The sequence below is a fragment of the Phyllobates terribilis genome, unplaced genomic scaffold, assembly GCF_046119375.1.
Source record: "Phyllobates terribilis strain yellow unplaced genomic scaffold, ASM4611937v1 Scaffold_67__1_contigs__length_7525285, whole genome shotgun sequence".
Lineage (NCBI taxonomy): Eukaryota > Metazoa > Chordata > Amphibia > Anura > Dendrobatidae > Phyllobates > Phyllobates terribilis.
In genome coordinates this window covers 4,639,568-4,711,656 of record NW_027362827.1, presented here as the reverse complement: position 1 = coordinate 4,711,656, position 72,089 = coordinate 4,639,568, and positions in this window count along the sequence as shown.

Sequence of the window (72,089 nt, the reverse complement as noted above, 5' to 3'; positions counted from 1 at the left end):
ACACATTGCTCTTTATGAACACTTAGTACAGATTCTATCTCACATTTGCACTATCTCAATCCCAAAATCAATGTAAATTTCCATTGGCTCTATAGGAAGCTAATTAGTAAGTAAATGAAAAAATGTCTCGAGGTTTAGAACTCATGAACTTTTGTTTATAAGACAGTCACATTAACCCAGTAAGCCACAGGAACATCACAGGTGCAAAGCGATGTCAAGAAAGGCAGGGAACAATGAATCACTATTAGTTAAGTTCAAAAAGAAATCCATTGTTTTCACTATGTTGTTCTTAATGCCAATCTTTGCATCGTATGATGACATATTGTTCTTTATGAACACTTAGTACAGATTCTATGTCACAATTGCACTAGCTCAATCACAAAACCAATGCAAATTTCCATTGGCTCTATAGGAAGCATATTAGTAAGTAAATGAAAAAAAGGTCTCTGAGGATTAGAACTCATGAATTCCTGTTGACAAGACAGTTGCATTAACCCAGTAAGCCACTGAAACAGAACACATGCAAAGTGATGTCAATAAGGGCAGTGAGCAATGAATCACTATTAGGTAAGTTCAAAAAGGAATCCATTGGTTTTACTATGTTATTCTTAATGCCAATCTAAACAGCTTGTGATGACGTATTGTTCTTTATGAACACTTAGTACAGATTCTATCTCACAATTGCACTAGCTCAATCACAAAACCAATGCAAATTTCCATTGGCTCTATAGGAAGCATATTAGAAAGTAAATGAAAAAAAGCTCTCTGAGGATTAGAACTCATGAATTCCTGTTTTGACAAGACAGTTGCATTAACCCAGTAAGCCACTGAAACAGAACACATGCAAAGTGATGTCAATAAGTGCAGTGAGCAATGAATCACTATTAGGTAAGTTCAAAAAGGAATCCATTGGTTTTACTATGTTATTCTTAATGCCAATCTAAACAGCTTGTGATGACGTATTGTTCTTTATGAACACTTAGTACAGATTCTATCTCACAATTGCACTAGCTCAATCACAAAACCAATGCAAATTTCCATTGGCTCTATAGGAAGCATATTAGAAAGTAAATGAAAAAAAGCTCTCTGAGGATTAGAACTCATGAATTCCTGTTTACAAGACAGTTGCATTAACCCAGTAAGCCACTGAAACACCACACGAGCAAAGCGATGTCAAGAAGGGCATTGAACAATGAATCACTATTAGGTAAGTTCAAAAAGAAATCCATTGGTTTTACTATGTTATTCTTAATGCCAATCTAAACAGCTTGTGATGATATATTGTTCTTTATGAACACTTAGTACAGATTCTATCTCACATTTGCACTTTCTCAATCCCAAAATCAATGCAAATTTCCATTGGCTCTATAGGAAGCTTATTAGTAAGTAAATGAAAAAATCTCTCCAAGGATTAGAACTCATGAACTCCTTTTTATAAAACAGTCACATTAACCCAGTAAGCCACTGGAACATCACAGGTGCAAAGTGATGTCAAGAAGGGCAGTGAACAATGAATCATTATTAGGTAAGTTCAAAAAGAAATCCATTGGTTTTACTATGTTATTCTTAATGCCAATCTAAACAGCTTGCGATGACATATAGTTCTTTATGAACACTTACCGTAGTAGAGATTGTATCTCACAATTGCACTATCTCAACCCCAAAATCAATGCAAATTTCCAATAGCTCTATAGGAAGTTTATTAGTAAGAAAATGACAAAATGTCTCGAGGATTAGAACTCATGAACTCCTGTTCACAAGACAGTCACATTAACCCAGTAAGCCACTGGAACATGATAGGTGCAGAGTAATGTCACGAAGGGCAGTGAACAATGAATCACTATTAGGTAAGTTCAAAAAGAAATCCATTGGTTTTAGTATGTTTTTCTTAACGCTAATCTATACAGCTTATGATGACATATTGTTCTTTATGAACACATAGTACAGATTCTATCTCACAATTGCACTAGCTCAATCACAAAACCAATGCAAATTTCCATTGGCTCTATAGGAAGCATATTAGAAAGTAAATGAAAAAAAGATCTCTGAGGATTAGAACTCATGAATTCCTGTTTACAAGACAGTTGCATTAACCCAGTAAGCCACTGAAACACCACACAAGCAAAGCGATGTCAAGAAGGGCAGTGAACAATGAATCACTATTAGGTAAGTTCAAAAAGAAATCCATTGGTTTTACTATGTTATTCTTAATGCCAATCTAAACAGCTTGTGATGACATATTGTTCTTTATGAACACTTAGTACAGATTCTATCTCACAATTGCACTATCTCAATCCCAAAATCAATGCAAATTTCCATGGGCTCTATAGGAAGCTTATTAGTAAGTAAATAAAAAAAAATTTCTCAAGGATTAGAACTCATGAACTCCTGTTTACAAGATAGTCACATAAACCCAGTAAGCCACTGGAACATCACAGGTGCAAAGTGATGTCAAGAAGGGCAGTGAACAATGAATCACTATTAGGTAAGTTCAAAAAGAAATCCATTGGTTTCAATAAGTTATTCTTAATGCCAATCTTTTGCAGCGCATGATGACGTATTGTTCTTGATGAACACTTAGTACAGATTCTATCTCACATTTGCACTATCTCAATCCCAAAATCAATGCAAATTTCAATTGGCTCTATAGGAAGCTTATTAGTAAGTAAATGAAAAAATGTCTCGAGGTTTAGAACTCATAAACTCTTGCTTATAAGACAGTCACATTAACCCAGTAATCCACTGGAACATCACAGGTGCAAAGTGATGTCAAGAAGGGCAGGTAACAATGAATCACTATTAGTTAAGTTCAAAAAGAAATCCATTGTTTTCACTATGTTGTTCTTAATTCCAATCTTTGCAGCGTATGATGACATATTGTTCTTTATGAACACTTAGTACAGATTCTATCTCACAATTTCACTATCTCAAGCCCAAAATCAATGCAAATTTCCATTGGCTCTATAGGAAGCATATTAGTAAGTAAATGAAAAAAAGCTCTCTGAGTATTAGAACTCATGAATTCCTGTTTACAAGCCAGTTGCATTAACCAAGTAAGCCACTGAAACACCACACATGCAAAGCGATGTCAATAAGGGCAGTGAACAATGAATCCCTATTAGGTAAGTTCAAAAATAAATCCATTGGTTTTACTATGTTGTTCTTAATGCCAATCTTTGCAGCGTATGATGACATATTGTTCTTTATGAACACTTAGTACAGATTCTATCTCACAATTGCACTATCTCAATCCCAAAATCAATGCAAATTTCCATTGGCTCTATAGGAAGCTTATTAGCAAGTAAATGAAAAAAAATGTCTCGAAGATTAGAGCTCATGAACTCTTGTTTATAAGACAGTCACAGTAACCCAGTAATCCACTGGAACATCACAGGTGCAAAGTGATGTCAAGAAGGGCATTGAACAACGAATCACTATTAGGTAAGTTCAAAAAGAAATCCATTGGTTTTACTATGTTGTTCTTAATGCCAATCTTTGCAGCGTATGATGACATATTGTTCTTTATGAACACTTAGTACAGATTCTATCTCACAATTGCACTAGCTCAATCACAAAACCAATGCAAATTTCCATGGGCTCTATAGGAAGCTTATTAGTAAGTAAATAAAAAAAAATTTCTCAAGGATTAGAACTCATGAACTCCTGTTTACAAGATAGTCACATAAACCCAGTAAGCCACTGGAACATCACAGGTGCAAAGTCATGTCAAGAAGGGCAGTGAACAATGAATCACTATTAGGTAAGTTCAAAAAGAAATCCATTGGTTTCAATAAGTTATTCTTAATGCCAATCTTTTGCAGCGCATGATGACGTATTGTTCTTGATGAACACTTAGTACAGATTCTATCTCACATTTGCACTATCTCAATCCCAAAATCAATGCAAATTTCCATTGGCTCTATAGGAAGCATATTAGAAAGTAAATGAAAAAATGTCTCGAGGTTTAGAACTCATAAACTCTTGCTTACAAGACAGTCACATTAACCCAGTAATACACTGGAACATCACAGGTGCAAAGTGATGTCAAGAAGGGCAGGTAACAATGAATCACTATTAGGTAAGTTCAAAAAGAAATCCATTGGTTTTACTATGTTATTCTTAATGCCAATCTAAACAGCTTGTGATGATATATTGTTCTTTATGAACACTTAGTACAGATTCTATCTCACATTTGCACTTTCTCAATCCCAAAATCAATGCAAATTTCCATTGGCTCTATAGGAAGCTTATTAGTAAGTAAATGAAAAAATCTCTCCAAGGATTAGAACTCATGAACTCCTTTTTATAAAACAATCACATTAACCCAGTAAGCCACTGGAACATGACAGGTGCAAAGTGATGTCAAGAAGGGCAGTGAACAATGAATCACTATTAGGTAAGTTCAAAAAGAAATCCATTGGTTTTACTATGTTATTCTTAATGCCAATCTAAACAGCTTGCGATGACATATAGTTCTTTATGAACACTTACCGTAGTACAGATTGTATCTCACAATTGCACTATCTCAACCCCAAAATCAATGCAAATTTCCAATAGCTCTATAGGAAGCTTATTAGTGAGAAAATGAAAAAATGTCTTGAGGATTAGAACTCATGAACTCCTGTTCACAAGACAGTCACATTAACCCAGTAAGCCACTGGAACATGATAGGTGCAGAGTAATGTCACGAAGGGCAGTGAACAATGAATCACTATTAGGTAAGTTCAAAAAGAAATCCATTGGTTTTACTATGTTTTTCTTAACGCTAATCTATACAGCTTATGATGACATATTGTTCTTTATGAACACTTAGTACAGATTCTATCTCACATGTGCACTATCTCAATCCCAAAATCAATGCAAATCTCCATTGGCTCTATACGAAGCTTATTAGTAATTAAATGAAAAAAAAGCTCTCTGAGTATTAGAACTCATGAATTACCTGTTTACAAGACAGTTGCATTAACCCAATAAGCCACTGAAACACCACACATGCAAAGCGATGTCAATAAGGGCAGTGAACAATGAATCACTATTAGGTAAGTTAAAAAAGAAATCCATTGGTTTTACTATGTTATTCTTAATGCCAATCTAAACAGCTTGTGATGACATATTGTTCTTTATGAACACTTAGTACAGATTCTATCTCACAATTGCACTATCTCAATCCCAAAATCAATGCAAATTTCCATGGGCTCTATAGGAAGCTTATTAGTAAGTAAATAAAAAAAATTTCTCGAGGTTTAGAACTCTTAAACTCTTGCTTATAAGACAGTCACATTAACCCAGTAATCCACTGGAACATCACAGGTGCAAAGTGATGTCAAGAAGGGCAGGTAACAATGAATCACTATTAGTTAGGTTCAAAAAGAAATCCATTGTTTTCACTATGTTGTTCTTAATGCCAATCTTTGCAGCGCATGATGACGTATTGTTCTTGATGAACACTTAGTACAGATTCTATCTCACATTTGCACTATCTCAATCCCAAAATCAATGCAAATTTCAATTGGCTCTATAGGAAGCTTATTAGTAAGTAAATGAAAAAATGTCTCGAGGTTTAGAACTCATAAACTCTTGCTTATAAGACAGTCACATTAACCCAGTAATCCACTGGAACATCACAGGTGCAAAGTGATGTCAAGAAGGGCAGGTAACAATGAATCACTATTAGTTAAGTTCAAAAAGAAATCCATTGGTTTTACTATGTTATTCTTAATGCCAATCTAAACAGCTTGTGATGATATATTGTTCTTTATGAACACTTAGTACAGATTCTATCTCACATTTGCACTTTCTCAATCCCAAAATCAATGCAAATTTCCATTGGCTCTATAGGAAGCTTATTAGTAAGTAAATGAAAAAATCTCTCCAAGGATTAGAACTCATGAACTCCTTTTTATAAAACAATCACATTAACCCAGTAAGCCACTGGAACATGACAGGTGCAAAGTGATGTCAAGAAGGGCAGTGAACAATGAATCACTATTAGGTAAGTTCAAAAAGAAATCCATTGGTTTTACTATGTTATTCTTAATGCCAATCTAAACAGCTTGCGATGACATATCGTTCTTTATGAACACTTACCGTAGTACAGATTGTATCTCACAATTGCACTATCTCAACCCCAAAATCAATGCAAATTTCCAATAGCTCTATAGGAAGCTTATTAGTGAGAAAATGAAAAAATGTCTCAAGGATTAGAACTCATGAACTCCTGTTCACAAGACAGTCACATTAACCCAGTAAGCCACTGGAACATGATAGGTGCAGAGTAATGTCACGAAGGGCAGTGAACAATGAATCACTATTAGGTAAGTTCAAAAAGAAATCCATTGGTTTTACTATGTTTTTCTTAACGCTAATCTATACAGCTTATGATGACATATTGTTCTTTATGAACACTTAGTACAGATTCTATCTCACATGTGCACTATCTCAATCCCAAAATCAATGCAAATCTCCATTGGCTCTATACGAAGCTTATTAGTAATTAAATGAAAAAAAAGCTCTCTGAGTATTAGAACTCATGAATTACCTGTTTACAAGACAGTTGCATTAACCCAATAAGCCACTGAAACACCACACATGCAAAGCGATGTCAATAAGGGCAGTGAACAATGAATCACTATTAGGTAAGTTAAAAAAGAAATCCATTGGTTTTACTATGTTATTCTTAATGCCAATCTAAACAGCTTGTGATGACATATTGTTCTTTATGAACACTTAGTACAGATTCTATCTCACATTTGCACTATCTCAATCCCAAAATCAATGCAAATTTCCATGGGCTCTATAGGAAGCTTATTAGTAAGTAAATAAAAAAAAATTTCTCAAGGTTTAGAACTCCTAAACTCTTGCTTATAAGACAGTCACATTAACGCAGTAATCCACTAGAACATCACAGGTGCAAAGTGATGTCAAGAAGGGCAGGTAACAATGAATCACTATTAGTTAGGTTCAAAAAGAAATCCATTGTTTTCACTATGTTGTTCTTAATGCCAATCTTTGCAGCTTATGATGACATATTGTTCTTTATGAACACTTAGTACAGATTCTATCTCACAATTGCACTATCTCAATCCCAAAATCAATGCAAATTTCCATTGGCTCTATAGGAAGCTTATTAGCAAGTAAATGAAAAAAAATGTCTCGAAGATTAGAGCTCATGAACTCTTGTTTATAAGACAGTCACAGTAACCCAGTAATCCACTGGAACATCACAGGTGCAAAGTGATGTCAAGAAGGGCAGTGAACAACAAATCACTATTAGGTAAGTTCAAAAAGAAATCCATTGGTTTTACTATGTTGTTCTTAATGCCAATCTTTGCAGCGTATGATGACATATTGTTCTTTATGAACACTTAGTACAGATTCTATCTCACAATTGCACTAGCTCAATCACAAAACCAATGCAAATTTCCATTGGCTCTATAGGAAGCATATTAGAAAGTAAATAAAAAAAAACTCTCTGAGGATTAGAACTCATGAATTCCTGTATACAAGACAGTTGCATTAACCCAGTAAGCCACTGAAACACCACACGAGCAAAGCGATGTCAAGAAGGGCAGTGAACAATGAATCACTATTAGGTAAGTTCAAAAAGAAATCCATTGGTTTTACTATGTTATTCTTAATGCCAATCTAAACAGCTTGTGATGATATATTGTTCTTTATGAACACTTAGTACAGATTCTATCTCACATTTGCACTTTCTCAATCCCAAAATCAATGCAAATTTCCATTGGCTCTATAGGAAGCTTATTAGTAAGTAAATGTATAAATCTCTCCAAGGATTAGAACTCATGAACTCCTTTTTATAAAACAGTCACATTAACCCAGTAAGCCACTGGAACATGACAAGTGCAAAGTGATGTCAAGAAGGGCAGTGAACAATGAATCACTATTAGGTAAGTTCAAAAAGAAATCCATTGGTTTTACTATGTTATTCTTAATACCAATCTAAACGGCTTGCGATGACATATAGTTCTTTATGAACACTTACCGTAGTACAGATTGTATCTCACAATTGCACTATCTCAACCCCAAAATCAATGCAAATTTCCAATAGCTCTATAGGAAGCTTATTAGTGAGAAAATGAAAAAATGTCTCGAGGATTAGAACTCATGAACTCCTGTTCACAAGACAGTCACATTAACCCAGTAAGCCACTGGAACATGAAGGTGCAGAGTAATGTCACGAAGGGCAGTGAACAATGAATCACTATTAGGTAAGTTCAAAAAGAAATCCATTGGTTTTACTATGTTTTTCTTAACGCTAATCTATACAGCTTATGATGACATATTGTTCTTTATGAACACTTAGTACAGATTCTATCTCACATGTGCACTATCTCAATCCCAAAATCAATGCAAATCTCCATTGGCTCTATACGAAGCATATTAGTAATTAAATGAAAAAAAAGCTCTCTGAGTATTAGAACTCATGAATTACCTGTTTACAAGACAGTTGCATTAACCCAATAAGCCACTGAAACACCACACGAGCAAAGCGATGTCAATAAGGGCAGTGAACAATCAATCACTATTAGGTAAGTTCAAAAAGAAATCCATTGGTTTTACTATGTTATTCTTAATGCCAATCTAAACAGCTTGTGATGACATATTGTTCTTTATGAACACTTAGTACAGATTCTATCTCACAATTGCACTAGCTCAATCACAAAACCAATGCAAATTTCCATTGGCTCTATAGGAAGCATATTAGAAAGTAAATGAAAAAAAACTCTCTGAGGATTAGAACTCATGAATTCCTGTTTACAAGACAGTTGCATTAACCCAGTAAGCCACTGAAACACCACACGAGCAAAGTGATGTCAATAAGGGCAGTGAACAATGAATCACTATTAGGTAAGTTAAAAAAGAAATCCATTGGTTTTACTATGTTATTCTTAATGCCAATCTAAACAGCTTGTGATGACATATTGTTCTTTATGAACACTTAGTACAGATTCTATCTCACAATTGCACTATCTCAATCCCAAAATCAATGCAAATTTCCATGGGCTCTATAGGAAGCTTATTAGTAAGTAAATAAAAAAAAATTTCTCGAGGTTTAGAACTCCTAAACTCTTGCTTATAAGACAGTCACATTAACCCAGTAATCCACTGGAACATCACAGGTGCAAAGTGATGTCAAGAAGGGCAGGTAACAATGAATCACTATTAGTTAGGTTCAAAAAGAAATCCATTGTTTTCACTATGTTGTTCTTAATGCCAATCTTTGCAGCGTATGATGACATATTGTTCTTTATGAACACTTAGTACAGATTCTATCTCACAATTGCACTATCTCAATCCCAAAATCAATGCAAATTTCCATTGGCTCTATAGGAAGCTTATTAGTAAGTAAACGAAAAAATGTCTTGAGGATTAGAACTCATGAACTCTTGTTTATAAGACAGTCACATTAACCCAGTAATCCACTGGAACATCCCAGGTGCAAAGTGATGTCAAGAAGGGCAGTGAACAACGAATCACTATTAGGTAAGTTCAAAAAGAAATCCATTGGTTTCAATAAGTTATTCTTAATGCCAATCTTTGCACCGCATGATGACGTATTGTTCTTGATGAACACTTAGTACAGATTCTATCTCACAATTGCACTATCTCAATCCCAAAATCAATGCAAATTTCCATTGGCTCTATAGGAAGCCTATTAGTAAGTAAATGAAAAAAATGTCTCGAGGATTAGAGCTCATGAACTCTTGTTTACAAGACAGTCACATTAACCCAGTAAGCCATTAGAACATGACAGGTGCAAAGTGATGACAGGTGCAAAGTGATGTCAAGATGGGCAGTGAACAATGAATCACTATTAGGTAAGTTCAAAAAGAAATCCATTGGTTTTACTATGTTATTCTTAATGCCAATCTAAACAGCTTGTGATGACATGTTGTTCTTTATGAACACTTAGTACAGATTCTATCTCACAATTGCACTATCTCAATTGCAAAATCCTTGCAAATTTCCATTGGCTCTATAGGAAGCTTATTAGTAAGTAAATGAAAAAATTTCTCGAGGATTAGAACTCATGAACTCCTGTTCACAAGACAGTCACAATAACCCAGTTAGCCACTGGAACATGACAAGTGCAAAAAGCTGTCAAGGAGGGCAGTGAACAATGAATCACTATTAGGTAAGTTCAAAAACAAATCCATTGGTTTTACTATGTTTTTCTTTACGCCAATCTATACAGCTTATAATGACACATTGCTCTTTATGAACACTTAGTACAGATTCTATCTCACATTTGCACTATCTCAATCCCAAAATCAATGTAAATTTCCATTGGCTCTATAGGAAGCTAATTAGTAAGTAAATGAAAAAATGTCTCGAGGTTTAGAACTCATGAACTTTTGTTTATAAGACAGTCACATTAACCCAGTAAGCCACAGGAACATCACAGGTGCAAAGCGATGTCAAGAAAGGCAGGGAACAATGAATCACTATTAGTTAAGTTCAAAAAGAAATCCATTGTTTTCACTATGTTGTTCTTAATGCCAATCTTTGCATCGTATGATGACATATTGTTCTTTATGAACACTTAGTACAGATTCTATGTCACAATTGCACTAGCTCAATCACAAAACCAATGCAAATTTCCATTGGCTCTATAGGAAGCATATTAGTAAGTAAATGAAAAAAAGGTCTCTGAGGATTAGAACTCATGAATTCCTGTTGACAAGACAGTTGCATTAACCCAGTAAGCCACTGAAACAGAACACATGCAAAGTGATGTCAATAAGGGCAGTGAGCAATGAATCACTATTAGGTAAGTTCAAAAAGGAATCCATTGGTTTTACTATGTTATTCTTAATGCCAATCTAAACAGCTTGTGATGACGTATTGTTCTTTATGAACACTTAGTACAGATTCTATCTCACAATTGCACTAGCTCAATCACAAAACCAATGCAAATTTCCATTGGCTCTATAGGAAGCATATTAGAAAGTAAATGAAAAAAAGCTCTCTGAGGATTAGAACTCATGAATTCCTGTTTTGACAAGACAGTTGCATTAACCCAGTAAGCCACTGAAACAGAACACATGCAAAGTGATGTCAATAAGTGCAGTGAGCAATGAATCACTATTAGGTAAGTTCAAAAAGGAATCCATTGGTTTTACTATGTTATTCTTAATGCCAATCTAAACAGCTTGTGATGACGTATTGTTCTTTATGAACACTTAGTACAGATTCTATCTCACAATTGCACTAGCTCAATCACAAAACCAATGCAAATTTCCATTGGCTCTATAGGAAGCATATTAGAAAGTAAATGAAAAAAAGCTCTCTGAGGATTAGAACTCATGAATTCCTGTTTACAAGACAGTTGCATTAACCCAGTAAGCCACTGAAACACCACACGAGCAAAGCGATGTCAAGAAGGGCATTGAACAATGAATCACTATTAGGTAAGTTCAAAAAGAAATCCATTGGTTTTACTATGTTATTCTTAATGCCAATCTAAACAGCTTGTGATGATATATTGTTCTTTATGAACACTTAGTACAGATTCTATCTCACATTTGCACTTTCTCAATCCCAAAATCAATGCAAATTTCCATTGGCTCTATAGGAAGCTTATTAGTAAGTAAATGAAAAAATCTCTCCAAGGATTAGAACTCATGAACTCCTTTTTATAAAACAGTCACATTAACCCAGTAAGCCACTGGAACATCACAGGTGCAAAGTGATGTCAAGAAGGGCAGTGAACAATGAATCATTATTAGGTAAGTTCAAAAAGAAATCCATTGGTTTTACTATGTTATTCTTAATGCCAATCTAAACAGCTTGCGATGACATATAGTTCTTTATGAACACTTACCGTAGTAGAGATTGTATCTCACAATTGCACTATCTCAACCCCAAAATCAATGCAAATTTCCAATAGCTCTATAGGAAGTTTATTAGTAAGAAAATGACAAAATGTCTCGAGGATTAGAACTCATGAACTCCTGTTCACAAGACAGTCACATTAACCCAGTAAGCCACTGGAACATGATAGGTGCAGAGTAATGTCACGAAGGGCAGTGAACAATGAATCACTATTAGGTAAGTTCAAAAAGAAATCCATTGGTTTTAGTATGTTTTTCTTAACGCTAATCTATACAGCTTATGATGACATATTGTTCTTTATGAACACATAGTACAGATTCTATCTCACAATTGCACTAGCTCAATCACAAAACCAATGCAAATTTCCATTGGCTCTATAGGAAGCATATTAGAAAGTAAATGAAAAAAAGATCTCTGAGGATTAGAACTCATGAATTCCTGTTTACAAGACAGTTGCATTAACCCAGTAAGCCACTGAAACACCACACAAGCAAAGCGATGTCAAGAAGGGCAGTGAACAATGAATCACTATTAGGTAAGTTCAAAAAGAAATCCATTGGTTTTACTATGTTATTCTTAATGCCAATCTAAACAGCTTGTGATGACATATTGTTCTTTATGAACACTTAGTACAGATTCTATCTCACAATTGCACTATCTCAATCCCAAAATCAATGCAAATTTCCATGGGCTCTATAGGAAGCTTATTAGTAAGTAAATAAAAAAAAATTTCTCAAGGATTAGAACTCATGAACTCCTGTTTACAAGATAGTCACATAAACCCAGTAAGCCACTGGAACATCACAGGTGCAAAGTGATGTCAAGAAGGGCAGTGAACAATGAATCACTATTAGGTAAGTTCAAAAAGAAATCCATTGGTTTCAATAAGTTATTCTTAATGCCAATCTTTTGCAGCGCATGATGACGTATTGTTCTTGATGAACACTTAGTACAGATTCTATCTCACATTTGCACTATCTCAATCCCAAAATCAATGCAAATTTCAATTGGCTCTATAGGAAGCTTATTAGTAAGTAAATGAAAAAATGTCTCGAGGTTTAGAACTCATAAACTCTTGCTTATAAGACAGTCACATTAACCCAGTAATCCACTGGAACATCACAGGTGCAAAGTGATGTCAAGAAGGGCAGGTAACAATGAATCACTATTAGTTAAGTTCAAAAAGAAATCCATTGTTTTCACTATGTTGTTCTTAATTCCAATCTTTGCAGCGTATGATGACATATTGTTCTTTATGAACACTTAGTACAGATTCTATCTCACAATTTCACTATCTCAAGCCCAAAATCAATGCAAATTTCCATTGGCTCTATAGGAAGCATATTAGTAAGTAAATGAAAAAAAGCTCTCTGAGTATTAGAACTCATGAATTCCTGTTTACAAGCCAGTTGCATTAACCAAGTAAGCCACTGAAACACCACACATGCAAAGCGATGTCAATAAGGGCAGTGAACAATGAATCCCTATTAGGTAAGTTCAAAAATAAATCCATTGGTTTTACTATGTTGTTCTTAATGCCAATCTTTGCAGCGTATGATGACATATTGTTCTTTATGAACACTTAGTACAGATTCTATCTCACAATTGCACTATCTCAATCCCAAAATCAATGCAAATTTCCATTGGCTCTATAGGAAGCTTATTAGCAAGTAAATGAAAAAAAATGTCTCGAAGATTAGAGCTCATGAACTCTTGTTTATAAGACAGTCACAGTAACCCAGTAATCCACTGGAACATCACAGGTGCAAAGTGATGTCAAGAAGGGCATTGAACAACGAATCACTATTAGGTAAGTTCAAAAAGAAATCCATTGGTTTTACTATGTTGTTCTTAATGCCAATCTTTGCAGCGTATGATGACATATTGTTCTTTATGAACACTTAGTACAGATTCTATCTCACAATTGCACTAGCTCAATCACAAAACCAATGCAAATTTCCATGGGCTCTATAGGAAGCTTATTAGTAAGTAAATAAAAAAAAATTTCTCAAGGATTAGAACTCATGAACTCCTGTTTACAAGATAGTCACATAAACCCAGTAAGCCACTGGAACATCACAGGTGCAAAGTCATGTCAAGAAGGGCAGTGAACAATGAATCACTATTAGGTAAGTTCAAAAAGAAATCCATTGGTTTCAATAAGTTATTCTTAATGCCAATCTTTTGCAGCGCATGATGACGTATTGTTCTTGATGAACACTTAGTACAGATTCTATCTCACATTTGCACTATCTCAATCCCAAAATCAATGCAAATTTCCATTGGCTCTATAGGAAGCATATTAGAAAGTAAATGAAAAAATGTCTCGAGGTTTAGAACTCATAAACTCTTGCTTACAAGACAGTCACATTAACCCAGTAATACACTGGAACATCACAGGTGCAAAGTGATGTCAAGAAGGGCAGGTAACAATGAATCACTATTAGGTAAGTTCAAAAAGAAATCCATTGGTTTTACTATGTTATTCTTAATGCCAATCTAAACAGCTTGTGATGATATATTGTTCTTTATGAACACTTAGTACAGATTCTATCTCACATTTGCACTTTCTCAATCCCAAAATCAATGCAAATTTCCATTGGCTCTATAGGAAGCTTATTAGTAAGTAAATGAAAAAATCTCTCCAAGGATTAGAACTCATGAACTCCTTTTTATAAAACAATCACATTAACCCAGTAAGCCACTGGAACATGACAGGTGCAAAGTGATGTCAAGAAGGGCAGTGAACAATGAATCACTATTAGGTAAGTTCAAAAAGAAATCCATTGGTTTTACTATGTTATTCTTAATGCCAATCTAAACAGCTTGCGATGACATATAGTTCTTTATGAACACTTACCGTAGTACAGATTGTATCTCACAATTGCACTATCTCAACCCCAAAATCAATGCAAATTTCCAATAGCTCTATAGGAAGCTTATTAGTGAGAAAATGAAAAAATGTCTTGAGGATTAGAACTCATGAACTCCTGTTCACAAGACAGTCACATTAACCCAGTAAGCCACTGGAACATGATAGGTGCAGAGTAATGTCACGAAGGGCAGTGAACAATGAATCACTATTAGGTAAGTTCAAAAAGAAATCCATTGGTTTTACTATGTTTTTCTTAACGCTAATCTATACAGCTTATGATGACATATTGTTCTTTATGAACACTTAGTACAGATTCTATCTCACATGTGCACTATCTCAATCCCAAAATCAATGCAAATCTCCATTGGCTCTATACGAAGCTTATTAGTAATTAAATGAAAAAAAAGCTCTCTGAGTATTAGAACTCATGAATTACCTGTTTACAAGACAGTTGCATTAACCCAATAAGCCACTGAAACACCACACATGCAAAGCGATGTCAATAAGGGCAGTGAACAATGAATCACTATTAGGTAAGTTAAAAAAGAAATCCATTGGTTTTACTATGTTATTCTTAATGCCAATCTAAACAGCTTGTGATGACATATTGTTCTTTATGAACACTTAGTACAGATTCTATCTCACAATTGCACTATCTCAATCCCAAAATCAATGCAAATTTCCATGGGCTCTATAGGAAGCTTATTAGTAAGTAAATAAAAAAAATTTCTCGAGGTTTAGAACTCTTAAACTCTTGCTTATAAGACAGTCACATTAACCCAGTAATCCACTGGAACATCACAGGTGCAAAGTGATGTCAAGAAGGGCAGGTAACAATGAATCACTATTAGTTAGGTTCAAAAAGAAATCCATTGTTTTCACTATGTTGTTCTTAATGCCAATCTTTGCAGCGCATGATGACGTATTGTTCTTGATGAACACTTAGTACAGATTCTATCTCACATTTGCACTATCTCAATCCCAAAATCAATGCAAATTTCAATTGGCTCTATAGGAAGCTTATTAGTAAGTAAATGAAAAAATGTCTCGAGGTTTAGAACTCATAAACTCTTGCTTATAAGACAGTCACATTAACCCAGTAATCCACTGGAACATCACAGGTGCAAAGTGATGTCAAGAAGGGCAGGTAACAATGAATCACTATTAGTTAAGTTCAAAAAGAAATCCATTGGTTTTACTATGTTATTCTTAATGCCAATCTAAACAGCTTGTGATGATATATTGTTCTTTATGAACACTTAGTACAGATTCTATCTCACATTTGCACTTTCTCAATCCCATAATCAATGCAAATTTCCATTGGCTCTATAGGAAGCTTATTAGTAAGTAAATGAAAAAATCTCTCCAAGGATTAGAACTCATGAACTCCTTTTTATAAAACAATCACATTAACCCAGTAAGCCACTGGAACATGACAGGTGCAAAGTGATGTCAAGAAGGGCAGTGAACAATGAATCACTATTAGGTAAGTTCAAAAAGAAATCCATTGGTTTTACTATGTTATTCTTAATGCCAATCTAAACAGCTTGCGATGACATATAGTTCTTTATGAACACTTACCGTAGTACAGATTGTATCTCACAATTGCACTATCTCAACCCCAAAATCAATGCAAATTTCCAATAGCTCTATAGGAAGCTTATTAGTGAGAAAATGAAAAAATGTCTCAAGGATTAGAACTCATGAACTCCTGTTCACAAGACAGTCACATTAACCCAGTAAGCCACTGGAACATGATAGGTGCAGAGTAATGTCACGAAGGGCAGTGAACAATGAATCACTATTAGGTAAGTTCAAAAAGAAATCCATTGGTTTTACTATGTTTTTCTTAACGCTAATCTATACAGCTTATGATGACATATTGTTCTTTATGAACACTTAGTACAGATTCTATCTCACATGTGCACTATCTCAATCCCAAAATCAATGCAAATCTCCATTGGCTCTATACGAAGCTTATTAGTAATTAAATGAAAAAAAAGCTCTCTGAGTATTAGAACTCATGAATTACCTGTTTACAAGACAGTTGCATTAACCCAATAAGCCACTGAAACACCACACATGCAAAGCGATGTCAATAAGGGCAGTGAACAATGAATCACTATTAGGTAAGTTAAAAAAGAAATCCATTGGTTTTACTATGTTATTCTTAATGCCAATCTAAACAGCTTGTGATGACATATTGTTCTTTATGAACACTTAGTACAGATTCTATCTCACATTTGCACTATCTCAATCCCAAAATCAATGCAAATTTCCATGGGCTCTATAGGAAGCTTATTAGTAAGTAAATAAAAAAAAATTTCTCGAGGTTTAGAACTCCTAAACTCTTGCTTATAAGACAGTCACATTAACGCAGTAATCCACTAGAACATCACAGGTGCAAAGTGATGTCAAGAAGGGCAGGTAACAATGAATCACTATTAGTTAGGTTCAAAAAGAAATCCATTGTTTTCACTATGTTGTTCTTAATGCCAATCTTTGCAGCTTATGATGACATATTGTTCTTTATGAACACTTAGTACAGATTCTATCTCAAAATTGCACTATCTCAAGCACAAAATCAATGCAAATTTCCATTGGCTCTATAGGAAGCATAATAGTAAGTAAATGAAAAAAAGCTCTCTGAGGATTAGAACTCATGAATTCCTGTTGACAAGACAGTTGCATTAACCCAGTAAGCCACTGAAACACCACACATGCAAAGTGATGTCAATAAGGGCAGTGAACAATGAATCAATATTAGGCAAGTTCAAAAATGAATCCATTGGTTTTACTATATAGTTCTTAATGCCAATCTTTGCAGCGTATGATGACATATTGTTCTTTATGAACACTTAGTACAGATTCTATCTCACAATTGCACTATCTCAATCCCAAAATCAATGCAAATTTCCATTGGCTCTATAAGAAGCTTATTAGTAAGTAAACGAAAAAATGTCTTGAGGATTAGAACTCATGAACTCTTGTTTATAAGACAGTCACATTAACCCAGTAATCCACTGGAACATCCCAGGTGCAAAGTGATGTCAAGAAGGGCAGTGAACAACGAATCACTATTAGGTAAGTTCAAAAAGAAATCCATTGGTTTCAATAAGTTATTCTTAATGCCAATGTTTGCACCGCATGATGACGTATTGTTCTTGATGAACACTTAGTACAGATTCTATCTCACATTTGCACTATCTCAATCCCAAAATCAATGCAAATTTCCATTGGCTCTATAGGAAACTTATCAGTAAGTAAATGAAAAAATGTCTTGAGGTTTAGAACTCATGAACTCTTGATTATAAGACAGTCACATTAACCCAGTAATCCACTGGAACAGCACAGGTGCAAAAAGATGTCAAGAAGGGCAGTGAACAATGAATCACTATTAGGTAAGTTCAAAAAGAAATCCATTGGTATCAATAAGTTATTCTTAATGCCAATCTTTGCAGCGCATGATGACGTATTGTTCTTGATGAACACTTAGTACAGATTCTATCTCACAATTGCACTATCTCAATCCCAAAATCAATGCAAATTTCCATTGGCTCTATAGGAAGCCTATTAGTAAGTAAATGAAAAAAATGTCTCAAGGATTAGAGCTCATGAACTCTTGTTTACAAGACAGTCACATTAACCCAGTAAGCCATTAGAACATGACAGGTTCAAAGTGATGACAGGTGCAAAGTGATGTCAAGAAGGGCAGTGAACAATGAATCACTATTAGGTAAGTTCAAAAAGAAATCCATTGGTTTTACTATGTTATTCTTAATGCCAATCTAAACAGCTTGTGATGACATGTTGTTCTTTATGAACACTTAGTACAGATTCTATCTCACAATTGCACTATCTCAATTGCAAAATCCTTGCAAATTTCCATTGGCTCTATAGGAAGCTTATTAGTAAGTAAATGAAAAAATTTCTCGAGGATTAGAACTCATGAACTTCTGTTCACAAGACAGTCACAATAACCCAGTTAGCCACTGGAACATGACAAGTGCAAAAAGCTGTCAAGGAGGGCAGTGAACAATGAATCACTATTGGGTAAGTTCAAAAAGAAATCCATTGGTTTTACTATGTTTTTCTTTACGCCAATCTATACAGCTTATAATGACACATTGCTCTTTATGAACACTTAGTACAGATTCTATCTCACATTTGCACTATCTCAATCCCAAAATCAATGCAAATTTCCATTGGCTCTATAGGAAGCTTATTAGTAAGTAAATGAAAAAAAGTCTCGAGGTTTAGAACTCATGAACTTTTGTTTATAAGACAGTCACATTAACCCAGTAAGCCACAGGAACATCACAGGTGCAAAGCGATGTCAAGAAAGGCAGGGAACAATGAATCACTATTAGTTAAGTTCAAAAAGAAATCCATTGTTTTCACTATGTTGTTCTTAATGCCAATCTTTGCATCGTATGATGACATATTGTTCTTTATGAACACTTAGTACAGATTCTATGTCACAATTGCACTAGCTCAATCACAAAACCAATGCAAATTTCCATTGGCTCTATAGGAAGCATATTAGTAAGTAAATGAAAAAAAGCTCTCTGAGGATTAGAACTCATGAATTCCTGTTGACAAGACAGTTGCATTAACCCAGTAAGCCACTGAAACAGAACACATGCAAAGCGATGTCAAAAAGGGCAGTGAGCAATGAATCACTATTAAGTTCAAAAATAAATCCATTGGTTTTACTATGTTTTTCTTAATGCCAATCTATACAGCGTATGATGACATATTGTTCTTTATGAACACTTAGTACAGATTCTATCTCACAATTGCACTATCTCAATCCCAAAATCAATGCAAATTTCCATTGGCTCTATAGGAAGCTTATTAGTAAGTAAACGAAAAAATGTCTTGAGGATTAGAACTCATGAACTCTTGTTTATAAGACAGTCACATTAACCCAGTAATCCACTGGAACATCCCAGGTGCAAGGTGATGTCAAGAAGGGCAGTGAACAACGAATCACTATTAGGTAAGTTCAAAAAGAAATCCATTGGTTTCAATAAGTTATTCTTAATGCCAATCTTTGCACCGCATGATGACGTATTGTTCTTGATGAACACTTAGTACAGATTCTATCTCACATTTGCACTATCTCAATCCCAAAATCAATGCAAATTTCCATTGGCTCTATAGGAAACTTATCAGTAAGTAAATGAAAAAATGTCTTGAGGTTTAGAACTCATGAACTCTTGATTATAAGACAGTCACATTAACCCAGTAATCCACTGGAACATCACAGGTGCAAAAAGATGTCAAGAAGGGCAGTGAACAATGAATCACTATTAGGTAAGTTCAAAAAGAAATCCATTGGTATCAATAAGTTATTCTTAATGCCAATCTTTGCAGCGCATGATGACGTATTGTTCTTGATGAACACTTAGTACAGATTCTATCTCACAATTGCACTATCTCAATCCCAAAATCAATGCAAATTTCCATTGGCTCTATAGGAAGCCTATTAGTAAGTAAATGAAAAAAATGTCTCGAGGATTAGAGCTCATGAACTCTTGTTTACAAGACAGTCACATTAAACCAGTAAGCCATTAGAACATGACAGGTTCAAAGTGATGACAGGTGCAAAGTGATGTCAAGAAGGGCAGTGAACAATGAATCACTATTAGGTAAGTTCAAAAAGAAATCCATTGGTTTTACTATGTTATTCTTAATGCCAATCTAAACAGCTTGTGATGACATGTTGTTCTTTATGAACACTTAGTACAGATTCTATCTCACAATTGCACTATCTCAATTGCAAAATCCTTGCAAATTTCCATTGGCTCTATAGGAAGCTTATTAGTAAGTAAATGAAAAAATTTCTCGAGGATTAGAACTCATGAACTCCTGTTCACAAGACAGTCACAATAACCCAGTTAGCCACTGGAACATGACAAGTGCAAAAAGCTGTCAAGGAGGGCAGTGAACAATGAATCACTATTAGGTAAGTTCAAAAAGAAATCCATTGGTTTTACTATGTTTTTCTTTACGCCAATCTATACAGCTTATAATGACACATTGCTCTTTATGAACACTTAGTACAGATTCTATGTCACAATTGCACTAGCTCAATCACAAAACCAATGCAAATTTCCATTGGCTCTATAGGAAGCATATTAGTAAGTAAATGAAAAAAAGCTCTCTGAGGATTAGAACTCATGAATTCCTGTTGACAAGACAGTTGCATTAACCCAGTAAGCCACTGAAACAGAACACATGCAAAGCGATGTCAAAAAGGGCAGTGAGCAATGAATCACTATTAAGTTCAAAAACAAATCCATTGGTTTTACTATGTTTTTCTTAATGCCTATCTATACAGCTTATGATGACATATTGCTCATTATGAACACTTAGTACAGATTCTATCTCACATTTGCACTATCTCAATCCCAAAATCAATGCAAATTCCCATTGGCTCTATAGGAAGCTTATTAGTAAGTAAATGAAAAAAAGCTCTCTGAGGATTAGAAATCATGAACTCCTGTTTATAAGACAGTCACATTAACCCAGTAAATCACTGGAACATCACAGATGCAAAGAAATGTCAAGAAGGGCAGTGAACAATGAATCATTATTAGGTAAGTTCAAAAAGAAATCCATTGGTTTCAATAAGTTTTTCTTAATGCCAATCTTTGCAGTGCATGATGACGTATTGTTCTTGATGAACACTTAATGCAGATTCTATATCTCACAATTGCACTATCTCAAGCCCAGAATCAATGCAAATTTCCATTGGTTGTATAGGAAGCTTATTAGTAAGTAAATGAAAAAAAAATGTCTCAAGGATTAGAGTTCATGAACACTTGTTTACAAGACAGTCACATTAACCCAGTAAGCCACTGGAACATGACAGTTGCAGAGTAATGTTAAGTAGGGCAGTGAACAATGAATCACCATTAGGTAAGTTCAAAATGAAATCCATTAGTTTTACTATGTTTTTCTTAACGACAATCTATACAGATTATGATGACATATTGCTCTTTATGAACACTTAGTACAGACTCTATCTCACATTTGCACTATCTCAATCCCAAAATCAATGCAAATTTCCATTGGCTCTATAGGAAGCTTATTAGTAAGTAAATGAAAAAATGTCTCGAGGTTTAGAACTCATGAACTCTTGGTTATAATACAGTCACATTAACCCAGTAATCCACTGGAACATCACAGGTGCAAAGTGATGTCAAGAAGGGCAGTGAACAATGAATCACTATTAGGTAAGTTCAAAAAGAAATACATTGGTTTCAATAAGTTATTCTTAATGCCAATCTTTGCAGCGCATGATGACGTATTGTTCTTGATGAACACTTAGTACAGTTTCTATCTCACATTTGCACTATCTCAATCCCAAAATCAATGCAAATTTCAATTGGCTCTATAGGAAGCTTATTAGTAAGTAAATGAAAAAGTGTCTCGACGATTTGAGCTCATGAACTCTTGTTTATAAGACAGTCACATTAACCCAGTAATCCACTGGAACATCACAGGTGCAAAGTGATGTCAAGAAGGGCAGTGAAAAACGAATCACTATTAGGTAAGTTCAAAAAGAAATCCATTGGTTTTACTATGTTGTTCTTAATGCCAATCTTTGCAGCGTATGATGACATATTGTTCTTTATGAACACTTAGTACAGATTCTATCTCACAATTGCACTAGCTCAATCACAAAACCAATGCAAATTTCCATTGGCTCTATAGGAAGCATATTAGAAAGTAAATGAAAAAAAACTCTCTGAGGATTAGAACTCATGAATTCCTGTTTACAAGACTGTTGCATTAACCCAGTAAGCCACTGAAACACCACACGAGCAAAGCGATGTCAAGAAGGGCAGTGAACAATGAATCACTATTAGGTAAGTTCAAAAAGAAATCCATTGGTTTTACTATGTTATTCTTAATGCCAATCTAAACAGCTTGTGATGATATATTGTTCTTTATGAACACTTAGTACAGATTCTATCTCACATTTGCACTTTCTCAATCCCAAAATCAATGCAAATTTCCATTGGCTCTATAGGAAGCTTATTAGTAAGTAAATGAAAAAATCTCTCCAAGGATTAGAACTCATGAACTCCTTTTTATAAAACAGTCACATTAACCCAGTAAGCCACTGGAACATCACAGGTGCAAAGTGATGTCAAGAAGGGCAGTGAACAATGAATCACTATTAGGTAAGCTCAAAAAGAAATCCATTGGTTTTACTATGTTATTCTTAATGCCAATCTAAACAGCTTGCGATGACATATAGTTCTTTATGAACACTTACCGTAGTACAGATTGTATCTCACAATTGCACTATCTCAACCCCAAAATCAATGCAAATTTCCAATAGCTCTATAGGAAGCTTATTAGTAAGAAAATGAAAAAATGTCTTGAGGATTAGAACTCATGAACTCCTGTTCACAAGACAGTCACATTAACCCAGTAAGCCACTGGAACATGATAGGTGCAGAGTAATGTCACGAAGGGCAGTGAACAATGAATCACTATTAGGTAAGTTCAAAAAGAAATCCATTGGTTTTACTATGTTTTTCTTAACGCTAATCTATACAGCTTATGATGACATATTGTTCTTTATGAACACTTAGTACAGATTCTATCTCACATGTGCACTATCTCAATCCCAAAATCAATGCAAATCTCCATTGTCTCTATACGAAGCTTATTAGTAATTAAATGAAAAAAAAGCTCTCTGAGTATTAGAACTCATGAATTCCTGTTTACAAGACAGTTGCATTAACCCAATAAGCCACTGAAACACCACACATGCAAAGTGATGTCAATAAGGGCAGTGAACAATGAATCACTATTAGGTAAGTTAAAAAAGAAATCCATTGATTTTACTATGTTATTCTTAATGCCAATCTAAACAGCTTGTGATGACATATTGTTCTTTATGAACACTTAGTACAGATTCTATCTCACAATTGCACTATCTCAATCCCAAAATCAATGCAAATTTCCATGGGCTCTATAGGAAGCTTATTAGTAAGTAAATAAAAAAAAAATTCTCGAGGTTTAGAACTCCTAAACTCTTACTTATAAGACAGTCACATTAACCCAGTAATCCACTGGAACATCACATGTGCAAAGTGATGTCAAGAAGGGCAGGTAACAATGAATCACTATTAGTTAGGTTCAATAAGAAATCCATTGTTTTCACTATGTTGTTCTTAATGCCAATCTTTGCAGCGTATGATGACATATTGTTCTTGATGAACACTTAGTACAGGTTCTATCTCACATTTGCACTATCTCAATCCCAAAATCAATGCAAATTTCCATTGGCTCTATAGGAAACTTATCAGTAAGTAAATGAAAAAATGTCTTGAGGTTTAGAACTCATGAACTCTTGATTATAAGACAGTCACATTAACCCAGTAATCCACTGAAACATCACAGGTGCAAAAAGATGTCAAGAAGGGCAGTGAACAATCAATCACTATTAGGTAAGTTCAAAAAGAAATCCATTGGTTTCAATAAGTTATTCTTAATGCCAATCTTTGCACCGCATGATGACGTATTGTTCTTGATGAACACTTAGTACAGATTCTATCTCACATTTGCACTATCTCAATCCCAAAATCAATGCAAATTTCCATTGGCTCTATAGGAAACTTATCAGTAAGTAAATGAAAAAATGTCTTGAGGTTTAGAACTCATGAACTCTTGATTATAAGACAGTCACATTAACCCAGTAATCCACTGGAACATCACAGGTGCAAAAAGATGTCAAGAAGGGCAGTGAACAATGAATCACTATTAGGTAAGTTCAAAAAGAAATCCATTGGTATCAATAAGTTATTCTTAATGCCAATCTTTGCAGCGCATGATGACGTATTGTTCTTGATGAACACTTAGTACAGATTCTATCTCACAATTGCACTATCTCAATCCCAAAATCAATGCAAATTTCCATTGGCTCTATAGGAAGCCTATTAGTAAGTAAATGAAAAAAATGTCTCGAGGATTAGAGCTCATGAACTCTTGTTTACAAGACAGTCACATTAACCCAGTAAGCCATTAGAACATGACAGGTTCAAAGTGATGACAGGTGCAAAGTGATGTCAAGAAGGGCAGTGAACAATGAATCACTATTAGGTAAGTTCAAAAAGAAATCCATTGGTTTTACTATGTTATTCTTAATGCCAATCTAAACAGCTTGTGATGACATGTTGTTCTTTATGAACACTTAGTACAGATTCTATCTCACAATTGCACTATCTCAATTGCAAAATCCTTGCAAATTTCCATTGGCTCTATAGGAAGCTTATTAGTAAGTAAATGAAAAAATTTCTCGAGGATTAGAACTCATGAACTCCTGTTCACAAGACAGTCACAATAACCCAGTTAGCCACTGGAACATGACAAGTGCAAAAAGCTGTCAAGGAGGGCAGTGAACAATGAATCACTATTGGGTAAGTTCAAAAAGAAATCCATTGGTTTTACTATGTTTTTCTTTACGCCAATCTATACAGCTTATAATGACACATTGCTCTTTATGAACACTTAGTACAGATTCTATCTCACATTTGCACTATCTCAATCCCAAAATCAATGCAAATTTCCATTGGCTCTATAGGAAGCTTATTAGTAAGTAAATGAAAAAATGTCTCGAGGTTTAGAACTCATGAACTTTTGTTTATAAGACAGTCACATTAACCCAGTAAGCCACAGGAACATCACAGGTGCAAAGCGATGTCAAGAAAGGCAGGGAACAATGAATCACTATTAGTTAAGTTCAAAAAGAAATCCATTGTTTTCACTATGTTGTTCTTAATGCCAATCTTTGCATCGTATGATGACATATTGTTCTTTATGAACACTTAGTACAGATTCTATGTCACAATTGCACTAGCTCAATCACAAAACCAATGCAAATTTCCATTGGCTCTATAGGAAGCATATTAGTAAGTAAATGAAAAAAAGCTCTCTGAGGATTAGAACTCATGAATTCCTGTTGACAAGACAGTTGCATTAACCCAGTAAGCCACTGAAACAGAACACATGCAAAGCGATGTCAAAAAGGGCAGTGAGCAATGAATAACTATTAAGTTCAAAAAGAAATCCATTGGTTTTACTATGTTTTTCTTAATGCCAATCTATACAGCGTATGATGACATATTGTTCTTTATGAACACTTAGTACAGATTCTATCTCACAATTGCACTATCTCAATCCCAAAATCAATGCAAATTTCCATTGGCTCTATAGGAAGCTTATTAGTAAGTAAACGAAAAAATGTCTTGAGGATTAGAACTCATGAACTCTTGTTTATAAGACAGTCACATTAACACAGTAATCCACTGGAACATCCCAGGTGCAAAGTGATGTCAAGAAGGGCAGTGAACAACGAATCACTATTAGGTAAGTTCAAAAAGAAATCCATGGGTTTCAATAAGTTATTCTTAATGCCAATCTTTGCACCGCATGATGACGTATTGTTCTTGATGAACACTTAGTACAGATTCTATCTCACATTTGCACTATCTCAATCCCAAAATCAATGCAAATTTCCATTGGCTCTATAGGAAACTTATCAGTAAGTAAATGAAAAAATGTCTTGAGGTTTAGAACTCATGAACTCTTGATTATAAGACAGTCACATTAACCCAGTAATCCACTGGAACATCACAGGTGCAAAAAGATGTCAAGAAGGGCAGTGAACAATGAATCACTATTAGGTAAGTTCAAAAAGAAATCCATTGGTATCAATAAGTTATTCTTAATGCCAATCTTTGCAGCGCATGATGACGTATTGTTCTTGATGAACACTTAGTACAGATTCTATCTCACAATTGCACTATCTCAATCCCAAAATCAATGCAAATTTCCATTGGCTCTATAGGAAGCCTATTAGTAAGTAAATGAAAAAAATGTCTCGAGGATTAGAGCTCATGAACTCTTGTTTACAAGACAGTCACATTAACCCAGTAAGCCATTAGAACATGACAGGTTCAAAGTGATGACAGGTGCAAAGTGATGTCAAGAAGGGCAGTGAACAATGAATCACTATTAGGTAAGTTCAAAAAGAAATCCATTGGTTTTACTATGTTATTCTTAATGCCAATCTAAACAGCTTGTGATGACATGTTGTTCTTTATGAACACTTAGTACAGATTCTATCTCACAATTGCACTATCTCAATTGCAAAATCCTTGCAAATTTCCATTGGCTCTATAGGAAGCTTATTAGTAAGTAAATGAAAAAATTTCTCGAGGATTAGAACTCATGAACTCCTGTTCACAAGACAGTCACAATAACCCAGTTAGCCACTGGAACATGACAAGTGCCAAAAGCTGTCAAGGAGGGCAGTGAACAATGAATCACTATTAGGTAAGTTCAAAAAGAAATCCATTGGTTTTACTATGTTTTTCTTTACGCCAATCTATACAGCTTATAATGACACATTGCTCTTTATGAACACTTAGTACAGATTCTATCTCACATTTGCACTATATCAATCCCAAAATCAATGCAAATTTCCATTGGCTCTATAGGAAGCTTATTAGTAAGTAAATGAAAAAATGTCTCGAGGTTTAGAACTCATGAACTTTTGTTTATAAGACAGTCACATTAACCCAGTAAGCCACAGGAACATCACAGGTGCAAAGCGATGTCAAGAAAGGCAGGGAACAATGAATCACTATTAGTTAAGTTCAAAAAGAAATCCATTGTTTTCACTATGTTGTTCTTAATGCCAATCTTTGCATCGTATGATGACATATTGTTCTTTATGAACACTTAGTACAGATTCTATGTCACAATTGCACTAGCTCAATCACAAAACCAATGCAAATTTCCATTGGCTCTATAGGAAGCATATTAGTAAGTAAATGAAAAAAAGCTCTCTGAGGATTAGAACTCATGAATTCCTGTTGACAAGACAGTTGCATTAACCCAGTAAGCCACTGAAACAGAACACATGCAAAGCGATGTCAAAAAGGGCAGTGAGCAATGAATAACTATTAAGTTCAAAAACAAATCCATTGGTTTTACTATGTTTTTCTTAATGCCAATCTATACAGCTTATGATGACATATTGCTCATTATGAACACTTAGTACAGATTCTATCTCACATTTGCACTATCTCAATCCCAAAATCAATGCAAATTCCCATTGGCTCTATAGGAAGCTTATTAGTAAGTAAATGAAAAAAAGCTCTCTGAGGATTAGAAATCATGAACTCCTGTTTATAAGACAGTCACATTAACCCAGTAAGTCACTGGAACATCACAGATGCAAAGAAATGTCAAGAAGGGCAGTGAACAATGAATCATTATTAGGTAAGTTCAAAAAGAAATCCATTGGTTTCAATAAGTTTTTCTTAATGCCAATCTTTGCAGTGCATGATGACGTATTGTTCTTGATGAACACTTAATGCAGATTCTATATCTCACAATTGCACTATCTCAAGCCCAGAATCAATGCAAATTTCCATTGGCTGTATAGGAAGCTTATTAGTAAGTAAATGAAAAAAAAATGTCTCAAGGATTAGAGTTCATGAACACTTGTTTACAAGACAGTCACATTAACCCAGTAAGCCACTGGAACATGACAGGTGCAGAGTAATGTTAAGTAGGGCAGTGAACAATGAATCACCATTAGGTAAGTTCAAAATGAAATCCATTAGTTTTACTATGTTTTTCTTAACGACAATCTATACAGATTATGATGACATATTGCTCTTTATGAACACTTAGTACAGACTCTATCTCACATTTGCACTATCTCAATCCCAAAATCAATGCAAATTTCCATTGGCTCTATAGGAAGCTTATTAGTAAGTAAATGAAAAAATGTCTCGAGGTTTAGAACTCATGAACTCTTGTTTATAATACAGTCACATTAACCCAGTAATCCACTGGAACATCACAGGTGCAAAGTGATGTCAAGAAGGGCAGTGAACAATGAATCACTATTAGGTAAGTTCAAAAAGAAATACATTGGTTTCAATAAGTTATTCTTAATGCCAATCTTTGCAGCGCATGATGACGTATTGTTCTTGATGAACACTTAGTACAGTTTCTATCTCACATTTGCACTATCTCAATCCCAAAATCAATGCAAATTTCAATTGGCTCTATAGGAAGCTTATTAGTAAGTAAATGAAAAAAAGCTCTCTGAGGATTAGAACTCATGAATTCCTGTTTACAAGACTGTTGCATTAACCCAGTAAGCCACTGAAACACCACACGAGCAAAGCGATGTCAAGAAGGGCAGTGAACAATGAATCACTATTAGGTAAGTTCAAAAAGAAATCCATTGGTTTTACTATGTTATTCTTAATGCCAATCTAAACAGCTTGTGATGATATATTGTTCTTTATGAACACTTAGTACAGATTCTATCTCACATTTGCACTTTCTCAATCCCAAAATCAATGCAAATTTCCATTGGCTCTATAGGAAGCTTATTAGTAAGTAAATGAAAAAATCTCTCCAAGGATTAGAACTCATGAACTCCTTTTTATAAAACAGTCACATTAACCCAATAAGCCACTGGAACATCAGAGGTGCAAAGTGATGTCAAGAAGGGCAGTGAACAATGAATCACTATTAGGTAAGCTCAAAAAGAAATCCATTGGTTTTACTATGTTATTCTTAATGCGAATCTAAACAGCTTGCGATGACATATAGTTCTTTATGAACTCTTACCGTAGTACAGATTGTATCTCACAATTGCACTATCTCAACCCCAAAATCAATGCAAATTTCCAATAGCTCTATAGGAAGCTTATTAGTAAGAAAATGAAAAAATGTCTGGAGGATTAGAACTCATGAACTCCTGTTCACAAGACAGTCACATTAACCCAGTAAGCCACTGGAACATGATAGGTGCAGAGTAATGTCACGAAGGGCAGTGAACAATGAATCACTATTAGGTAAGTTCAAAAAGAAATCCATTGGTTTTACTATGTTTTTCTTAACGCTAATCTATACAGCTTATGATGACATATTGTTCTTTATGAACACTTAGTACAGATTCTATCTCACATGTGCACTATCTCAATCCCAAAATCAATGCAAATCTCCATTGTCTCTATACGAAGCTTATTAGTAATTAAATGAAAAAAAAGCTCTCTGAGTATTAGAACTCATGAATTCCTGTTTACAAGACAGTTGCATTAACCCAATAAGCCACTGAAACACCACACATGCAAAGTGATGTCAATAAGGGCAGTGAACAATGAATCACTATTAGGTAAGTTAAAAAAGAAATCCATTGATTTTACTATGTTATTCTTAATGCCAATCTAAACAGCTTGTGATGACATATTGTTCTTTATGAACACTTAGTACAGATTCTATCTCACAATTGCACTATCTCAATCCCAAAATCAATGCAAATTTCTATGGGCTCTATAGGAAGCTTATTAGTAAGTAAATAAAAAAAAAATTCTCGAGGTTTAGAACTCCTAAACTCTTGCTTATAAGACAGTCACATTAACCCAGTAATCCACTGGAACATCAGATGTGCAAAGTGATGTCAAGAAGGGCAGGTAACAATGAATCACTATTAGTTAGGTTCAATAAGAAATCCATTGTTTTCACTATGTTGTTCTTAATGCCAATCTTTGCAGCGTATGATGACATATTGTTCTTGATGAATACTTAGTACAGATTCTATCTCACATTTGCACTATCTCAATCCCAAAATCAATGCAAATTTCCATTGGCTCTATAGGAAACTTATCAGTAAGTAAATGAAAAAATGTCTTGAGGTTTAGAACTCATGAACTCTTGATTATAAGACAGTCACATTAACCCAGTAATCCACTGGAACATCACAGGTGCAAAAAGATGTCAAGAAGGGCAGTGAACAATGAATCACTATTAGGTAAGTTCAAAAAGAAATCCATTGGTTTCAATAAGTTATTCTTAATGCCAATCTTTGCACCGCATGATGACGTATTGTTCTTGATGAACACTTAGTACAGATTCTATCTCACATTTGCACTATCTCAATCCCAAAATCAATGCAAATTTCCATTGGCTCTATAGGAAACTTATCAGTAAGTAAATGAAAAAATGTCTTGAGGTTTAGAACTCATGAACTCTTGATTATAAGACAGTCACATTAACCCAGTAATCCACTGGAACATCACAGGTGCAAAAAGATGTCAAGAAGGGCAGTGAACAATGAATCACTATTAGGTAAGTTCAAAAAGAAATCCATTGGTATCAATAAGTTATTCTTAATGCCAATCTTTGCAGCGCATGATGACGTATTGTTCTTCATGAACACTTAGTACAGATTCTATCTCACAATTGCACTATCTCAATCCCAAAATCAATGCAAATTTCCATTGGCTCTATAGGAAGCCTATTAGTAAGTAAATGAAAAAAATGTCTCGAGGATTAGAACTCATGAACTTTTGTTTATAAGACAGTCACATTAACCCAGTAAGCCACAGGAACATCACAGGTGCAAAGCGATGTCAAGAAAGGCAGGGAACAATGAATCACTATTAGTTAAGTTCAAAAAGAAATCCATTGTTTTCACTATGTTGTTCTTAATGCCAATCTTTGCATCGTATGATGACATATTGTTCTTTATGAACACTTAGTACAGATTCTATGTCACAATTGCACTAGCTCAATCACAAAACCAATGCAAATTTCCATTGGCTCTATAGGAAGCATATTAGTAAGTAAATGAAAAAAAAGCTCTCCGAGGATTAGAACTCATGAATTCCTGTTGACAAGACAGTTGCATTAACCCAGTAAGCCACTGAAACAGAACACATGCAAAGCGATGTCAAAAAGGGCAGTGAGCAATGAATCACTATTAAGTTCAAAAAGAAATCCATTGGTTTTACTATGTTTTTCTTAATGCCAATCTATACAGCGTATGATGACATATTGTTCTTTATGAACACTTAGTACAGATTCTATCTCACAATTGCACTATCTCAATCCCAAAATCAATGCAAATTTCCATTGGCTCTATAGGAAGCTTATTAGTAAGTAAACGAAAAAATGTCTTGAGGATTAGAACTCATGAACTCTTGTTTATAAGACAGCCACATTAACCCAGTAATCCACTGGAACATCCCAGGTGCAAAGTGATGTCAAGAAGGGCAGTGAACAACGAATCACTATTAGGTAAGTTCAAAAAGAAATCCATTGGTTTCAATAAGTTATTCTTAATGCCAATCTTTGCACCGCATGATGACGTATTGTTCTTGATGAACACTTAGTACAGATTCTATCTCACAATTGCACTATCTCAATCCCAAAATCAATGCAAATTTCCATTGGCTCTATAGGAAGCCTATTAGTAAGTAAATGAAAAAAATGTCTCGAGGATTAGAGCTCATGAACTCTTGTTTACAAGACAGTCACATTAACCCAGTAAGCCATTAGAACATGACAGGTTCAAAGTGATGACAGGTGCAAAGTGATGTCAAGAAGGGCAGTGAACAATGAATCACTATTAGGTAAGTTCAAAAAGAAATCCATTGGTTTTACTATGTTATTCTTAATGCCAATCTAAACAGCTTGTGATGACATGTTGTTCTTTATGAACACTTAGTACAGATTCTATCTCACAATTGCACTATCTCAATTGCAAAATCCTTGCAAATTTCCATTGGCTCTATAGGAAGCTTATTAGTAAGTAAATGAAAAAATTTCTCGAGGATTAGAACTCATGAACTCCTGTTCACAAGACAGTCACAATAACCCAGTTAGCCACTGGAACATGACAAGTGCAAAAAGCTGTCAAGGAGGGCAGTGAACAATGAATCACTATTAGGTAAGTTCAAAAAGAAATCCATTGGTTTTACTATGTTTTTCTTTGCGCCAATCTATACAGCTTATAATGACACATTGCTCTTTATGAACACTTAGTACAGATTCTATCTCACATTTGCACTATCTCAATCCCAAAATCAATGCAAATTTCCATTGGCTCTATAGGAAGCTTATTAGTAAGTAAATGAAAAAATGTCTCGAGGTTTAGAACTCATGAACTTTTGTTTATAAGACAGTCACATTAACCCAGTAAGCCACAGGAACAACACAGGTGCAAAGCGATGTCAAGAAAGGCAGGGAACAATGAATCACTATTAGTTAAGTTCAAAAAGAAATCCATTGTTTTCACTATGTTGTTCTTAATGCCAATCTTTGCATCGTATGATGACATATTGTTCTTTATGAACACTTAGTACAGATTCTATGTCACAATTGCACTAGCTCAATCACAAAACCAATGCAAATTTCCATTGGCTCTATAGGAAGCATATTAGTAAGTAAATGAAAAAAAGCTCTCTGAGGATTAGAACTCATGAATTCTTGTTGACAAGACAGTTGCATTAACCCAGTAAGCCACTGAAACAGAACACATGCAAAGCGATGTCAAAAAGGGCAGTGAGCAATGAATCACTATTAAGTTCAAAAAGAAATCCATTGGTTTTACTATGTTTTTCTTAATGCCAATCTATACAGCTTATGATGACATATTGCTCATTATGAACACTTAGTACAGATTCTATCTCACATTTGCACTATCTCAATCCCAAAATCAATGCAAATTCCCATTGGCTCTATAGGAAGCTTATTAGTAAGTAAATGAAAAAAAGCTCTCTGAGGATTAGAAATCATGAACTCCTGTTTATAAGACAGTCACATTAACCCAGTATGTCACTGGAACATCACAGATGCAAAGAAATGTCAAGAAGGGCAGTGAACAATGAATCATTATTAGGTAAGTTCAAAAAGAAATCCATTGGTTTCAATAAGTTTTTCTTAATGCCAATCTTTGCAGTGCATGATGACGTATTGTTCTTGATGAACACTTAATGCAGATTCTATATCTCACAATTGCACTATCTCAAGCCCAGAATCAATGCAAATTTCCATTGGCTGTATAGGAAGCTTATTAGTAAGTAAATGAAAAAAAAATGTCTCAAGGATTAGAGTTCATGAACACTTGTTTACAAGACAGTCACATTAACCCAGTAAGCCACTGGAACATGACAGGTGCAGAGTAATGTTAAGTAGGGCAGTGAACAATGAATAACCATTAGGTAAGTTCAAAATGAAATCCATTAGTTTTACTATGTTTTTCTTAACGACAATCTATACAGATTATGATGACATATTGCTCTTTATGAACACTTAGTACAGACTCTATCTCACATTTGCACTATCTCAATCCCAAAATCAATGCAAATTTCCATTGGCTCTATAGGAAGCTTATTAGTAAGTAAATGAAAAAATGTCTCGAGGTTTAGAACTCATGAACTCTTGTTTATAATACAGTCACATTAACCCAGTAATCCACTGGAACATCACAGGTGCAAAGTGATGTCAAGAAGGGCAGTGAACAATGAATCACTATTAGGTAAGTTCAAAAAGAAATACATTGGTTTCAATAAGTTATTCTTAATGCCAATCTTTGCAGCGCATGATGACGTATTGTTCTTGATGAACACTTAGTACAGTTTCTATCTCACATTTGCACTATCTCAATCCCAAAATCAATGCAAATTTCAATTGGCTCTATAGGAAGCTTATTAGTAAGTAAATGAAAAAGTGTCTCGACGATTTGAGCTCATGAACTCTTGTTTATAAGACAGTCACATTAACCCAGTAATCCACTGGAACATCACAGGTGCAAAGTGATGTCAAGAAGGGCAGTGAACAACGAACCACTATTAGGTAAGTTCAAAAAGAAATCCATTGGTTTTACTATGTTGTTCTTAATGCCAATCTTTGCAGCGTATGATGACATATTGTTCTTTATGAACACTTAGTACAGATTCTATCTCACAATTGCACTAGCTCAATCACAAAACCAATGCAAATTTCCATTGGCTCTATAGGAAGCATATTAGAAAGTCAATGAAAAAAAGCTATCTGAGGATTAGAACTCATGAATTCCTGTTTACAAGACTGTTGCATTAACCCAGTAAGCCACTGAAACACCACACGAGCAAAGCGATGTCAAGAAGGGCAGTGAACAATGAATCACTATTAGGTAAGTTCAAAAAGAAATCCATTGGTTTTACTATGTTATTCTTAATGCCAATCTAAACAGCTTGTGATGATATATTGTTCTTTATGAACACTTAGTACAGATTCTATCTCACATTTGCACTTTCTCAATCCCAAAATCAATGCAAATTTCCATTGGCTCTATAGGAAGCTTATTAGTAAGTAAACGAAAAAATCTCTCCAAGGATTAGAACTCATGAACTCCTTTTTATAAAACAGTCACATTAACCCAGTAAGCCACTGGAACATCACAGGTGCAAAGTGATGTCAAGAAGGGCAGTGAACAATGAATCACTATTAGGTAAGCTCAAAAAGAAATCCATTGGTTTTACTATGTTATTCTTAATGCCAATCTAAACAGCTTGCGATGACATATAGTTCTTTATGAACACTTACCGTAGTACAGATTGTATCTCACAATTGCACTATCTCAACCCCAAAATCAATGCAAATTTCCAATAGCTCTATAGGAAGCTTATTAGTAAGAAAATGAAAAAATGTCTTGAGGATTAGAACTCATGAACTCCTGTTCACAAGACAGTCACATTAACCCAGTAAGCCACTGGAACATGATAGGTGCAGAGTAATGTCACGAAGGGCAGTGAACAATGAATCACTATTAGGTAAGTTCAAAAAGAAATCCATTGGTTTTACTATGTTTTTCTTAACGCTAATCTATACAGCTTATGATGACATATTGTTCTTTATGAACACTTAGTACAGATTCTATCTCACATGTGCACTATCTCAATCCCAAAATCAATGCAAATCTCCATTGTCTCTATACGAAGCTTATTAGTAATTAAATGAAAAAAAAGCTCTCTGAGTATTAGAACTCATGAATTCCTGTTTACAAGACAGTTGCATTAACCCAATAAGCCACTGAAACACCACACATGCAAAGTGATGTCAATAAGGGCAGTGAACAATGAATCACTATTAGGTAAGTTAAAAAAGAAATCCATTGATTTTACTATGTTATTCTTAATGCCAATCTAAACAGCTTGTGATGATATATTGTTCTTTATGAACACTTAGTACAGATTCTATCTCACAATTGCACTATCTCAATTGCAAAATCCTTGCAAATTTCCATTGGCTCTATAGGAAGCTTATTAGTAAGTAAATGTAAAAATTTCTCGAGGATTAGAACTCATGAACTCCTGTTCACAAGACAGTCACAATAACCCAGTTAGCCACTGGAACATGACAAGTGCAAAAAGCTGTCAAGGAGGGCAGTGAACAATGAATCACCATTAGGTAAGTTCAAAAAGAAATCCATTGGTTTTACTATGTTTTTCTTTACGCCAATCTATACAGCTTATAATGACACATTGCTCTTTATGAACACTTAGTACAGATTCTATCTCACATTTGCACTATCTCAATCCCAAAATCAATGCAAATTTCCATTGGCTCTATAGGAAGCATAATAGTAAGTAAATGAAAAAAAGCTCTCTGAGGATTAGAACTCAAGAATTCCTGTTTACAAGACAGTTGCATTAACCCAGTAAGCCACTGAAACACCACACATGCAAAGCGATGTCAATAAGGGCAGTGAACAATGAATCAATATTAGGTAAGTTCAAAAAGGAATCCATTGATTTTACTATATAGTTCTTAATGCCAATCTTTGCAGCGTATGATGACATATTGTTATTTATGAACACTTAGTACAGATTCTATCTCACAATTGCACTATCTCAATCCCAAAATCAATGCAAATTTCCATTGGCTCTATAGGAAACTTATCAGTAAGTAAATGAAAAAATGTCTTGAGGTTTAGAACTCATGAACTCTTGTTTATAAGACAGTCACATTAACCCCGTAATCCACTGGAACATCACAAGTGCAAAAAGATGTCAAGAAGGGCAGTGAACAATGAATCACTATTAGGTAAGTTCAAAAAGAAATCCATTGGTTTCAATAAGTTATTCTTAATGCCAATCTTTGCAGCGCATGATGACGTATTGTTCTTGATGAACACTTAGTACAGATTCTATCTCACAATTGCACTATCTCAATCCCAAAATCAATGCAAATTTCCATTGGCTCGATAGGAAGCCCATTAGTAAGTAAATGAAAAAAATGTCTCGAGGATTAGAGCTCATGAACTCTTGTTTACAAGACAGTCACATTAACCCAGTAAGCCATTAGAACATGACAGGTGCAAAAAAATGTCAAGAAGGGCAGTGAACAATGAATCACTATTAGGTAAGTTCAAAAAGAAATCCATTGGTTTTACTATGTTTTTCTTTACGCCAATCTATACAGCTTATAATGACACATTGCTCTTTATGAACACTTAGTACAGATTCTATCTCACATTTGCACTATCTCAATCCCAAAATCAATGCAAATTTCCATTGGCTCTATAGGAAGCTTATTAGTAAGTAAATGAAAAAATGTCTCGAGGTTTAGAACTCATGAACTTTTGTTTATAAGACAGTCACATTAACCCAGTAAGCCACAGGAACATCACAGGTGCAAAGTGATGTCAAGAAAGGCAGGGAACAATGAATAACTATTAGTTAAGTTCAAAAAGAAATCCATTGTTTTCACTATGTTGTTCTTAATGCCAATCTTTGCATCGTATGATGACATATTGTTCTTTATGAACACTTAGTACAGATTCTATGTCAGAATTGCACTAGCTCAATCACAAAACCAATGCAAATTTCCATTGGCTCTATAGGAAGCATATTAGTAAGTAAATGAAAAAAAGCTCTCTGAGGATTAGAAATCATGAACTCCTGTTTATAAGACAGTCACATTAACCCAGTAAGTCACTGAAACATCACAGATGCAAAGAAATGTCAAGAAGGGCAGTGAACAATGAATCATTATTAGGTAAGTTCAAAAAGAAATCCATTGGTTTCAATAAGTTTTTCTTAATGCCAATCTTTGCAGTGCATGATGACGTATTGTTCTTGATGAACACATAATGCAGATTCTATATCTCACAATTGCACTATCTCAAGCCCAGAATCAATGCAAATTTCCATTGGCTGTATAGGAAGCTTATTAGTAAGTAAATGAAAAAAAAATGTCTCAAGGATTAGAGTTCATGAACACTTGTTTACAAGACAGTCACATTAACCCAGTAAGCCACTGGAACATGACAGGTGCAGAGTAATGTTAAGTAGGGCAGTGAGCAATGAATCACTATTACGTAAGTTCAAAAAGAAATCCATTAGTTTTACTATGTTATTCTTAATGCCAATCTAAACAGCTTGTGATGACGTATTGTTCTTTATGAACACTTAGTACAGATTCTATCTCACAATTGCACTATCTCAATGCCAAATCAATGCAAATTTCCATTGGCTCTATAGGAAACTTATTAGTAAGTAAATGAAAAAAATGTCTCAAGGATTCGAGCTCATGAACTCTTGTTTACAAGACAGTCACAATAACCCAGTAAGCCATTAGAACATGACATGTGCAAAGGAATGTCAAGAAGGGCAGTGAACAATGAATCACTATTAGGTAAGTTCAAAAAGAAATCCATTGGTTTTACTATGTTTTTCTTAACGCCAATCTATACAGCTTATGATGACATATTGCTCTTTATGAACACTTAGTACAGATTCTATCTTACATTTGCACTTTCTCAATCCCCAAATCAATGCAAATTTCCATTGGCTCTATAGGAAGCTTATTAGTAAGTAAATGAAAAATTCTCTCCAAGGATTAGAACTCATGAACTCCTTTTTATAAGACAGTCACATTAACCCAGTAAGCCACTGGAACATCACAGGTGCAAAAAGATGTCAAGAAGGGCAGTGAACAATGAATCACTATTAGGTAAGTTCAAAAAGAAAAATCCATTGGTTTTACTATGTTATTCTTAATGCCAATCTAAACAGCTTGTGATGACATGTTGTTCTTTATGAACACTTAGTACAAATTCTATTTCACAATTGCACTATCTCAATCCCAAAATCAATGCAAATTTCCATTTGCTCTATAGGAAGCTTATTAGTAAGTAAATGAAAAAAAGCTCTCTGAGGATTAGAAATCATGAACTCCTGTTTATAAGACAGTCACATTAACCCAGTAAGTCACTGGAACATCACAGATGCAAAGAAATGTCAAGAAGGGCAGTGAACAATGAATCATTATTAGGTAAGTTCAAAAAGAAATCCATTGGTTTCAATAAGTTTTTCTAAAATGCCAATCTTTGCAGTGCATGATGACGTATTGTTCTTGATGAACACTTAATGCAGATTCTATATCTCACAATTGCACTATCTCAAGCCCAGAATCAATGCAAATTTCCATTGGCTGTATAGGAAGCTTATTAGTAAGTAAATGAAAAAAAAATGTCTCAAGACTTAGATCTCATGAATTCCTTTTGACAAGTCAGTTGCATTAACCAAGTAAGCCACTGAAGCAGAACACATGCAAAGCGATGTCAATAAGGGCAGTGAGCAATGAATCACTATTACGTAAGTTCAAAAAGAAATCCATTGGTTTTACTATGTTATTCTTAATGCCAATCTAAACAGCTTGTGATGACGTATTGTTCTTTATGAACACTTAGTACAGATTCTATCTCACAATTGCACTATCTCAATGCCAAATCAATGCAAATTTCCATTGGCTCTATAGGAAGCTTATTAGTAAGTAAATGAAAAAAATGTCTCAAGGATTCAAGCTCATGAACTATTGTTTACAAGACAGTCACATTAACCCAGTAAGCCATTAGAACATGACATGTGCAAAGGAATGTCAAGAAGGGCAGTGAACAATGAATCACTATTAGGTAAGTTCAAAAAGAAATCCATTGGTTTTACTATGTTTTTCTTAACGCCAATCTATACAGCTTATGATGACATATTGCTCTTTATGAACACTTAGTACAGATTCTATCTTACATTTGCACTTTCCCAATCCCAAAATCAATGCAAATTTTCATTGGCTCTATAGGAAGCTTATTAGTAAGTAAATGAAAAAATGTCTTGAGGTTTAGAACTCATGAACTCTTGTTTATAAGACAGTCACATTAACCCAGTAAGCCACAGTAACATCACAGGAGCAAAGCGATGTCAAGAAGGGCAGGGAACAATGAATCACTATTAGTTAAGTTCAAAAAGAAATCCATTGTTTTCACTATGTTGTTCTTAATTCCAATCTTTGCAGCGTATGATGACATATTGTTCTTTATGAACACTTAGTACAGATTCTATGTCACAATTGCACTAGCTCAATCACAAAACCAATGCAAATTTCCATTGGCTCTATAGGAAGCATATTAGTAAGTAAATGAAAAATAGCTCTCTGAGGATTAGAACTCATGAATTCCTGTTGACAAGACAGTTGTATTAACCCGGTAAGTCACTGAAGCACCACACATGCAAAGCGATGTCAATAAGGGCAGTGAGCAATGAATCACTATTAGGTAAGTTCAAAATGAAATCCATTGGTTTTACTATGTTTTTCTTAATGCCAATCTATACAGCTTATGATGACATATTGCTCATTATGAACACTTAGTACAGATTCTATCTCACATTTGCACTATCTCAATCCCAAAATCAATGCAAATTCCCATTGGCTCTATAGGAAGCTTATTAGTAAGTAAATGAAAAAAAGCTCTCTGAGGATTAGAAATCATGAACTCCTGTTTATAAGACAGTCACATTAACCCAGTAAGTCACTGGAACATCACAGATGCAAAGAAATGTCAAGAAGGGCAGTGAACAATGAATCATTATTAGGTAAGTTCAAAAAGAAATCCATTGGTTTCAATAAGTTTTTCTTAATGCCAATCTTTGCAGTGCATGATGACGTATTGTTCTTGATGAACACTTAATGCAGATTCTATATCTCACAATTGCACTATCTCAAGCCCAGAATCAATGCAAATTTCCATTGGCTGTATAGGAAGCTTATTAGTAAGTAAATGAAAAAAAAATGTCTCAAGGATTAGAGTTCATGAACTCTTGTTTACAAGACAGTCAGATTAACCCAGTAAGCCACTGGAACATGACAGGTGCAGAGTAATGTTAAGTAGGGCAGTGAACAATGAATCACCATTAGGTAAGTTCAAAATGAAATCCATTAGTTTTACTATGTTTTTCTTAACGCCAATCTATACAGATTGTGATGACATATTGCTCTTTATGAACACTTAGTACAGATTCTATCTCACATTTGCACTATCTCAATCCCAAAATCAATGCAAATTTCCATTGGCTCTATAGGAAGCTTATTAGTAAGTAAATGAAAAAATGTCTCGAGGTTTAGAACTCATGAACTCTTGTTTATAATACAGTCACATTAACCCAGTAATCCACTGGAACATCACAGGTGCAAAGTGATGTCAAGAAGGGCAGGGAACAATGAATCACTATTAGTTAAGTTCAAAAAGAAATCCATTGTTTTCACTATGTTGTTCTTAATGCCAATCTTTGCAGCGTATGATGACATATTGTTCTTTATGAACACTTACTACAGATTCTATCTCACAATTGCACTATCTCAATCCCAAAATCAATGCAAATTTCCATTGGCTCTATAGGAAGCTTATTAGTAAGTAAACGAAAAAATGTCTTGAGGATTAGAACTCATGAACTCCTGTTTACAAGACAGTCACATTAACCCAGTTAGCCAATGGAACATGACAGGTGCAAAGTGATGAAAGGTGTAAAGTGATGTCAAGAAGGGCAGTGAACAATGAACCAATATTAGGTAAGTTCAAAAATAGATCAATTGGTTTTACTATGTTTTTCTTAATGCCAATCTATACAACTTATGATGACATATTGCTCTTTATGAACACTTAGTACAGATTCTATCTCACATTTGCACTATCTCAATCCCAAAATCAATGCAAATTCCCATTGGCTCTATAGGAAGCTTATTAGTAAGTAAATGAAAAAAAGCTCTCTGAGGATTAGAAATCATGAACTCCTGTTTATAAGACAGTCACATTAACCCAGTAAGTCACTGGAACATCACAGATGCAAAGAAATGTCAAGAAGGGCAGTGAACAATGAATCATTATTAGGTAAGTTCAAAAAGAAATCCATTGGTTTCAATAAGTTTTTCTTAATGCCAATCTTTGCAGTGCATGATGACGTATTGTTCTTGATGAACACTTAATGCAGATTCTATATCTCACAATTGCACTATCTCAAGCCCAGAATCAATGCAAATTTCCATTGGCTGTATAGGAAGCTTATTAGTAAGTAAATGAAAAAAAAATGTCTCAAGGATTAGAGTTCATGAACACTTGTTTACAAGACAGTCACATTAACCCAGTAAGCCACTGGAACATGACAGGTGCAGAGTAATGTTAAGTAGGGCAGTGAGCAATGAATCACTATTACGTAAGTTCAAAAAGAAATCCATTGGTTTTACTATGTTATTCTTAATGCCAATCTAAACAGCTTGTGATGACGTATTGTTCTTTATGAACACTTAGTACAGATTCTATCTCACAATTGCACTATCTCAATGCCAAATCAATGCAAATTTCCATTGGCTCTATAGGAAACTTATTAGTAAGTAAATGAAAAAAATGTCTCAAGGATTCGAGCTCATGAACTCTTGTTTACAAGACAGTCACAATAACCCAGTAAGCCATTAGAACATGACATGTGCAAAAGAATGTCAAGAAGGGCAGTGAACAATGAATCACTATTAGGTAAGTTCAAAAAGAAATCCATTGGTTTTACTATGTTTTTCTTAACGCCAATCTATACAGCTTATGATGACATATTGCTCTTTATGAACACTTAGTACAGATTCTATCTTACATTTGCACTTTCTCAATCCCAAAATCAATGCAAATTTCCATTGGCTCTATAGGAAGCTTATTAGTAAGTAAATGAAAAATTCTCTCCAAGGATTAGAACTCATGAACTCCTTTTTATAAGACAGTCACATTAACCCAGTAAGCCACTGGAACATCACAGGTGCAAAAAGATGTCAAGAAGGGCAGTGAACAATGAATCACTATTAGGTAAGTTCAAAAAGAAAAATCCATTGGTTTTACTATGTTATTCTTAATGCCAATCTAAACAGCTTGTGATGACATGTTGTTCTTTATGAACACTTAGTACAAATTCTATTTCACAATTGCACTATCTCAATCCCAAAATCAATGCAAATTTCCATTTGCTCTATAGGAAGCTTATTAGTAAGTAAATAAAAAAATGTCTCGAGGATTAGACCTCATGAACTCCTGTTCACAAGACAGTCACAATAACCCAGTTAGCCACTGGAACATGACAAGTGCAAAGAGTTGTCAAGGAGGGCAGTGAACAATGAATCACTATTGGGTAAGTTCAAAAAGAAATCCATTGGTTTTGCTGTTTTTCTTTACGCCAATCTATACAGCTTATAATGACATATTGCTCTTTATGAACACTTAGTACAGATTCTATCTCACATTTGCACTATCTCAATCCCAAAATCAATGCAAATTTCCATTGGCTCTATAGGAAGCTTATTAGTAAGTAAATGAAAAAATGTCTTGAGGTTTAGAACTCATGAACTCTTGTTTATAAGACAGTCACATTAACCCAGTAAGCCACAGTAACATCACAGGAGCAAAGCGATGTCAAGAAGGGCAGGGAACAATGAATCACTATTAGTTAAGTTCAAAAAGAAATCCATTGTTTTCACTATGTTGTTCTTAATTCCAATCTTTGCAGCGTATGATGACATATTGTTCTTTATGAACACTTAGTACAGATTCTATGTCACAATTGCACTAGCTCAATCACAAAACCAATGCAAATTTCCATTGGCTCTATAGGAAGCATATTAGTAAGTAAATGAAAAATAGCTCTCTGAGGATTAGAACTCATGAATTCCTGTTGACAAGACAGTTGTATTAACCCGGTAAGTCACTGAAGCACCACACATGCAAAGCGATGTCAATAAGGGCAGTGAGCAATGAATCACTATTAGGTAAGTTCAAAATGAAATCCATTGGTTTTACTATGTTTTTCTTAATGCCAATCTATACAGCTTATGATGACATATTGCTCATTATGAACACTTAGTACAGATTCTATGTCACAATTGCACTAGCTCAATCACAAAACCAATGCAAATTTCCATTGGCTCTATAGGAAGCATATTAGTAAGTAAATGAAAAATAGCTCTCTGAGGATTAGAACTCATGAATTCCTGTTGACAAGACAGTTGTATTAACCCGGTAAGTCACTGAAGCACCACACATGCAAAGCGATGTCAATAAGGGCAGTGAGCAATGAATCACTATTAGGTAAGTTCAAAATGAAATCCATTGGTTTTACTATGTTTTTCTTAATGCCAATCTATACAGCTTATGATGACATATTGCTCATTATGAACACTTAGTACAGATTCTATCTCACATTTGCACTATCTCAATCCCAAAATCAATGCAAATTCCCATTGGCTCTATAGGAAGCTTATTAGTAAGTAAATGAAAAAAAGCTCTCTGAGGATTAGAAATCATGAACTCCTGTTTATAAGACAGTCACATTAACCCAGTAAGTCACTGGAACATCACAGATGCAAAAAAAAGTCAAGAAGGGCAGTGAACAATGAATCATTATTAGGTAAGTTCAAAAAGAAATCCATTGGTTTCAATAAGTTTTTCTTAATGCCAATCTTTGCAGTGCATGATGACGTATTGTTCTTGATGAACACTTAATGCAGATTCTATATCTCACAATTGCACTATCTCAAGCCCAGAATCAATGCAAATTTCCATTGGCTGTATAGGAAGCTTATTAGTAAGTAAATGAAAAAAAAATGTCTCAAGGATTAGAGTTCATGAACTCTTGTTTACAAGACAGTCAGATTAACCCAGTAAGCCACTGGAACATGACAGGTGCAGAGTAATGTTAAGTAGGGCAGTGAACAATGAATCACCATTAGGTAAGTTCAAAATGAAATCCATTAGTTTTACTATGTTTTTCTTAACGCCAATCTATACAGATTGTGATGACATATTGCTCTTTATGAACACTTAGTACAGATTCTATCTCACATTTGCACTATCTCAATCCCAAAATCAATTCAAATTTCCATTGGCTCTATAGGAAGCTTATTAGTAAGTAAATGAAAAAATGTCTCGAGGTTTAGAACTCATGAACTCTTGTTTATAATACAGTCACATTAACCCAGTAATCCACTGGAACATCACAGGTGCAAAGTGATGTCAAGAAGGGCAGGGAACAATGAATCACTATTAGTTAAGTTCAAAAAGAAATCCATTGTTTTCACTATGTTGTTCTTAATGCCAATCTTTGCAGCGTATGATGACATATTGTTCTTTATGAACACTTAGTACAGATTCTATCTCACAATTGCACTATCTCAATCCCAAAATCAATGCAAATTTCCATTGGCTCTATAGGAAGCTTATTAGTAAGTAAACGAAAAAATGTCTCGAGGATTAGTACTCATGAACTCCTGTTTACAAGACAGTCACATTAACCCAGTTAGCCAATGGAACATGACAGGTGCAAAGTGATGAAAGGTGTAAAGTGATGTCAAGAAGGGCAGTGAACAATGAACCAATATTAGGTAAGTTCAAAAATAGATCAATTGGTTTTACTATGTTTTTCTTAATGCCAATCTATACAACTTATGATGACATATTGCTCTTTATGAACACTTAGTACAGATTCTATCTCACATTTGCACTATCTCAATCCCAAAATCAATGCAAATTCCCATTGGCTCTATAGGAAGCTTATTAGTAAGTAAATGAAAAAAAGCTCTCTGAGGATTAGAAATCATGAACTCCTGTTTATAAGACAGTCACATTAACCCAGTAAGTCACTGGAACATCACAGATGCAAAGAAATGTCAAGAAGGGCAGTGAACAATGAATCATTATTAGGTAAGTTCATAAAGAAATCCATTGGTTTCAATAAGTTTTTCTTAATGCCAATCTTTGCAGTGCATGATGACGTATTGTTCTTGATGAACACTTAATGCAGATTCTATATCTCACAATTGCACTATCTCAAGCCCAGAATCAATGCAAATTTCCATTGGCTGTATAGGAAGCTTATTAGTAAGTAAATGAAAAAAAAATGTCTCAAGGATTAGAGTTCATGAACACTTGTTTACAAGACAGTCACATTAACCCAGTAAGCCACTGGAACATGACAGGTGCAGAGTAATGTTAAGTAGGGCAGTGAGCAATGAATCACTATTACGTAAGTTCAAAAAGAAATCCATTGGTTTTACTATGTTATTCTTAATGCCAATCTAAACAGCTTGTGATGACGTATTGTTCTTTATGAACACTTAGTACAGATTCTATCTCACAATTGCACTATCTCAATGCCAAATCAATGCAAATTTCCATTGGCTCTATAGGAAACTTATTAGTAAGTAAATGAAAAAAATGTCTCAAGGATTCGAGCTCATGAACTCTTGTTTACAAGACAGTCACAATAACCCAGTAAGCCATTAGAACATGACATGTGCAAAGGAATGTCAAGAAGGGCAGTGAACAATGAATCACTATTAGGTAAGTTCAAAAAGAAATCCATTGGTTTTACTATGTTTTTCTTAACGCCAATCTATACAGCTTATGATGACATATTGCTCTTTATGAACACTTAGTACAGATTCTATCTTACATTTGCACTTTCTCAATCCCAAAATCAATGCAAATTTCCATTGGCTCTATAGGAAGCTTATTAGTAAGTAAATGAAAAATTCTCTCCAAGGATTAGAACTCATGAACTCCTTTTTATAAGACAGTCACATTAACCCAGTAAGCCACTGGAACATCACAGGTGCAAAAAGATGTCAAGAAGGGCAGTGAACAATGAATCACTATTAGGTAAGTTCAAAAAGAAAAATCCATTGGTTTTACTATGTTATTCTTAATGCCAATCTAAACAGCTTGTGATGACATGTTGTTCTTTATGAACACTTAGTACAAATTCTATTTCACAATTGCACTATCTCAATCCCAAAATCAATGCAAATTTCCATTTGCTCTATAGGAAGCTTATTAGTAAGTAAATAAAAAAATGTCTCGAGGATTAGACCTCATGAACTCCTGTTCACAAGACAGTCACAATAACCCAGTTAGCCACTGGAACATGACAAGTGCAAAGAGTTGTCAAGGAGGGCAGTGAACAATGAATCACTATTGGGTAAGTTCAAAAAGAAATCCATTGGTTTTGCTGTTTTTCTTTACGCCAATCTATACAGCTTATAATGACATATTGCTCTTTATGAACACTTAGTACAGATTCTATCTCACATTTGCACTATCTCAATCCCAAAATCAATGCAAATTTCCATTGGCTCTATAGGAAGCTTATTAGTAAGTAAATGAAAAAATGTCTTGAGGTTTAGAACTCATGAACTCTTGTTTATAAGACAGTCACATTAACCCAGTAAGCCACAGTAACATCACAGGAGCAAAGCGATGTCAAGAAGGGCAGGGAACAATGAATCACTATTAGTTAAGTTCAAAAAGAAATCCATTGTTTTCACTATGTTGTTCTTAATTCCAATCTTTGCAGCGTATGATGACATATTGTTCTTTATGAACACTTAGTACAGATTCTATGTCACAATTGCACTAGCTCAATCACAAAACCAATGCAAATTTCCATTGGCTCTATAGGAAGCATATTAGTAAGTAAATGAAAAATAGCTCTCTGAGGATTAGAACTCATGAATTCCTGTTGACAAGACAGTTGTATTAACCCGGTAAGTCACTGAAGCACCACACATGCAAAGCGATGTCAATAAGGGCAGTGAGCAATGAATCACTATTAGGTAAGTTCAAAATGAAATCCATTGGTTTTACTATGTTTTTCTTAATGCCAATCTATACAGCTTATGATGACATATTGCTCATTATGAACACTTAGTACAGATTCTATGTCACAATTGCACTAGCTCAATCACAAAACCAATGCAAATTTCCATTGGCTCTATAGGAAGCATATTAGTAAGTAAATGAAAAATAGCTCTCTGAGGATTAGAACTCATGAATTCCTGTTGACAAGACAGTTGTATTAACCCGGTAAGTCACTGAAGCACCACACATGCAAAGCGATGTCAATAAGGGCAGTGAGCAATGAATCACTATTAGGTAAGTTCAAAATGAAATCCATTGGTTTTACTATGTTTTTCTTAATGCCAATCTATACAGCTTATGATGACATATTGCTCATTATGAACACTTAGTACAGATTCTATCTCACATTTGCACTATCTCAATCCCAAAATCAATGCAAATTCCCATTGGCTCTATAGGAAGCTTATTAGTAAGTAAATGAAAAAAAGCTCTCTGAGGATTAGAAATCATGAACTCCTGTTTATAAGACAGTCACATTAACCCAGTAAGTCACTGGAACATCACAGATGCAAAGAAATGTCAAGAAGGGCAGTGAACAATGAATCATTATTAGGTAAGTTCATAAAGAAATCCATTGGTTTCAATAAGTTTTTCTTAATGCCAATCTTTGCAGTGCATGATGACGTATTGTTCTTGATGAACACTTAATGCAGATTCTATATCTCACAATTGCACTATCTCAAGCCCAGAATCAATGCAAATTTCCATTGGCTGTATAGGAAGCTTATTAGTAAGTAAATGAAAAAAAAATGTCTCAAGGATTAGAGTTCATGAACACTTGTTTACAAGACAGTCACATTAACCCAGTAAGCCACTGGAACATGACAGGTGCAGAGTAATGTTAAGTAGGGCAGTGAGCAATGAATCACTATTACGTAAGTTCAAAAAGAAATCCATTGGTTTTACTATGTTATTCTTAATGCCAATCTAAACAGCTTGTGATGACGTATTGTTCTTTATGAACACTTAGTACAGATTCTATCTCACAATTGCACTATCTCAATGCCAAATCAATGCAAATTTCCATTGGCTCTATAGGAAACTTATTAGTAAGTAAATGAAAAAAATGTCTCAAGGATTCGAGCTCATGAACTCTTGTTTACAAGACAGTCACAATAACCCAGTAAGCCATTAGAACATGACATGTGCAAAGGAATGTCAAGAAGGGCAGTGAACAATGAATCACTATTAGGTAAGTTCAAAAAGAAATCCATTGGTTTTACTATGTTTTTCTTAACGCCAATCTATACAGCTTATGATGACATATTGCTCTTTATGAACACTTAGTACAGATTCTATCTTACATTTGCACTTTCTCAATCCCAAAATCAATGCAAATTTCCATTGGCTCTATAGGAAGCTTATTAGTAAGTAAATGAAAAATTCTCTCCAAGGATTAGAACTCATGAACTCCTTTTTATAAGACAGTCACATTAACCCAGTAAGCCACTGGAACATCACAGGTGCAAAAAGATGTCAAGAAGGGCAGTGAACAATGAATCACTATTAGGTAAGTTCAAAAAGAAAAATCCATTGGTTTTACTATGTTATTCTTAATGCCAATCTAAACAGCTTGTGATGACATGTTGTTCTTTATGAACACTTAGTACAAATTCTATTTCACAATTGCACTATCTCAATCCCAAAATCAATGCAAATTTCCATTTGCTCTATAGGAAGCTTATTAGTAAGTAAATAAAAAAATGTCTCGAGGATTAGACCTCATGAACTCCTGTTCACAAGACAGTCACAATAACCCAGTTAGCCACTGGAACATGACAAGTGCAAAGAGTTGTCAAGGAGGGCAGTGAACAATGAATCACTATTGGGTAAGTTCAAAAAGAAATCCATTGGTTTTGCTGTTTTTCTTTACGCCAATCTATACAGCTTATAATGACATATTGCTCTTTATGAACACTTAGTACAGATTCTATCTCACATTTGCACTATCTCAATCCCAAAATCAATGCAAATTTCCATTGGCTCTATAGGAAGCTTATTAGTAAGTAAATGAAAAAATGTCTTGAGGTTTAGAACTCATGAACTCTTGTTTATAAGACAGTCACATTAACCCAGTAAGCCACAGTAACATCACAGGAGCAAAGCGATGTCAAGAAGGGCAGGGAACAATGAATCACTATTAGTTAAGTTCAAAAAGAAATCCATTGTTTTCACTATGTTGTTCTTAATTCCAATCTTTGCAGCGTATGATGACATATTGTTCTTTATGAACACTTAGTACAGATTCTATGTCACAATTGCACTAGCTCAATCACAAAACCAATGCAAATTTCCATTGGCTCTATAGGAAGCATATTAGTAAGTAAATGAAAAATAGCTCTCTGAGGATTAGAACTCATGAATTCCTGTTGACAAGACAGTTGTATTAACCCGGTAAGTCACTGAAGCACCACACATGCAAAGCGATGTCAATAAGGGCAGTGAGCAATGAATCACTATTAGGTAAGTTCAAAATGAAATCCATTGGTTTTACTATGTTTTTCTTAATGCCAATCTATACAGCTTATGATGACATATTGCTCATTATGAACACTTAGTACAGATTCTATGTCACAATTGCACTAGCTCAATCACAAAACCAATGCAAATTTCCATTGGCTCTATAGGAAGCATATTAGTAAGTAAATGAAAAATAGCTCTCTGAGGATTAGAACTCATGAATTCCTGTTGACAAGACAGTTGTATTAACCCGGTAAGTCACTGAAGCACCACACATGCAAAGCGATGTCAATAAGGGCAGTGAGCAATGAATCACTATTAGGTAAGTTCAAAATGAAATCCATTGGTTTTACTATGTTTTTCTTAATGCCAATCTATACAGCTTATGATGACATATTGCTCATTATGAACACTTAGTACAGATTCTATCTCACATTTGCACTATCTCAATCCCAAAATCAATGCAAATTCCCATTGGCTCTATAGGAAGCTTATTAGTAAGTAAATGAAAAAAAGCTCTCTGAGGATTAGAAATCATGAACTCCTGTTTATAAGACAGTCACATTAACCCAGTAAGTCACTGGAACATCACAGATGCAAAGAAATGTCAAGAAGGGCAGTGAACAATGAATCATTATTAGGTAAGTTCATAAAGAAATCCATTGGTTTCAATAAGTTTTTCTTAATGCCAATCTTTGCAGTGCATGATGACGTATTGTTCTTGATGAACACTTAATGCAGATTCTATATCTCACAATTGCACTATCTCAAGCCCAGAATCAATGCAAATTTCCATTGGCTGTATAGGAAGCTTATTAGTAAGTAAATGAAAAAAAAATGTCTCAAGGATTAGAGTTCATGAACACTTGTTTACAAGACAGTCACATTAACCCAGTAAGCCACTGGAACATGACAGGTGCAGAGTAATGTTAAGTAGGGCAGTGAGCAATGAATCACTATTACGTAAGTTCAAAAAGAAATCCATTGGTTTTACTATGTTATTCTTAATGCCAATCTAAACAGCTTGTGATGACGTATTGTTCTTTATGAACACTTAGTACAGATTCTATCTCACAATTGCACTATCTCAATGCCAAATCAATGCAAATTTCCATTGGCTCTATAGGAAACTTATTAGTAAGTAAATGAAAAAAATGTCTCAAGGATTCGAGCTCATGAACTCTTGTTTACAAGACAGTCACAATAACCCAGTAAGCCATTAGAACATGACATGTGCAAAGGAATGTCAAGAAGGGCAGTGAACAATGAATCACTATTAGGTAAGTTCAAAAAGAAATCCATTGGTTTTACTATGTTTTTCTTAACGCCAATCTATACAGCTTATGATGACATATTGCTCTTTATGAACACTTAGTACAGATTCTATCTTACATTTGCACTTTCTCAATCCCAAAATCAATGCAAATTTCCATTGGCTCTATAGGAAGCTTATTAGTAAGTAAATGAAAAATTCTCTCCAAGGATTAGAACTCATGAACTCCTTTTTATAAGACAGTCACATTAACCCAGTAAGCCACTGGAACATCACAGGTGCAAAAAGATGTCAAGAAGGGCAGTGAACAATGAATCACTATTAGGTAAGTTCAAAAAGAAAAATCCATTGGTTTTACTATGTTATTCTTAATGCCAATCTAAACAGCTTGTGATGACATGTTGTTCTTTATGAACACTTAGTACAAATTCTATTTCACAATTGCACTATCTCAATCCCAAAATCAATGCAAATTTCCATTTGCTCTATAGGAAGCTTATTAGTAAGTAAATAAAAAAATGTCTCGAGGATTAGACCTCATGAACTCCTGTTCACAAGACAGTCACAATAACCCAGTTAGCCACTGGAACATGACAAGTGCAAAGAGTTGTCAAGGAGGGCAGTGAACAATGAATCACTATTGGGTAAGTTCAAAAAGAAATCCATTGGTTTTGCTGTTTTTCTTTACGCCAATCTATACAGCTTATAATGACATATTGCTCTTTATGAACACTTAGTACAGATTCTATCTCACATTTGCACTATCTCAATCCCAAAATCAATGCAAATTTCCATTGGCTCTATAGGAAGCTTATTAGTAAGTAAATGAAAAAATGTCTTGAGGTTTAGAACTCATGAACTCTTGTTTATAAGACAGTCACATTAACCCAGTAAGCCACAGTAACATCACAGGAGCAAAGCGATGTCAAGAAGGGCAGGGAACAATGAATCACTATTAGTTAAGTTCAAAAAGAAATCCATTGTTTTCACTATGTTGTTCTTAATTCCAATCTTTGCAGCGTATGATGACATATTGTTCTTTATGAACACTTAGTACAGATTCTATGTCACAATTGCACTAGCTCAATCACAAAACCAATGCAAATTTCCATTGGCTCTATAGGAAGCATATTAGTAAGTAAATGAAAAATAGCTCTCTGAGGATTAGAACTCATGAATTCCTGTTGACAAGACAGTTGTATTAACCCGGTAAGTCACTGAAGCACCACACATGCAAAGCGATGTCAATAAGGGCAGTGAGCAATGAATCACTATTAGGTAAGTTCAAAATGAAATCCATTGGTTTTACTATGTTTTTCTTAATGCCAATCTATACAGCTTATGATGACATATTGCTCATTATGAACACTTAGTACAGATTCTATGTCACAATTGCACTAGCTCAATCACAAAACCAATGCAAATTTCCATTGGCTCTATAGGAAGCATATTAGTAAGTAAATGAAAAATAGCTCTCTGAGGATTAGAACTCATGAATTCCTGTTGACAAGACAGTTGTATTAACCCGGTAAGTCACTGAAGCACCACACATGCAAAGCGATGTCAATAAGGGCAGTGAGCAATGAATCACTATTAGGTAAGTTCAAAATGAAATCCATTGGTTTTACTATGTTTTTCTTAATGCCAATCTATACAGCTTATGATGACATATTGCTCATTATGAACACTTAGTACAGATTCTATCTCACATTTGCACTATCTCAATCCCAAAATCAATGCAAATTCCCATTGGCTCTATAGGAAGCTTATTAGTAAGTAAATGAAAAAAAGCTCTCTGAGGATTAGAAATCATGAACTCCTGTTTATAAGACAGTCACATTAACCCAGTAAGTCACTGGAACATCACAGATGCAAAAAAAAGTCAAGAAGGGCAGTGAACAATGAATCATTATTAGGTAAGTTCAAAAAGAAATCCATTGGTTTCAATAAGTTTTTCTTAATGCCAATCTTTGCAGTGCATGATGACGTATTGTTCTTGATGAACACTTAATGCAGATTCTATATCTCACAATTGCACTATCTCAAGCCCAGAATCAATGCAAATTTCCATTGGCTGTATAGGAAGCTTATTAGTAAGTAAATGAAAAAAAAATGTCTCAAGGATTAGAGTTCATGAACTCTTGTTTACAAGACAGTCACATTAACCCAGTAAGCCACTGGAACATGACAGGTGCAGAGTAATGTTAAGTAGGGCAGTGAACAATGAATCACCATTAGGTAAGTTCAAAATGAAATCCATTAGTTTTACTATGTTTTTCTTAACGCCAATCTATACAGATTGTGATGACATATTGCTCTTTATGAACACTTAGTACAGATTCTATCTCACATTTGCACTATCTCAATCCCAAAATCAATGCAAATTTCCATTGGCTCTATAGGAAGCTTATTAGTAAGTAAATGAAAAAATGTCTCGAGGTTTAGAACTCATGAACTCTTGTTTATAATACAGTCACATTAACCCAGTAATCCACTGGAACATCACAGGTGCAAAGTGATGTCAAGAAGGGCAGGGAACAATGAATCACTATTAGTTAAGTTCAAAAAGAAATCCATTGTTTTCACTATGTTGTTCTTAATGCCAATCTTTGCAGCGTATGATGACATATTGTTCTTTATGAACACTTAGTACAGATTCTATCTCACAATTGCACTATCTCAATCCCAAAATCAATGCAAATTTCCATTGGCTCTATAGGAAGCTTATTAGTAAGTAAACGAAAAAATGTCTCGAGGATTAGAACTCATGAATTCCTGTTGACTAGACAGTTGTATTAACCCGGTAAGCCACTGAAGCACCACGCATGCAAAGCGATGTCAATAAGGGCAGTGAACAATGAATCACTATTAGGTTTGTTCAAAAAGAAATCCATTGGTTTTACTATGTTATTCTTAATGCCAATCTAAACAGCTTGTGATGACATATTGTTCTTTATGAACACTTAGTACAGATTCTATCTCACATTTGCACTATCTCAATCACAAAACCAAAGCAAATTTCCATTGGCTCTATAGGAAGCTTATTAGTAAGTAAGTGAAAAAAAGCTCTCTGAGGATTAGAACTCGTGAATTCCTGTTTACAACACAGTTGCATTAACCCAGTAAGACACTGGAACATGACAGGTGCAGAGTAATGTCAAGAAGGGCAGTGAACAATGAATCACTATTAGGTTTGTTCAAAAAGAAATCCATTGGTTTTACTATTTTATTCTTAATGCCAATCTAAACAGCTTGTGATGACATATTGTTCTTTATGAACACGTAGTACAGATTCTATCTCACAATTGCACTATCTCAATCCCAAAATCAATGCAAATTTCCATTGGCTCTATAGGAAGCTTATTAGTAAGAAAATGAAAAAAAAATGTCCCGAGGATTAGAGTTCATGAACTCTTGTTTACAAGACAGTCACATTAACCCAGTAAGCCACTGGAACATGACAGGTGCAGAGTAATGTCAAGTAGGGCAGTGAACAATGAATTACTATTAGGTAAGATCAAAAAGAAAAATCCATTGGTTTTACTATGTTATTCTTAATGCCAATCTATACAGCTTATAATGACATATTGCTCTTTATGAACACTTAGTACAGATTCTATCTCACATTTGCACCATCTCAATCCCAAAATCAATGCAAATTTCCATTGGCTCTATAGGAAGCTTATTAGTAAGTAAATGAAAAAGTGTCTCGAGGTTTAGAACTCATGAACTCTTGTTTATAAGACAGTCACATTAACCCAGTAAGCCACAGAAATATCTCAGGTGCAAAATGATGTCAAGAAGGGCAGGGAACAATGAATCACTATTAGTTAAGTTCAAAAAGAAATCCATTGTTTTCACTATGCTGTTCTTAATGCCAATCTTTGCAGCGTATGACGACATATTGTTCTTTATGAACACTTAGTACAGATTCTATCTCACAATTGCACTAGCTCAATCACAAAACCAATGCAAATTTCCATTGGCTCTATAGGAAGCATATTAGTAAGTAATTTGGGGGGACCAAATGCATGACGCATTTTATGGGGGCCCCAAATGCATGCCGCATGTCATGGGGGCCCCACGTGCATGCCACATGTCATTGGGGGCCCAAATGCATGCCGCATGTCATGGGGGCCCCCAATACGTGCTGCATGTCATGGGGGCCCCACATGCATGCCGCATGTCATGGGGGCCCAAATGCATGCCTTATGTCATGGGGGCCCCAAATACGTGCCGCATGTCATCGGGGCTCCACATGCATGCCGTGCATCATGGGGGCCCCAAACGCATGCTGCATGTCATGGGGGTCCCACCTGCATACCGCATGTCATGGGGACCCCAAATGCATACCGCATATCATGGGGGCCCCAATTACGTGCCGCATGCCGCATGTCATAGGGGCCCACATGCATGCCGCATGTCATGGGCGCCCCAAATGCATGCCGCATGTCATGGGGGCCCCAATTGTATGCCGCATGTCATGAGGGCCATACATACGTGCCGCCTGTCATAGGTGCCCCACGTGCATGCCGCATGTCATGGGGGCCCCACATGCATGCTGGGTGTCATGCGGGCCCCAAATGCATGACGCATTTCATGGCTGTCCCACGTGCATACCGCATGTCATGGGGCGACCAAATGCATGCCGCATGCCATGGGGGCCCAAATGCATGCCGCATGTCATGGGAGCCACATGTGCATGCCGCATGTCATTGGGGGCCCAAATGCATGCCACATTTCATGGGGGACTCAAATGCATGACGAATGTCATGGGTACCCCAAATGCATCCCGCATGTCATGGGGTCCCCAAATAAGTGCCGAAAGTCATGTCATGGGGGCCCACGTTCATGCCACATGTCATGGGGGCCCCAAATGGATGACTCTTGTCATGGGAGCCCAACATGCATACCGCATGTCATGGTGGACCCAAATGCATGCCGCAAGTCATGGGGGCCCCAAATGTATGCCACATGTCATGAGGGCCATAAATACATGCCGGATGTCATGGGGTACACAAATGCATGCCGCATGTCATGGGGGCCTCACATGTATGCCCCATGTCATGAGAGCCATAAATACGTGCCGCATGGCATGGGGGCCCCAAATGCATGGCGCATGTCATGGGGGCCCCACATGCATGCCACATGTCATGGAGGCCCCACATGCATGCCGCATGTCATGGGGGCCCCAAATTCATGCAGCACGTCATGGGGGCCCCAAATGCATGCCGCATGTCATGGGGTCCCCAAGTGCATTCTGCATGTCATGGGGCTCCACATGCATGCCGCATGTCATGGGGGCCCCATATGCATGCCGCATGTCATGAGCGCCCCAAATGCATCCAGCATGTCATGGGGTCCCCAAATACATGCCGAAAGTCATGTCATGGGGGTCCACGTTCATGCCACATGTCATGGGTGCCCTAAATGCATGCCGCATGTCATGGAGGCCCCAGATGGATGCCACTTGTCATGGGGGCCCCACATGCATACCGAATGTCATGGGGGCCCCACGTGCATAACGCATGTCATGGGGTACCCAAATGCATGACGAATGTCATGGGTACCCCAAATGCATCCCGCATGTCATGGGGTCCCCAAATACGTGCCAAAAGTCATGTCATGGGGGCCCACGTTCATGCCACTTGTCATGGGTGCCCCAAATGCATGCCGCATGTCATGGAGGCCCCAGATGGATGCCACTTGTCATGGGGGCCCCACATGCATACCGAATGTCATGGGGGCCCCACGTGCATAACGCATGTCATGGGGTACCCAAATGCATGACGAATGTCATGGGTACCCCAAATGCATCCCGCATGTCATGGGGTCCCCAAATACGTGCCAAAAGTCATGTCATGGGGGCCCACGTTCATGCCACTTGTCATGGGTGCCCCAAATGCATGCCGCATGTCATGGAGGCCCCAGATGGATGCCGCTTGTTATGGGGGCCCCACATGCATACCGCATGTCATGGGGGACCCAAATTCATGCCGCATGTAATGGGGACCCCAAATGTATGCCGCATGTCATGAGTGCCATAAATACGTGCCGCATGTCATGGGGGACCCAAATGCATACCGCATGTCATAGGGGCCCCACATGTATGCCGCATGTCATGAAGGCCATAAATACATGCCGCATGTCATGGGGGCCCCAAATGCAAGCCGCATGTCATGGGGGCCCCACATGTATGCCGCATGTCATGAGGGCGATAAATACATGCCGCATGTCAAGGGGGCCCCAAATACGTGCCACATGTCATGGGGGCTCCACATGCATATCGCATGTCATTGGGGCCCAAATGCATGCCTTTTGTCATGGGGGACCAAAATACGTGCCGCATGTCATGTGGGCCCCACGTGCATTCCACATGTCATGGGAACCCCAAATGCATCACGGATGTCATGGGGGACCACGTTCATGCCACATGTCATGGGTGCCCCAAATGCATGCCGCATGTCATGGCGGCCCCAAATGCATGACGCATGTCATGGGGGCCCCACATGCATCCCGCATGTCATGGGGTCCCCAAATACGTGCCGAAAGTCATGTCATGGGGGCCCACGTTCATGCCACATGTCATGGGTGCCCCAAATGCATGCCTCATGTCATGGAGGCCCCAGATGGATGCCGCTTGCCATGGGGGCCCCAAATGCATACCGAATGTCATGGGGGCCCCACGTGCATAACGCATGTCATGGGGGACCCAAATGCATGACGCATGTCATGGGTACCCCAAATGCATCCCGCATGTCATGGGGTCCCCAAATACGTGCCGAAAGTCATGTCATGGGAGCCCACGTTCATGCCACATGTCATGGGTGCCCCAAATTCATGCCGCATGTCATCGATACCCCAGATGGATGCCTCTTGTCATGGGGGCCCCACATGCATACCGCATGTCATGGGGGACCCAAATGCATGCCGCATGTAATGGGGGCCCCAAATGTATGCCGCATGTCATGAGGGCCATAAATACGTGCCGCATGTCATGGGGGACCCAAATGCATGCCGCATGTTATGGGGGCCCAACATGTATGCCGCATGTCATGAGGGCCATAACTACATGCCGCATGTCATGGGGGCCCCAAATGCATGCCGCATGTCATGGGGGCCCCACATGTATGCCGCATGTCATGAGGGTCATAAATACATGCCGCATGTCAAGGGGGCCCCAACTGCGTGCCACATGTCCTGGGGGCTCCACATGCATATCGCATGTCATTGGGGCCCAAATGCATGCCTTTTGTCATGGGGGACCAAAATACGTGCCGCATGTCATGTGGACCCCACGTTCATGCCACATGTCATGGGTGCCCCAAATGCATGCCACATGTCATGGGGGCCCCAAATGCATGACGCATGTCATGGGGGCCCCACATGCATCCCGCATGTCATGGGGTCCCCAAATATGTGCCGAAAGTCATGTCATGGGTGCCAACTTTCATGCCACATGTAATGGGTGCCCGACATGCATGCCTCATGTCATCGAGGCCCCAGATGGATGCCGCTTGTCATGGGGGCCCCACATGCATACCGCATGTCATGGGGGACCCAAAAGCATGCCGCATGTAATGGGGGCCCCAAATGTATGCCGCTTTCATGAGGGCCATAAATACGAGCCGCATGTCATGGGGGACCCAAATGCATGCCGCATGTCATGGGGGCCCCACATGTATGCCGCATATCATGAGGTCCAAAAATACATGCCGCATGTCATGGGGGCCCCAAATGCATGCCGCATGTCATGGGGGCCCCACATGTATGCCGCATGTCATGAGGGAAATAAATACATGCCGCATGTCAAGGGGGCCCCAAATACGTGCCACATGTCATGGGGGCTCCACACGCATATCGCATGTCATTGGGGCCCAAATGCATGTCTTTTGTCATGGGGGACCAAAATACGTGCCGCATGTCATGTGGGCCCCACGTGCATGCCACATGTCATGGGTACCCCAAATGCATCACGCATGTCATGGGGACCACGTTCATGCCACATGTCATGGGTGCCCCAAATGCATGCCGGATGTCATGGGGTCCCCAAATGTATGCCTTATGTCATGGGGGCCCCAAATGCATGCCGCATGTCAAGGGGGCCCCAAATGCATGCCGCATTTCATGGGGGCCCCATGTGCATTCCGCATGTCATGGAGCCCCCACGTGCATTCCGCATGTCATGGGGCCCCAAATGCATGCCGCATGTCATGGGCACCCCAAATGTATGCCGCATGTCATGAGGGCCATAAATTCATGCTGCATGTCAAGGGGGCCCCATGTGCATGCCGCATGTCATCAGGCTCCACATGCATGCCGCGAGTCATGGGGGCCCCAAACGCATGCCGCATGTCATGGGGGCCCCACGTGCATACCGCATGTCATGGGGCCCCAAATGCATGCCGTATGTCATGGGGCCCCATATATATGCCGCATGTCATGAGGGCCATAAATACGTGCCGCATGTCATGGGGGCCCAACGTGCATGCCGCATCTCAGTGGGGCCCCACATGCATGACGCATGTCATCAGGGCTCCACATGCATGCCGCGAATCATGGGGGCCCCAAACGCATGCCGCATGTCATGGGGGCCCCACGTGCATACCGCATGTCATGGGGACCCCAAATGCATGCCGCATGTCATGGGGGCCCCAAATACGTGCCGCATATCATTGGGGCCCCACATGCATGGCGCATGTCTTGGGGGCCTCAAATACGTGCCGCATGTCATGGGGGCCCCACGTGCATGCCGCAGGTATTTAGGGCCCCCACGTGCGTTCCGCATGTCATGGGGCCCCAAATGCATGCCGCATGTCATGGGGGTCCCAAATGTATGCCACATATCATGAGGGCCATAAATATGTGTCGCATGTCATGGGGGCCCCACGTGCATGAAGCACGTCATGGGGTCCCCACATGCATGCCGGGTGTCATACGGGCCCCAAATGCATGCCGAATGTCATGGTGGCCCCACGTGCATGCCGCATATCAAGAGGGGACCAAATGCATGCCGCATGTCATGGGGGCACCAAATGCATGCCGCATGTCATGGAGGCCCCACGTGCATTCCGCGTGTCATGGGGCCCCCACGTGCATTCCGCATGTCATGGGGCCCAAAATGCATGCCACATGTCATGGGGACCCCAAATGTATGCCGCATGTCATGAGGGCCATAAATACTTGCCGCATGTCATGACATGGGGCCCCAAATGCATGGCGCATGTCATGGGGCTCCACATGCATGCCGCATGTCATGGGGACCCCATATGCATGCCGCATGTCATGGGGGTCCCAAATGCATGACGCATGTCATGGGGGCCCCAAATGTATGCCGCTTGTCATTGGGGCCCCAAATGCATGCCGCATGTCAAGAGGGCCCCACGTGCATTCCGCATGTCATGGGGCCCCCACGTGCATTCCGCATGTCATGGGGCCCCGAATGCATGCCGCATGTCATGGGGGCCCCAAATATGTGCCGCTTATCATGGGGGCCCCAAATGCATGCCGCATGTCATGAGGGCCCCACGTGCATGCCGCATGTCATGAGGGCCCCAAACGCATGGCACATGTCATGGGGGCCCCACATGCTTTCTGCATGTCATGGGCCCCCACGTGCATTCTGCATGTCATGCGGCCCCAAATGCATGCTGCATGTCATGGGGCCCCAAATGCATGCCGCATGTCATGGGGGCCCCAAATGTATGCCTCGTGTCATGGGGGCCCCAAATGCATGCCGCATGTCAAGGGGGCCCCACATGCATGCCGCATATCATGGGGGGACCAAATGCATGCCGCATGTCATGGGGGCCCCAAATGCATGGCGCATGTCATGGGCGCCCACAATACGTGTCGCATGTCATGGGGGCCCCACATGCATGGCGCATGTCATGGGGGCCCAAATGCATGCCTTATGTCATAGGGGCCCCAAATACGTGACGCATGTCATCGGGGCTCCACATGCATGCCGCGTTTCATGGGGGCCCCAAACGCATGCTGCTTGTCATGGGCGCCCCAAATACGTGACGCATGTCATCGGGGCTCCAAATGCATGCGCGTTTCATGGGGGCCCCAAACGCATGCTGCATGTCATGGGGGCCCCAAATACATGCCGCATGTCATAGGGGTTCCACATGCATGCCACATGTCATGAGGGCCCCAAACGCATGGCGCATGTCATGGTGGCCCCAAGTACGTGTCGCATATCATGGGGGGCCCAAATGCATGCCGCATGTCAAGGGGGCCCCACATGCATGCCGCATGTCATGGGGGCCCCAAATGTATGCCTCGTGTCATTGGGGCCCCACATGCATGGCGCATGTCATGGGGCTCCACCTGCATGCCGCATGTCTTGGGGGCCCCATATGCATGCCGCATGTCATGGTGGCCCCAAATGCATGACGCATATCATGGGGGCCCCAAATGCATGCCGCTTGTCATGGGGACCCCAAATGCATACCGCATGTAATGGGATCCCCAAATACGTGCCGCATGTCATGGGGGCCCACGTACATGCCACATGTCATGGTGGTCCCCGAATGCATGCCACTTGTCATGTGGGGCCCAAATACGTGCCGCTTATCATGGGGGCACCAAATGCATGCCGCATGTCATAGGGGTTCCACATGCATGCCACATGTCATGAGGGCCCCAAACGCATGGCGCATGTCATGGTGGCCCCAAGTACGTGTCGCATATCATGGGAGGCCCAAATGCATGCCGCATGTCAAGGGGGCCCCACATGCATGCCGCATGTCAAGGGGGCCCCAAATACGTGCCACATGTCATGGGGGCTCCACATGCATATCGCATGTCATTGGGGCCCAAATGCATGCATTTTGTCATGGGGGACCAAAATACGTGCCGCATGTCATGTGGGCCAAACGTGCATGCCACATGTCATGGGTACCCCAAATGCATCACGCATGTCATGGGGACGACGTTCATGCCACATGTCATGGGTGCCCCAAATGCATGCCGCATGTCATGGGGTCCCCAAATGTATGCCTCATGTGATGGGGGCCCCAAATGCATGCCACATGTCAAGGGGGCCCCAAATGCATGCCGCATTTCATGGGGGCCCCATGTGCATTCCGCATGTCATGGAGCCCCCACGTGCATTCCGCATGTCATGGGGCCCCAAATGCATGCCGCATGTCATGGGCGCCCCAAATGTATGCCGCATGTCATGAGGGCCATAAATTCATGCTGCATGTCATGGGGGCCCCACGTGCATGCCGCATGTCATGGGGGGACCAAATGCATGCCGCATGTCATGGGGGCCCCATGTGCATGCCGCATGTCATGAGAGCCCCAAATGCATGGCGCATGTGATGGGGGCCCCAAGTACGTGCCGCATATCATGGGGGCCCCAAATGCATGCCGCATGTCATGGGGCCCCAAATGCATGCCGCATGTCAAGGGGGTCCCAAATGTATGCCTCATGTCATGGGGGCCCCAAATGCATGCCGCATGCCAAGGGGGTCGCACTTGCATTCAGCATGTCATGGGGCCCCAAATGCATGCCGCATGTCAAGGGGGTCCCAAATGTATGCCTCATGTCATGGGGGCCCCAAATGCATGCCGCATGTCAAGGGGGCCGCACGTGCATTCCGCATGTCATGGGGCCCCAAATGCATGCCGTATGTCATGGGGCCCCAAATGTATGCCGCATGTCATGAGGGCCATAAATACGTGCCGCATGTCATGGGGGCCCCACGTGCATGCCGCATCTCAGTGGGGCCCCACATGCATGCCTTATGTCATCAGGGCTCCACATGCATGCCGCGAGTCATGGGGGCCCCAAACGCATGCCGCATGTCATGGGGGCCCCACGTGCATACCGCATGTCATGGGGACCCCAAATGCATGCCGCATGTCATGGGGGCCCCAAATACGTGCCGCATATCATTGGGGCCCCACATGCATGGCGCATGTCTTGGGGGCCTCAAATACGTGCCGCATGTCATTGGGGCCCCACGTGCATGCCGCAGGTCTTTGGGGCCCCCACGTGTGTTCCGCATGTCATGGGGCCCCAAATGCATGCCGCATGTCATGGGGGTCCCAAATGTATGCCACATATCATGAGGGCCATAAATAAGTGCAACATGTCGTGGGGGTCCCACGTGCATGCCGCATATCATGGGGGGACCAAATGCATGCCGCATGTCATGGGGGCCCCAAATGCATGCCGCATGTCATGGGGGCAACACGTGCATGCCGCATGTCATTGGGGGCTCAAATTCATGCCTTATGTCATGGGGGCCCCAAATACGTGCCGCATGTCATGGGGGCCCCACGTGCATGCCGCATGTCAGTGGGGCCCCACATGCATGCCGCATGTCATCGGGGCTCCACATGCATGCCGTGAGTCATGGGGGCCCAAAACGCATGCCGAATGTCATGGGAGGGCCAAATACGTGCCGCATATCATTGGGGCCCCACATGCGTGGCACATGTCATGGGGGCCCCAAGTACGTGCCACATATCATGGGGGCCCCAAATGCATGCAGCATGTCAAGGGGGCCCCAGATACATGCCGCATGTCATGGGGCCCCCAAATGCATGCCACATGTCTTGGGGGCCCCACGTGCTTTCCACATATCATGGGCCACCACGTGCATTCTGCATGTCATGGGGCCCCAAATGCATGTCGCATGTCATGGGGCCCCAAATGCATGCCGCATGTCATGGGGGCCCCAAATGTATGCCTCATGTCATGGGGGCCCCAAATGCATGCCGCATGTCAAAGGAGCCCCACATGCATGCCACATGTCTTGGGGGGCCCAAATGCATGCCACATGTCATAGGGGCCCCAAATGTATGCCGCATGTCATGAGGGCCATAAATATGTGCCGCATGTCATGGGGGCCCCACGTGCATGACACATGTCATGGGGTCCCCACATGCATGCCGGGTGTCATACGGGCCCCAAATGCATGTCGAATGTCATGGGGGCCTCACGTGCATGCCGCATATCATGGGGGGACCAAATGCATGCCTCATGTCATGGGGACCCCAAATGCATGCCGAATGTCATGGAGGCCCAACGTGCATTAAGCATGTCATGGGGCCACCACGTGCATTCGGCATGTCATGGGGCCACAAATGCATGCCGCATGTCATGGGGCCCCAAATGCATGCTGCATGTCATGGGGGCCCCACGTGCATTCCGCATGTCATGGGGCCCCCACATGCATGCCGCAAGTCATTGGGTCCCCACATGCATGCCGGGTGTCATACGGGCCCCAAATGCATGCCGCATGTCATGGGGGCTCCACATGCATACAGAATATCATGGCGACCTCAAATGCAGACCGTATGTCATGGGGGCCCCAAATAACTGCCGCATGTCATTGGGGCCCCACATGCATGGCGCATGTCATAGGGACCACAAATGCATGCCACATGTCATGGGGGCCCCAAATGCGTGCAGCATGTCATGGGGGCCCCACGTGCATGCCGCATGTCTTTGGGGCCCCAAACACGTGCCGCATGACATGGGGCCCCACAAGCATGGCGCATGTCATGGGGCTCCACATGCATGCCGCATGTCATGGGGGCCCCAAATGCAGGACGCATATCATGGGGGCCCCAAATGCATGCCGCTTGTCATGGGGGCCCCAAAGGCATGCCTCATGTAATGGGATCCACAAATACGTGCCGCATGTCATGGGGGCCCACGTACATGCCGCATGTCATGGGGGCCCCAAATGCAGGACGCATATCATGGGGGCCCCGAATGCATGCCACATGTCATGGGGGCCCCAAATACGTGCCGCTTATCATGGGGGCCCCAAATGCATGCCGCATGTCATAGGGGTTCCACATGCATGCCGCATGTCATGGGGGGCCCAGATGCATGCCGCATGTCAAGGGGGCCACAAATGCATGCCGCATGTCATGGTGGCCCCAATTACGTGTCGCATATCATGTGGGGCCCAAATGCATGACGCATGTCAAGGGGGCGCCACATGCATGCCGCATGTCATGGGGGCCCCAAATACATGCCGCATGTCAAGGGGGGCACAAATGCATGCCGCATGTCATAGGAGCCCCACGTGCTTTCCGCATGTCATGGGCCACCACGTGCATTCTGCATGTCATGAGGGCCCCAAACGCATGGCGCATGTCATGGTGGCCCCAAGTATGTGTCGCATATCATGGGGGGCCCAAATGCATGACGCATGTCTAGGGGGCCCCACATGCATGCCGCATGTCATGGGGGCCCCAAATGCATGCCGCATGTCAAGGGGGCCACAAATGCATGCCGCATGTCATGGGGGCCCCACGTGCTTTCCGCATGTCATGGGCCACCACGTGCATTCTGCATGTCATGCTGCCCCAAATGCATGCTGCATGTCATGGGGGCCCCAAATGTATGCCTCGTGTCATGGGGGCCCCACATGCATGCCGCATGTCATGGGGGCCCCACGTGCATGCCGCATGTCATTGGGGGCCCAAATGCATGCCGCATGTCATGGGCGCCCACATGCATGGCGCATGTCATGGGGGCCCAAATGCATGCCTTATGTCATGGGGACCCCAAATGTATGCCTCGTGTCATGGGGGCCCCAAATACGTGCCGCATGTCATGGAGGCCCCACGTGCATGCCGCAGGTCTTTGGGGCCCCCACGTGCATTCCGCATGTCAGGGGGCTCCAAATGCATGCCGCATGTTATGGGGGCCCCAAATGTATGCCACATATGACGAGGGCCATAAATACGTGCAACATGTCTTGGGGGCCCCACGTGCATGCCGCATATCATGGGGGGACCAAATGCAAGCCGCATGTCATGAGGGCCCCAAATGCATGCCGCATGTCATGAGGGCAACACGTGCATGCCGCATGTCATGAGGTCCCCACATGCATGCCGGTTGTCATACGGGGCCCAAATGCATGTCGAATGTCAAGGGGGCCTCACGTGCATGCCGCATATCATGGGGGGACCAAATGCATGCCTCATGTCATGGGGACCCCAAATGCATGCCGAATGTCATGGAGGCCCAACGTGCATTCCGCATGTCATGGGGCCACCACGTGCATTCCGCATGTCATGGGGCCCCCACGTGCATTCCGCATGTCATGGGGGGATCAAATGCAAGCCGCATGTCATGGGGGCCCCAAATGCATGCCGCATGTCATGGGGTCAACACGTGCATGTCGCATGTCATTGGGGGTCCAAATACATGCAGCATGTCATGGGGGCCCCCAATACGTGCCGCATGTCATGGGGGCCCCACATACATGGTGCATGTCTTGCGGGCAAAAATGCATGCCTTATATCATGGGGGCCTCAAATACATGCCGCATGTCATGGGGGCCCCACGTGCATGCCGCATGTCAGTGGGGCCCCACATGCATGCCGCATGTCATCGGGGCTCCACATGCATGCCGCAAGTCATGGGGGCCCAAAACGCATGCAGAATGTCATGGGGGGGCCAAATACGTGCCCCATATCATGAGGGCCCCACATGCATGGCGCATGTCATGGGGGCACCAAATGCATGCCGCATATCATGGGGTCCTAAATACATGCCGCATGTCATGGGGCCCCAAATACATGCAGCATATCATGGGGGCCCCAAATGTATGCCTCATGTCATGGGGGGCCCAAATGCATGACGCATGTCATGGGGGCCCCACATGCATGCCACATCTCATGGGGGCCCCAAATGCATGTTGCATGTCATGAGGGACCCACAAGCATGTCGCATGTCATGAGTGGCCCAAATGCATGCCGCATGTCATGGGGGCCCCACGTGCATGCCGGATGTCATGGGGGCCCCACATGCATGCCGCATGTCATGGGGGCCCCACGTGCTTTCCACATGTCATGGGCCACCACGTGCATTCTGCATGTCATGGGGCCTCAAATGCATGCCGCATGTCATGGGGCCCCAAATGCATGTCGCATGTCATGGGGGCCCCAAATGTATGCCTCATTTCATGGGGGCCAAAAATGCATGCCGCATGTCAAAGGGGCCCCACATGCATGCCGCATGTCATGGGGGGCCCAATTGCGTGCCGCATGTCATAGGGGCCCCATGTGCATTCCGCATGACATGGGGCCCCCACGTGCATTCCACATGTCATGGGGCCCCAAATGCATGATGCATGTCATAGGGGCCCCAAATGCATGCAGCATGTCATGAGGGCCAAACGTGCATGCCACATGTCATGGGTACCCCAAATGCATCACGCATGTCATGGGGACCACGTTCATGCCACATGTCATGGGTGCCCCAAATGCATGCCGCATGTCATGGGGTCCCCAAATGTATGCCTCATGTCATGGGGGCCCCAAATGCATGCCACATGTCAATTGGGCCACAAATGCATGCCGCATTTCATGGGGGCCCCATGTGCATTCCACATGTCATGGAGCCCCCACGTGCATTCCGCATGTCATGGGGCCCCAAATGCATGCCGCATGTCATGGGCGCCCCAAATGTATGCCGCATGTCATGAGGGCAATAAATTCATGCTGCATGTCATGGGGGCCCCAAGTGCATGCCGCATGTCATGGGGGGACCAAATGCATGCCGCATGTCATGGGGGCATGCGTTTTTCCTGCAGAATACATGCGGATCCACATGCAGATTCACATGCGTTTCCGCATGCAGATTGACAAGCGCTTTCCAGGCGATGTTAGCATCACCTGGAAAGTGCTTGACAACTAGGTCACACTATATAAATCCATGCAAACGGCATGGATTTATATAGTGTGACCCAAGAGAGTGTATATACTTACCTCTGATGGCCCGCGCTGTCCTGCTCAATCTGTTCTCCCTCGCCGGCAACTTTGAATTGAAAGACCTGCCGACGTCAGCGTCACGTGACCCGTCACATGACTCTGACGTCACCGCAGGTCCTACAACTCACTGCAAGTGCCAGGAACCAAGCGGGAGCGCTGTGCGGGCCAACAGATGGTAAGAATACATTTATTTTTTATTTTATTCTTTTTTTTACAGCTTTTTTAATGGTACCTGGGTGTGGATGAGACTCTCCTCTCCTCTACACCCGGGTACCATCCGCACATTAGAAGGCACCAATTACGCAAGTACAAATGCTGTCTTGCAGAATTGGCGCGTTCTAATGCAAGTCAATGGCGGCGAAATCGCCGCGTTTCCGCAAAATTAATTGACATGGTGCGGATTTTTGACCGCAGCGTTAACGCTGCGGAAAAATCCGCATCATGGGCACAGCACATGCAGATTTCCATTGGGGAACATTGCTTCCCTTCTACCATGCGTTTTTCATGCGTTTCCGCGGCGTTTACGCAACTGCAAAAACGCCGCGGAAACGCATGAAATACGCATCGTGTGAACACAGCCTTATTCTTAATGCCAATCTAAACAGCTTGTGATGACGTATTGTTCTTTATGAACACTTAGTACAGATTCTATCTCACAATTGCACTATCTCAATGCCAAAATCAATGCAAATTTCCATTGGCTCTATAGGAAGCTTATTAGTAAGTAAATGAAAAAAATGTCTCGAGGATTAGAGCTCAAGAACTCTTGTTTACAAGACAGTCACATTAACCCAGTAAGCCATTAGAACATGACATGTGCAAAGGAATGTCAAGAAGGGCAGTGAACAATGAATCACTATTAGGTAAGTTCAAAAAGAAATCCATTGGTTTTACTATGTTTTTCTTAACGCCAATCTATACAGCTTATGATGACATATTGCTCATTATGAACACTTAGTACAGATTCTATCTCACATTTGCACTATCTCAATCACAAAACCAATGCAAATTTCCATTGGCTCTATAGGAAGCTTATTAGTAAGTAAGTGAAAAAAAGCTCTCTGAGGATTAGAACTCGTGAATTCCTGTTTACAAGACAGTTGCATTAACCCAGTAAACCACTGAAACACCACATGTGCAAAGTGTTGTCAAGAAGGGCAGTGAACAATGAATCACTATTAGGTAAGTTCAAAAAGAAATCCATTGGTTTTACTATTTTATTCTTAATGCCAATCTAAACAGCTTGTGATGACATATTGTTCTTTATGAACACTTAGTACAGATTCTATCTCACAATTGCACTATCTCAATCCCAAAATCAATGCAAATTTCCATTGGCTCTATAGGAAGCTTATTAGTAAGAAAATGAAAAAAAATGTCCCGAGGATTAGAGTTCATGAACTCTTGTTTACAAGACAGTCACATTAACCCAGTAAGCCACTGGAACATGACAGGTGCAGAGTAATGTCAAGTAGGGCAGTGAACAATGAATCACTATTAGGTAAGTTCAAAAAGAAAAATCCATTGGTTTTACTATGTTATTCTTAATGCCAATCTAAACAGCTTGTGATGACATGTTGTTCTTTATGAACACTTAGTACAGATTCTATCTCACAATTGCACTATCTCAATCCCAAATCAATGCAAATTTCCATTGGCTCTAAAGGAAGCTTATTAGTAAGTAAATGAAAAAAGGTCTCGAGGTTTAGAACTCATGAACTCCTGTTTATAAGACAGTCACATTAACCCAGTAAGCCACTGGAACATCACAGGTGCAAAGTGATGTCAAGAAGGGCAGTGAACAATGAATCACTATTAGGTAAGTTCAAAAAGAAATCCATTGGTTTTACTATGATTTTCTTAACGCCAATCTATACAGCTTATGATGACATATTGCTCTTTATGAACACTTAGTACTGATTCTATCTCACATTTGCACTATCTCAATCCCAAAATCAATGCAAATTTCCATTGGCTCTAAAGGAAGCTTATTAGTAAGTAAATGAAAAAATGTCTCGAGGATTAGAACTCATGAACTCCTGTTCACAAGACAGTCACAATAACCCAGTTAGCCACTGGAACATGACAGGTGCAAAGAGTTGTCAAGGAGGGCAGTGAACAATGAATTACTATTAGGTAAGTTCAAAAAGAAATCCATTAGTTTTACTATGTTTTTCTTAACGCCAATCTATACAGATTATGATGACATATTGCTCTTTATGAACACTTAGTACAGATTCTATTTCACATTTGCACTATCTCAATCCCAAAATCAATGCAAATTTCCATTGGCTCTATAGGAAGCTTATTAGTAAGTAAATGAAAAAATGTCTGAGGTTTAGAACTCATGAACTCTTGTTTATAAGACAGTCACATTAACCCAGTAAGCCACAGTAACATCACAGGAGCAAAGTGATGTCAAGAAGGGCAGGGAACAATGAATCACTATTAGTTAAGTTCAAAAATAAATCCATTGTTTTCACTATGTTGTTCTTAATCCCAATCTTTGCAGCGTATGATGACATATTGTTCTGAACACTTAGTACAGATTCTATGTCACAATTGCACTAGCTCAATCACAAAACCAATGCAAATTTCCATTGGCTCTATAGGAAGCATATTAGTAAGTAAATGAAAAAAAGCTCTCAGAAGATTAGAACTCATGAATTCCTGTTGACAAGACAGCTGTATTAACCCGGTAAGCCACTAAAGCACCACGCATGCAAAGCGATGTCAATAAGGGCAGTGAGCAATGAATCACTACTAGGTAAGTTCAAAAAGAAATCCATTGGTTTTACTATGTTAGGGTATGTGCACACGATGCAGAAATGAAGCAGAAAATTTCTGCATCATTTCTGCATCTCCCTGGCAGAAAAAACGCATGCAGATTGTGCATGCGTTTTTCCTGCAGAATACATGCGGATCCACATGCAGATTCACATGCGTTTCCGCATGCAGATTGACAAGCGCTTTCCAGGCGATGTTAGCATCACCTGGAAAGTGCTTGACAACTAGGTCACACTATATAAATCCATGCAAACGGCATGGATTTATATAGTGTGACCCAAGAGAGTGTATATACTTACCTCCGATGGCCCACGCTGTCCTGCTCAATCTGTTCTCCCTCGCCGGCAACTTTGAATTGAAAGACCTGCCGACGTCAGCGTCACGTGACCCGTCACATGACTCTGACGTCACCGCAGGTCCTACAACTCACTGCAAGTGCCGGGAACCAAGCGGGAGCGCTGTGCGGGCCAACAGATGGTAAGAATACATTTATTTTTTATTTTATTCTTTTTTTTACAGCTTTTTTAATGGTACCTGGGTGTGGATGAGACTCTCCTCTCCTCTACACCCGGGTACCATCCGCACATTAGAAGGCACCAATTACGCAAGTACAAATGCTGTCTTGCAGAATTGGCGCGTTCTAATGCAAGTCAATGGCGGCGAAATCGCCGCGTTTCCGCAAAATTAATTGACATGGTGCGGATTTTTGACCGCAGCGTTAACGCTGCGGAAAAATCCGCATCATGGGCACAGCACATGCAGATTTCCATTGGGGAACATTGCTTCCCTTCTACCATGCGTTTTTCATGCGTTTCCGCGGCGTTTACGCAACTGCAAAAACGCCGCGGAAACGCATGAAATACGCATCGTGTGAACACAGCCTTATTCTTAATGGCAATCTAAACAGCTTGTGATGACGTATTGTTCTTTATGAACACTTAGTACAGATTCTATCTCACAATTGCACTATCTCAATGCCAAAATCAATGCAAATTTCCATTGGCTCTATAGGAAGCTTATTAGTAAGTAAATGAAAAAAATGTCTCGAGGATTAGAGCTCAAGAACTCTTGTTTACAAGACAGTCACATTAACCCAGTAAGCCATTAGAACATGACATGTGCAAAGGAATGTCAAGAAGGGCAGTGAACAATGAATCACTATTAGGTAAGTTCAAAAAGAAATCCATTGGTTTTAC